Source organism: Erpetoichthys calabaricus, chromosome 12, assembly GCF_900747795.2.
Source record: "Erpetoichthys calabaricus chromosome 12, fErpCal1.3, whole genome shotgun sequence".
NCBI classification, from domain to species: Eukaryota; Metazoa; Chordata; class Cladistia; order Polypteriformes; family Polypteridae; genus Erpetoichthys; species Erpetoichthys calabaricus.
In genome coordinates this window covers 31152959-31225047 of record NC_041405.2, presented here as the reverse complement: position 1 = coordinate 31225047, position 72089 = coordinate 31152959, and the positions used below count along the sequence as shown (strand labels likewise).

Below are 72089 nucleotides of genomic sequence, written 5' to 3'. Positions count from 1 at the left end.
TCAGAGAAGTTTACAGAGAGGAAATGCGTTCACATGGGAACGAGCATTTGAACTGAAGACAGGATGCTTGATGAATGAATGAGGGGGAGAGGCTGGTCTTCAAAGGGTTGATTTACTTTGTCGGTTATAACTAGTAAGCACAAGTAACACTTAAAAAATGTACTTTGTGGGTGGAGTATTTCTTTAAATTGGATAATGGAGATGGATGAATGAGCTCTGGAGATAAGTGAAATATGAAATTTCAATACTTTGCTCTATAGTGGTATTTCCTAAACAATGATGTATATATTTGGGTCATTCTGGGTCATAAATTACAATTGAACTGAATGAGAAAGGGTCACGAACGGTTTGTGGAAAGTCCTGCAATGGGACACTGCTTGCATGGCTGAAACAGACCCCAAAGACGATGATTGGTGGCTGTTCTTCAAGTGGGATCCTGAATGCCGATCGATGAAGATTTTAGAAGGGTTTCATTCCACCCAGATGGCTAATAGCAGAGATTCTCCAATGGGGAACCACTGCAATAGTGGCAATTTTCTGAGGAGGAATGGGACAGTAATAAGCTGATTGTGGCAAATAGGCAAAATTAGGTCACAAGAAAAAAAAACTTTAAGAACCACAGCACTATAGCAAGACAAGCCATAATCGGGACCTATGGGGGCAGCAGACTAATCACAGGGAAGCTTCACTTCAGCTAAGGGTGGTTGATCCTCCACTTTAATCCTTCAACTGTGTTACCAACTGAGTTAAGCCACAGAATCTCAGGCTAAAGCTAATTAAAACGGTACTGTCATGCACTCTGCCAATAAAGAATACACTGAAATATTGGATACCTCTTTTCCCAAACAATTAGGGAGCGTCATAACAGGCAATGGCCTGGGCTTCATCTCAGCTCTTGGAAGGTATAACCATAACATTTTTAGACAAGATTCTGTAACCATCACACGAGTAAGCAGCTAAATTTGACCTTCTTTATATATAGTGCCTTACAAAAGTATTCAAAACCTCGACCAATTCTCTATTTTTACTGCGTAACTACTCCTATAGTGTTGTTTTTTCTCTTTAATATTTTTATTTCACCGCATGGAAACTGAAAATTATTTTTTAATGTGATATTGTTGTTTACAAGAAAAGGATATCTGCTGTATACATCTCACCCTTTTGTGTTAGGTGCTATATGAATAAAATGTATTATTATTATTATTATTATTATTATTCCCTTCATAATTTTAAACACTTCAGTCATGTGTCCTCTTAATCTTATTTTACTTAAGCTGAAAAGGCTCAACTCTTTAAATCTTTCTTCATAACTCATTCCCTGTAGCTCTGGAATTGGCCTACTCGCTCTTCTTTGGACCTTTTCCAGCACTGCTATGTCCTTTTTGTAGCCTGGAAACCAAAACTGTACGTTATAAAGCTTGAGCATAAACTACTTGGACTTGTACTCTACACACCATGCTTAATAACCTAATATTCTATTAGCCTTCTTAATAGCTTCTAAATACTGTCTAGCCGTGAATAGTGTAACGTGTATGCGACCACCGGCACTGACAGGGCTGGCTATGAGGATTGTGTCAGTCCCCATGGGTCTGGTGACCGTGGTGAAAGTAGTTCCATATTCCTTGACTTTGCAAAAGGTCAGGGGCTGCAGATCAATGGGTCCTGGTTCCAGAGCCCTGGGGCGCATCGTTGGACTTGGTACTCCAATACTGGTGATGTGGTGAAGGAGATCGGTCACATCCTTTGGGTAGATGTTGGAAGATTCTACAGAACTGCAGGGTCTACAGAAGTGGCCAGTTTGTGAATTTTTACCACAGACTTGTTGCTACTCTGAAGATCCATTTCAGGTCCAGTAGGATACCACCTACTAGCAGAATGAGGCTGGACTTGGTCAGATCCAAGATCAGGCTGTTTCTAATACGTTTGCGCACAGTTTATGTGAGGAATTTGGCAGACTTAGGTGTGACTGCCGATCCCAGTGTGATGTGGGAAACCTTTCATGACAAGACCCTGAAGGTTCTGGAGGGTTGTTTTGGTGTTCCCAGAAAAAGGCATTTCATCTTGCAGGGCACCCTGGATATCATCGAGAGGAGTTGCAGCACACTGCTTGATGGCAACTCCATTCTGTACCAGGAACTGAGAAGGATGTCTGTGAGGGCTCGGAGAGCAGATAAGTTAGGGGAATCTGTGAGCAAGTGATACACTGTCTATGTTCTTGTCACTCACATTCTGCTTACAGAGGAATCGAAGAATTACACACATTTGAATCTGTTCGTCAGTGAGTCACAGTCAGGACAGGAGATGGAATGTTCCTTACAGATGACACTGCAGTTGTGGCCCACTGGGCTGGCAACTTTGAGCAGCTGTTTAAAACTGATCCTCCAGCTAGGACACTGGACATCTCTGGATACACAGTTCTTGAGGCTGATCGTCTAATTAGCTGTGAACCACCCAGTCTTGCATGGGTGATGAACCAGCTGAGGGTAGGGAAGGCTGCAGGGATTTGTGTTATTGGGGATGAACCTCTCCAGGCTGGTGGTAAGGCTGTCCTCCTGGCATTTCAAACAACCTTTTCTTCCATTTGGGAGACTAGCATCATTCCAATTAACTGTAAAACGGGCCTTGTCGTCCCTGTCTGGAAAGGGAAGGGTGATCGCTGGATTACACCAACAACAGGAGGATAACACTCCTCTTGGTGGTGGGTAAGATCCTTGTTTGGGCCATCCTCAATAGGATCCGTAATCACTTGCTTAACCAACATCAACTAGAGCAGACTGGTTTTACCCCTAAGAAGTCTACCATCGACCGCATTCTGGCACTAGGGGGTTTTCATGGGGCACAAATGCAAATATTGACAGGGTTTCTTTGAGCCTTTGTCAATTTTCACCAAGCATTCGACTCAGTTATTCAAGATGCCCTGTAGGACAACCTGAGACTTCGTGGGATCCCCCTGAAGTTGCTGGATATCATGGTCGGCCTGTACACTGGTACTGTGAGTGCTGTGCAGAGTGGAGGCAGAACCTCTGCATTTTTCCCAGTTTGTCCTGGTGTCCGTCAGGGGTGTGTTCTGATCCTACTCTGTTCAATGCTTCCATCGACTGGGTGTTGGGCAGGGTTGTGAGGTCCAGTGGCTGTGGGACATCTGTTGGTGAAGAATGATTAAATGATCTTCACTTTTCTGAAGATGCTGTGATCTCTTTGCAGAGTCAATTGAGGCTCTGATCAGGGCCCTTCAGAGACTGAGTTAGGATTCTGAGTGTCTGGGTTTGCAAGTATCCTGGATCGCATCAAGAGGTTTACTTACCTCGGCAGTGAAATTCATGTTTTTTGTGACTCTTCCTATGAAGTAAGCAGATGGATTGGGAGAGCATGGGGGGTCATGAGGTCTCTGGAAATGGGTCTGTGGCACTCCCGATATCTCTGCAAAAGGATAAAGGTCCAAGTCTTTAGAGCCCTGGGGCTTCCTGTTTTGCTATATGGTTGCGAGACATGGACACTATCCAGTGACCTGAGATGAAGATTGGACTTCTTTGGAACTGTGCCTCTTCTGAGAATCCTTGGGTACCGCTGGTTTGACTTTGTGTCGAATGAGCGGTTGCTCATGAAGTCCCGAATGAGGCAAATTACCTGCATTGTGAGGGAGTGTCAGTTACGGCACTAGAGCCATGTAGCGCATTTCCCCGAGGGTGATCTGGCTCATTGGCTGTACTAGGCCAAGGGGATGCCCACGTAACACCTGGCTGCAGCAGATAGATGGTCATTTCTGGTGGGTGGCACTGGACAACTTGTCTGCCTGGGGGGTTGCCAACTGGGATCCTGAGGTATGGTGGGTGCAGCAATGCGCTGTACCAGTGCATGTTCCCCAACCTGATGTAACGTGTAAAACCTTACATCAACTTACAATAAATTTCATCTGACACAAATCTGCCCAAGCCTGCCAATCTGCCAATCCATATATCTTGGTATTATCTCCATACTTAACCAGCTTGTTACTTATTTTCCTATCCAAATCATTTTCTATATATATATATATATATATATATATATATATATATATATATATATACACAGTATATTAAAAATAGTAGTGACCCTTATGGGACACCACTTTTAATGTCAGCCAATTCTGATGAGGTTCCTTCCACCATAACCCTCTGCTTCCTATGTCTGAGCCAATTTTTCACCCATCTACATGCATTCCACTTCATTTAGTTTGATGCCCAGCCTCTCATGTGGCATCTTATCAAATGTGTTCTGAAAGTCAAGATAAATAATATGTTCCACTTTGATTATATTCTTTTGTTGCTTCCTCTTAGAATTCCAGCATGGTGGTAAAACATGGGCTCCCTCTTCTGAACCCATGCTGTCTGTGCAGTAAACCTCCCGTTTTTGCCATGTGTTGCTCAGTCTTTTCCTTAGTAATTCCTTCCATTTATTTACCTGTGATGTACGTTATACTTACTGGCCAATAGTCACTTCGATCTGCTAGGTCACGCTTTTATATAATGGGATAATATTTGACATTTTCCAGACCTTCGGAATCTCCCCAGTGCACAGTGACTTCCTAAATAAATGTATCGATGGTTTATATATGTACTTGCCAGCTTCCTTAAGAAGTTGAGGGTTAATATTATTTGGTCCTGGAGATTTTTTGACTTCAGCCTATTTAATCCAATCAGTACTTCTCCATCTACAATTTCCAAATCACTCAGCACCTGCTTAGTTGTCCCTTTTACCGCCTGGATGTTATCTACTTCCTCATATGTTAAGACCTCAAAAAAAAAAAAAAAAACAGTTTACAGCATCCGCTATTTCATTGTCTGTTTTTTTTTTTTTTTTTAATTCCCCTTTACTACTCCAGGTGGCTGCTCCATCGTGTGGTGGGTGCGGTAACGCTCTATCAGCACATGTTCTTAACCCCCCTCTTTACTATTTCTGATGCACTTCACCTCCTCCTTGACTGATCTTTTGCTACTACAATACTGAAAGAATCTCTTTGGGTCATCTTTCACCTTATCTGCTATATTCCTCTCCAACTGTCTTTTAGCCTCCCTAATATCCTTATTAATGGTTGCCCTCATGTTCTCATATACCCTACAATTCACAATGGAGTAATTAGTCTAATATGCCTTATACAGCTGCTTTTATTTGTTTTTTTTTTCCTTTGCAGCTTCTTTTTCTACTCTTTATTAACTCATTACATGTAAAACACTTTTAAAGATGTTCCACTGCTCCTCGGCTGTCTCCACACTTAAAAGCTTAACCCAGTGTATTCTCCTTAGACTTTGCCTCATCTGCTCAAAATGTGTCCAACCAAAGTTACCAGTTTCAGTCTTTGCATCTGCACTCTTATAAAACACTGAGAATTGTATTAGGGCAGCGCAGTGGGTAGCGCTGCTGCCTCGCAGTTGGGAGACCTGGGGACCTGGGTTCGCATCCCGGGTCCTCCTTGCGTGGAGTTTGCATGTTCTCCCCGTGTCTGCGTGGGTTTCCTCCGGGCGCTCCGGTTTCCTCCCACAGTCCAAAGACATGCAGGTTAGGTGGACTGGTGATTCTAAATTGGGCTTGGTGTGTGTGTGTGTCCTGCGGTGGGTTGGCACCCTGCCCGGGATTGGTTCCTGCCTTGTGCCCTGTGTTAGCTGGGATTGGCTCCAGCAGACCCCCGTGACCCTGTGTTTGGATTCAGCGGGTTGGAAAATGGATGGATTGTATTATATTATGGTCACTTGACCCTAGTGGTTCAATCACCTCTACGCCCTCAATTCTACCCCGATTATTACAAAATACTACATCTAGTCAGGCTTCACCAGACATTGGTGCTTTAACATGCTGTGTTAAAAAACAGTTACTGATTACTTCTAAAAACTCCTGCTCTTGTGCTCCTCCATCTGCAAGGTTATCCTAGTTAATATTTAGGTAGTTAAAGCCTCCCATGACTGTAATATCCCTCTGTAAACCTGCTTTTCTAATACTACTAAAAGTATGTGCATTGACATTCCTGTCTGCACTGGGCGGTCTACAACACATTTCTAAAATAAGGCCTCTTTCCCTAATGGCTTCCAGATGAAGCCGCATGTCTCTACTAAGGTGGGGCTTATCTTCCAACTGAATAGGACTTGTGTTAAAATTCTGCTTGACATAAACAGTAATCCCACCTCCTTTTCTGTTCTGACTATTCTTCCTAAAAAATGTGTATCCCTCTGTGTTAAACTCATCCCCATCTTTGTTATTTACGCAGGTTTCTGTTATTGCTATAACATCGTAACTATGCTTTGTTACATACAACTCCAACTCACTAGTGTTCAGTATAATATTCTGTTTATGGGCAGCTAATGGACCCCTCAAAAGAAAATATGCACTTTTTTTTTTAATGTGTAAAGGGTGGAGAGTTGGAAGTACTGATCGGGTGGTGACAATACACGTGCCCAACGTAGCTGGCAAGGATCTTACAGTACGCATGCATGAAAGTTTTGTGTGCGGTTGCTATAGCTATGCGACATCAAGCTGGCCTTGCAAAGCATCATGGGCTTCTGGGAAAGAAATGTTTATCTGAACTGGCTGCAAGGAAAATTTACAGGAAACTAAGGTCAGTATTTAATACAGCATACTTGCTGTGAAAAACTCTTTGGTGAATTTAATGTCAGTCCAAGCAAATCTGGAGCCCTCTGTGTTTGCAGCACCCCTTGGTGTCCATAGTGGGTAGTCAGTATTAGACTTCAATGCGGGTTGGGGGGTAGGGGGGTCCCCTTGTTCCCCTGATATCCAAATTCAATTACATAAAGGGATAAATGGCACCCCTCTGTGGAGTTTACAGAGCATGCACCCCTTAGCTTTGTTGGGGGGGGGGGGGGACTGTATTTCTGGAGCATGCTCACCTTCAGTTACAGTATTACCCACCCACCTCTCTGTGTACATAACACAGACTTTACAGAGTGCATGCCCCTTAACTGTCATTATACATTTCCCCTAATAACTGTAATCACCATATGGGCGCTCCATGCCACGGCTTCCCAGGTCACCATTACCCAAATCCACCACTGGGTGAATTTTACTGATCAACTGACCATACCTACCTTAAGAAGACTTAAAGCTTATTGCTGTAAAAGGTGGCTCCAGAAAACATCAAAGCATGGGGATTGAATATTTATGTAAGGAGAATTTTCTTTTTTCCTACCATCTTTTTCTAGCATAAAACAGTGTCACATTAAAAAAATGACTGAGTTTCAGTGCTTTGAAATAATAATAAAAAAAAAAAATTCAGACAACAAAGTTTCAGTGTCAGGTTTGTACACTCTTTAAAGAAATAAGGGTGCCAAAGAAGCACTTCAAAACGATGCCAAACCGGGACCAATTTTGTTTGCCAAAGGAACAACCCATCTGAAAGTTCCAGAAAAATCCTTCCTTTAGGTCCATAACAGGCTGCATAAATAGATGGTGACAGATTTGTAAAATACCAATGGATTCATGAATTTTACGGCACGTGGTATACACCAATGCAGGCTAAGCATAGGTTTTCTTCATCTGTCATGTAGCCCACCAAGCTGTAAACGTTTCTCTTTTATCCACATATTAGTACTAGCAGGGTGATGTACTGTATGAGCCATTACGGATGCAATGAGAAGTGGAGTAAAACAATACCTTTTTATCGGCAAACTGAACAGATTACAATATGCAAGCTTTCGAGGTAGCTCGGGCCCCCTTTTCAGGCAAATTGCAATGCAAGGCAATCTTGCCAAGTTTCCTTGCAAAGTATTCCGTTAGCACGGCTGGATTAACCATTAAGCAGAATAAGCGCCACGTGCAACTACAGCCTGCCTGAACAAGGGGCCTGAGCTTCCTCGAAAGCTTGCATATTGTAATCTGTTCAATTTGCCAATTAAACGTGTTGTTTTTCTTCACTAATCATTTCCTATATATTAGGAATTTTTTAAAGCCCAAAGAACCAGTTTTCTTATGCAAATAAACCCATCCCGAAATTGAATGGTTCTTTGTCAAGCAACCGGTCTGCCAGGAAGCGCATAACCCAGTAAAGTACCGTTTAGAACTATTACTTTTTAAACGTTTAATTCAATTAAAGCACTGGCCACGGAGATGAAGAACTTACATAAAGCGCGGAATTAGATATTGCATAGACATCTGATATTGTCCTTTTACTTCAGCGTTATCCTATTGTTTTATTCTTCTTCTTAAATGATACGCTGAATTTTAAAGCACACTACAGAGGCTCCCGGTTTAGTCGTTAAAAGAAAGCCGATGAGCCTTACGTGGCTGTATGCAGCTCACATCAAATCAAACCATCCTATTCCACTTCTAGAGAGAGAAAGGACGGCCATCTGTTGATGGTAGGGAGTGCACAGCTATTTTTGCATGTTTAGCTTTATTGACCCCCGCCGACTTTTCCACGCAAACACGCACTCATGGTCTTTCTTAACTAAATTATGCCCCGCTTCTCACGTACTATTTTCCCTACACACATAAAAGAATTTTCCCTTTCCTGTCCACCCCACTCCACACTCACTAAATATAACAATTGTCATCATCTTCCTCTACCCTTCGACAGCAACTTTTCGGAGCCTTCACCTTTAGGACGCGCGCGACTGGGTTGTACTGCGCATGCGCTCTGCCCCGCAGAGCCCGTGAATAGCAGGAGAGGTGAGCGGACAAACAGCAGTCACGCAGGCGCTCCTGTGCTCAACACCTCGTCTGTTCGCAAATACTGGGGCTGCAGGCCGACCAGGGCCGGATTAAGACCTTTAGAGATTTTGGTGCCCCCATGTGTATCTATTCAAAATATAAACAATAATAAACTGTAAAATAAAATTTTAGTTTTCGAAATGAAACCAAACTTACAGTAAGATGGAAAATAATTTTTATTTTGCAGTTTTGCACCATATGGCCCATGGTAAATCTGGCAATGGAAACTGTCTGCAGTACACCCCATCCCTTGATTCCCTAAGCACGTGCTTATTTTGCTTAATGGTTAATCCAGCCCAGTAAAGTTAGCAGGACTGGTTCGCAGATAACCTGCACTGATAAAATATGTCCATCTTTTTATTTCCGTAGATACATTATGCAATTTGTAACCACAATACACCAAAGTTTCTTTGTACAACGTATCAAATGTTTGTGCCTCTTTTCACCTGATTAATGTTTCAATGACTTTCAGGGAAAGGAATGAATTGTTGGTTTTCTTTACATGCATTTTCCTTTTTTTCTCAATTTTTTGTTAGAGATGAAAAGTGATATAACATATCAAGTAACCCGCAATTTGTTACTTTTTAACTCAAAAGAGGAAAAACAATATAGATACAAGTGCAGAGAATTATGAAAATGCTCTTACTAAATTATATATCTATACAGTAGAAAAACATTATTTGTTTTGCTATTATTATTCTTTCTTTCATTAAAAACTTTTCATGCATGGCACAATATGCAGTATTAACTTAATGGACTTCGACACAATGCCCTACCTGGCTACTGTTTGGGCGCAGGTTGCTTGTGTGCGTTTTTTTTTTCCAGGGGCTCAAGAATCTGCAAGATGACTTTAAGTTTGTCCCATATGTATGATTGGTGGCTTGAACTCCTTAGTTATGAAAAGGAATAAAAAGATTTCTTAAAATCTTCCTAGTTATTCTACTAGAGGTCTTCGACTTGTTTGAATGTTGGAACTAGAATATTGACAAAAGAAAAAATAAAATGAGCACATAACACCCATTCTAGCTTCTCTACACTGGTTACCAGTACAAGCCAGAACTGATTTTTAAAGTTCTTTTTTTAAACATATAAGGCATTGCGTGGACTTGCAGCACTTTCCTTAGCTGAGCTAATTACACCATACACTCCTGTACGTCCTCTTCGCTCTCTTAATGCTGGTCTCCTGGTTGTTCCTACAGTTAAGAAACATCAATTGGTCAAAGAGTATTACCCTGTCGTGCACCTTATCTTTGGAATGGCCTTCCGTTATGTGTAAGAGAAGCACACTCAGTTAATATTTTTAAATCAACACTAAAACACTACCTTTACTCCCTTCGTTACAACCAGCCACAGAATTCAGACAGGTCTACCCTCTTTGAAAAATTACTTAAATGCTTAAATTATTATTATTGTTCTTCTTTTTTTTTTGTTACTTGTTGACATACCTTAACTTTGAATGTTTTAATTTCATTTTTTTCCCTTGAAACTTGATCTTGTTTTATTTCAATGTTCTGCTTTTATTTTGCTTACTTTTTATATATTCCCATGTATTCCTCTACTTTTTACAGTGTAATGCAGTGGTCTGTGGAGTGGACCCCCCTAGGGGGGCACGAAGTAACAAAAAGGAGGGCACAAAGATGTGAAAAAAAGAAAACAAGAATCGAAAATATGAAAAATACATCTATTGAAACAAAATAGAGCTACATTCTGATACTAGAAAAATAAATATAGAGTTAGATAAATGTCAATAAAAGTTAAGTAGTGCATCTATGATATATCATTAATTAAAAAAGAACAAATTGATATTAGTGGGCTCCTTTCAAAAAAACGTTAGGGGGGCGCGATTAAAACTGTTATGAAAACTCAGGTCACAAATACTTAACGATTAAAAAAGCGCTGGTGTATTGGGACAATGCTGCATGGTGATTTTACACGTTAAATAAAATCGATTAACTAAAATGAAGAGAATAGTATAGTAAGGCACCAGATGAGCCATCCTTCCATTTTCCCATGCACTCATAAAAATAAAGGTGCCAAAGTGGTTCTTCATAATGTGGCGGACGGACGGGACGCCTCTTCTGCATATGGTCCGGGGGAACAGGCATGGGCTGCACAATACCTCCCCCGGGATGCTAGATGGCAGCCCCCCTGGATGGCAGTGATGCCTCGGATACCCTTAGGGTTCAATGGGAAATGGAGTTCCCTTTGGCCCTGTTGGGGTCTGGGGGTGCCACCAGGGGGTGCTGCAGTGGCTCCTGAGACTGTGTGGGCGGTTCTTCTGCCACACCCGGAAGTGCAGCTGTGAAACGAGCAATCAAGCACCTGGAGGATATCCGGGTGCCTTATAAAAGGAGCCAGCAGCTACTACTCCGGGAGCCATACTCGGGAGGAGGGAGACGAAGCTTACCAGGAGGAGTGCTGGAGAAAGAAAGAAAGAAAGAAAGAAAGAAAGAAAGAAAGAAAGAAAGAAAGAAAGAAAGAAAGAAAGAAAGAAAGAAAGAAAGAAAGAAAGAAAGAAAGAAAGAAAGAAAGAATTGTGTTTTGGTGTTTGGGACTGTGTTGTTGTGCTTGTGGGAACGGGGAAGACGTTTCCACAAGGGGGAAAAAGAAAATAAAAGACCTGTGTACTTTGAACCTGTGTCCTACGTCTGTCTATGTCAGGGCTGACCTTTACAATAACTATGCTGCTGGGGAACCATTTCTGATTCCTATATACAGTACATCTGCATGGAGGATCCGAAAAGAAACTATTCATTTAGAGTTGTAACAGGTAACATAATCAGTAGATAATAGAAGGACGATAACACCGGCTGGTTTCAGGTTTCCTTGCTCTGTTAGCATTCTGCTAGGAAGCCTACTATACACTCTTAATGGCACTTTATGGTTCTTCATGGGTTGTGTGGTTCCTCTTAGAGCCTTTGCTTGACAAAGTACCAATCCATTATGGGAAGGGTTCCCTGCAAATGAAGTTGTTTCTTTGTGCTTTGAAAAGCTTACTAATATGGAGGAAAAAAAATGTTTAATGTATAATAAACTACCTAGCAGGACACCAACAGATGAAGAAGACCTGGACTTGACCCGTTGTTTTGTATGACCTTTTAAAATCGTGACATATTTCAAATCGGTTACCATCTAGTTATTTACTGTATGGAGCCTGCTATGGAGCCAAACACATAAGGTTTCTTCCTAGAACGTTCATGGTTTCCCTAAGGCATTGCTCTGAAGAACCACTCTGGCACCTTTATTTTTAAGAGTGTGCATTAAAGATTTCTATTATGTCCACATATTAGGAACTTTTTTTTTTTTAAAGCCCAAAGAACCAAGTTTATACAATCCTTCCCCGGTTTAAACAGTTCTTTATCAAGCATTGGTTCTGTGAGGAACCATACAATCCAGTAAAGTGTCCTTAAGGAACCGTTAATTTTAAGAGTGCATTCATGAAGCCTTCTTAACCTAATTAAAGGGTTGTGAGGAGCCAAAGCCTTGTTCTAGGAGCACTGGGTGCAATGAAGGGAGTAAAGCTGGATCGGGTGCCAGTCTGCTGCAGGGTACACTCACTGGTGCCCTCATCAGCATCGGGCCAACAAACCTTACCTTTGCCTTGTGAGATCAAAATTCAAGCAGGGGTCAGAGCAGCAGTGCTGACCACCACGCAGCCATGCAAAGTACACAGTGGAAACAAGTGAAGCGTATCCTTTAGCATTTGAATTTTGACTTTGAACGTGGAAGTGGTTTTCTTTGTGTAATATTTAAAAAGTATGAAAGGTTTCTTTTAATTTAGACAAGCTATTCTTGTTTTACTGTAATTTATTTTAGTAGACGATTCATCATTTTTAGAAGGTGTCGTACACAGCTGGGTGTTAGACCTGGCCGGGACGCCTGGAAGGACTTGGTGCTGGCATATTTGTCCTCCAGGCCACGAGGGGGCAACCGCCCTGGAGTAGAAGAGGCCCACGGAAGGGGAGCAAGGAGGCTCAAGACCACCGCCAGGGGGCACCCCGAGCCTCATGGTGCCGGGACTTATTCACTTCCGCCACACCCATGGAGGACAATCCTTCCAGGGTCACCCGGAGTGCTTCCGGGTGCTCTCCTGATGCTTCCGCCACACCAGGACGTGACGTCAGGTAGAGCACCTGGAGCTCATCCAGGTGAGGATAAAGGGGGCTGCCTCCCTCCTGTCAGTGAGCTGGAGTTGGGAGCAGGAGCAGGACGAAGCTCCTGGAAAAAGGAGACAGGTGGCCCAGGGACGAGGAGAGAGAAGGCCCAGGAGAAAGGTGACTGGGGCTGAAGACATTGTTGTTGTGCGGGCCTGAGTAGTGTGTTGTGGGAAGACAAAATAAAAGTACATTTGATAAAGATGTGATCTCCGATTGGTGGTGTCCGGGCAAATATCACAAAGGATAAAATTTAAAATTTGGGGGAGACTTGGTGTTTGAAAATTAAATCTGTGATCTGATCTAGTGGGAACGGCACTGATAGCAGAAAACACTCAGTATATAATATACTTCTTTCCATCTTAATAAATCGCCTTCGGTTGGAGCAGGTGCAGCCCACCTTGGTATATCATATGGCACAAGAAAGGGGTCTGTCCTGGGTGAGCTGCCAGTCCACTACAGGGCATACACTCACACCAAGATCTTCTGATTAGTATAAGATACAAGTCTTTGGGATGTAAATGGAAGCCACTGGAGCACGGGAAGAACATGCAAACTCCAGACAGACAGTAACCATGTTGGAAACTGGGCTCTCTGTCCTGGAGCGGAGGAGCAGCAGATTTAACCAGAAAAACATTACTTGGGTAACACAGAATACACTAGAGGTGTTTCTTAAAATGTTTGATGAGCTGTTTGGATTTTTTAATGGACTGGCAGAACTTCTCTAGGCCATCACTTTTTGACTAGTTTGAACTGACCTTAATTTCCACTTCATGCAAGTCTGAGATTTTAAAGATGCGCTCCTAAAGTAACAGTTTCCATTTGGTGGTTTTGACCATTATGGATCATTTGACTTTACTTTCAACCTTTATTTTTTTTTTTCACGTGCTCCTCTGTTTCATATTGGTTGTTGGCTTTTTTTGCAGGAGAATGAATGAAACGGTTTTACAGTAATTCATTCTTGGCACAATTTGAAAATGGGGCACTTGAAAGGCATGACATAAAATGTGTGGCAAGGCAAAGATCTTGGCCGTTGGCACTGATTAACCGGCTGTGGAACGCTTTGGGCTGCCCTATGGGTGACCATAGACTCTCTGTTGATGATATGGCAGAAGATGCTTAATGACATTAGGAAGTTCAAGTTTCATTTCCTTCCGAACTTTAGAATCCAAGTGACAGACATTTATTGTTTTTATGTTAGTCTTTTTTATCAAATGCTTACATTAAAAAGGAAAAAAAAAATAGTTGACGCCTGCCAGTGCTTCTAGGAGTTGGCACAGGACCAATGAATAATACAAATGATAGTGCAGTGCGGGTGAGGCCTTCACCCAACAAGTCCCAGGTTGCATTTTTGATGACTGCCTGTTATTATGTCTTGGCAACAACATATACAGCATGTGCCCAGGAACCCAGCAATAAAAGAAAACTAATTCCTGCTTTCTTGTCTGGAATGTGTTTAGACGTCCTTAGTAAAAGTCTCGCCACTAACATCAATCACACCTAGTGGAAAGCCGAATCGTGTGAAAATATTGGTGCATCAGTTCATTTATTTCTTTTCTGAACCCATGTTATTCCCTAGAGCTGTAGTGGTAGCTCCCAGTGCAACATAAAAATGGGATCCCAGTCCGTTGTGGAGCACTCTTAATGCCTCTGGGCCAGTTTGGAGCTACCAGTCAATTTAACCTGCATGTGCTTGAGAAGATGGGGGAGTACATAAACAGCGGTTTTCAACCTGTGGGGCGTGCCCACCTAGGGGGGTGCGAAGTAACAAAAAAGGGTGCGCGAATGTTGCCATATGTGGCGTAAGGAAAATTTTAAACTTGTAGCGGTGTATCGGCAGCAAAATATATAGGAATACATTTTATTAGGGTTTCAAAAAAATGTTAGGGGGGCGCGATTAAAACTGTTATGAAAACTCGGTTGCAAATACTTAAAGGTTGAGAAACGTTGCATAAGGAGTAGAAGACAAGACATTGTACACTCTGCAGATATTGCTCACTTTGCAGTTAAACCTCCTTGCTCTGACCAGTGTGGCATCATGTTCCTCCGCATTGTATCACCATAATATTTTCATAGGTGTATTTGTGGAAATCACTAAACCTATAAGGCAGTATGGTGGTACAGTGATAGCGCTGCTGCCCCACAGTAAGGAGACCAGGGTTCATGTCTCAGGTCCTCCCTACATGGAGTTTGCATGTTCTCCCTCTGTCTGTGTGGGTTTCCTCCCACAATCCAAAGACAGGCAGGTTAAGTGAACTGGCAGTCCTAAATTGTGTGTGTGTTCACCCTGCGATGGACTGGTGCCCTCTCTAGGGTTTGTTCCTGCCTTGCGCCCTATGCTAGCTGGGAGAGGCTCCAGCCGACCCTGTTCAGGTCTAAGCAGGTAAGAAAATGACTGACTGGCTAAACCTATAAACACCTTTCCTTATAAAATGTATCATTACATAAAAAACAAAAAGTGCATTATAACCTCAAGATGATAATACAACTATATGGAAAATGCAAAAAAAACTAGTATTTCTACTTAAGATTTCAAGGATTAACAAAATAACAGTGGGAAGTCGAACTTTTAGTCACAAGGCGACAAATCTAAGAAGTGTCCCTTAAGTCTCACCTTTTAAATCCACAATGAAGGCGCGCCACTCTAGTTTGCCATACTCTTATTAGAGCTGATGATCAGCTGTGCTTACAGCATTTCTGTTTGTTTGTCATTTTTATACAAATATAAGTAATATAATAGTGAAGAAACATGCCTACCCCACCACTTTTCTGCTTGTCTTTTCTATGTTCTTCTGTGTCACTCTTTACTTCCAAGCGGTTTTCCTGACCATGGGAGAGACACCTAAAATAATGGGAGCTTTACAATACAAAGAGGAAAGGATTTTGTCTTCCAATTAGACTGTCCAGCACAAATGTACTGTTGACTGCCCAGGAGAGGTGGCCTCCAGGACTGTGACTGTGTCTGGTTTTGTTTGTTACAGCTGGCCATATACAGCTCATCCTGCTGTGGGTTTATTTTCTCTGGCGATGCTGCTGCCGTCTACTGGTGTTAGTTCAACATGACATTAATGGATGGAAACTGTTAGGTTCAAGTTATGTTAATGAGTCTGGAATGGCTCTGGTTTAATGTACTTAAACATATCGGTGCCTTTATGTGTATGCGTTATGTAATAAATAATTTATAAAGATATAATTGGATTTTACCTGTGAACTTGATACAGTGCTCTTAACCAGCACTCAGTAAAGAACGTTAATGATAATAATAATAGATACAATTGACTTGACAATGACTGAGATTGCTGACTGTCATCTGAGGGGACCTGCTTTCAACATCGTATTAAGCAAATTATGCTCGATATTCCCTGTGTTTGCTCCACTCCATACCCAGTTGACTGCTGACTCAAAACTGGCACTGCGAGTGTAAATGTGTGCCAGTGTGCCTTGTCATGGTGTGATGCCTGCTCTGCAACTGGTTCACGTCCTTCATCCTAAACTGCTGGAAATAGGCTTCAGCTGACCATGACTCTTAATTACAAAATGGAATTTCAGAAATACAACTCATAGATTTTATTGCTTTACTGAATGTTTTAAATGGCGAATCTCTAAAAGAAGCCGTACGGGATGTTTGCGCATGTTATGTCCTAAACCGTGTGCAGCTGTAATGGTTTCGCTAAAGACACATGAAAATCCAAAAGAGCAGATTAAATCGAATGTCGACTAATTAGGATATTGATGATTTGGCAACAGCCCTCTCGAGTTTGTTTCAGCATTAGATATCTTGATGAATTACACGTGCGAAGTCTGCCGGCATGCATGCGCTTCACAATGAAGCTAAAAAGAAGAGTTTCTTTGTAAACTGTAAAACTTTAAATGAGATAACCATCATTTTGGTGAAATAACTTTTTCATATATTTTTTTCAGTTTTCTCAGTCTGCTCCAAATGTTCAAATTTGACACCAGTGAAAAAAAAACTTTAAAAAGAAAAGAAAAGAAAAAACATCAAAGGGAGAGAGCTCTGTTTAAATATACGAGCTCACTTTATTAAGTTTTAAGTTTAAGTTTATTAAGTTTTTTCAAGGTTGGCTTATGCGTACAGCGTTGCGTTTTCATGTGCAGCGCGTTTTTGTAAGGGACACACTTTATCTTCATCAGGTGGATGCCTTGTATGGACAAGCACGAGTTCTATCTATCTATCTATCTATCTATCTATCTATCTATCTATCTATCTATCTATCTATCTATCTATCTATCTATCTATCTATAATATGTAGTATTATGCCTTTCACATCTATCTGGCTCCCGGTTAAGTTTAGGGCAGATTTCAAAATCCTCCTTTTAACTTATAAAGCATTAAATGGCCAAGGTCCGGTTTATTTATCTAAACTCATCATGACTTACAAACCAGAGCACACATTAAGATCTCAAGATACTGGTCTGCTTATGATTCCAAGGATTAATAAAATAACAGTGGGAGGTCGAGCTTTTAGTTACAGGGCCCTTAAATTGTGGAATGGTCTGCCTGCTACTATAAGAGATGCCCCTTCTATCTCAGCTTTTAAATCCCGGCTGAAGACTCACTACTTCAGTTTAACACACCCTGACTAGAGCTGCTGATCAACTGTGCAGACTGCATCTCTGTTGTTAGTCATTAGCACTAAAACATAAGTAACATGATAGTTAGTTGTTAAGTTGCTAAGTTGCTAAGTTGTTTTGCCTGCCTAAGAAAAAGTCATCTCTGATGGAGGATCGCAGGAATCGTCGGGTAGAGGGGTCCTTTCATCGGATTGGCTGCCCCAGCGCTGTTTCAGACATGGAATGGCCAAATGGAAGAGGCAGCTTGATTGATGAGGTCTCCAGGACACTAAACAAATCCAAATCATATCATGGGATATCATCTACTGTTAAATTCTTCTCCGTACTTCTAAAATTTTTATTTTTACAGTGTATTGAGGATTTGTTTTGTATTGTATTGTATTGTATTGTATTGTATTGTATTGTATTGTATTGACTCCCTTCTTTTTGACACCCACTGCACCCCCAACCTACCTGGAAAGGGGTCTCTCTTTGAACTGCCTTTCCTGAGATTTCTTCCATTTTTTCGCTACAACATTTTTTTTTGGGGGGGGGGGGTTCCTTGTCTTCTTAGTGAGTTAAGGCTGGGGGGCTGTCAAGAGGCAGGGCCTGTTAAAGCCCATTGCAGCTCTTCTTGTGTGATTTTGGGCTATACAATAATAAATTGTATTGTGTAAATTGTATCTATCACTTTCCAAAGCTCTTCAGCTCAAATTTTAATAATAGTAATCGTCTTAACAAACAAAACATAATTCCACATTTTAGGTATGTCTTAACTGCAAAACATTGCCTGAAAAAAAAGATAATTTTGTAAAGTAATGCAATTTTGTGCAGTTCCCGTGGCTGTACACGATCCTTTGTAGTAATTTACATCAACGAATTCTACCCTGTACCTTTAAGTATTTATTTCTTTATTTGTTAAACACGGTTTGCTGTGTTCAGAACTGATGGCGTGTATTCCTCAAAGCAAATTCAGTGAAGACGAGCGCAGTCAGAGCCGCACAATGCCGTGCAGTGTCACTTGTTGCGCCATATCTGACTGGAGGTGTTAAACGAGTTGCTAAATCAGTGCATCTCATCAGGTGTTATTATTATTTCAGATTTTGTGATTGTGACAAGACAAGATGGTGGCAGTGTATACGTGCGAGACGGGTGTCCTGATAAGAACAGGCATATCGACTAACAGACGGTTCTTCATTTTTCTCATCAAAACTGGTCCCTGACATACGGGTACTTTGTACTGGATAGAGTAAGCTCAGATCAAGGGTTACTGCTACTGTTTTTAGAAAAAAAAAAAGAGCGGGTTCGGGAAACAGATGGATATAATGCATCCGTCGATTGTCTGTGCTTGACCAGTATGTAGGGACAGCGTGCAGTCGCGACCTTTGAATCCTGGATACTGGTAGAGCCGGTGAGGCCACTATGCCAACCTCTTTTTAAGCAGTTAAAAGTATATGTCATTCCAGTAATAAAGGTGCCAGAGTTGTATTTTAGGACGTTGCCATAGGTTCCCAAAAGGCCGATCCACGTGAAGGTTCCAGAAAGAACCTTTCTTTATTTAGATCCATAACTGTCCCCCTATAGTAAATAGAATATGTAAATGAAATGAAAATGTAAATGGGTCCCACATTTTAAAAGGACTCTTGCCGTAACACGGGTTACGTTCAGCTGTTTAGCGCACGGCTATAGGTAGCCTATATGCCATACATTAAAGATTTCACGTTTCTTTTACATATTAGGAATTTTTTCAAAGCACAAAGAACCAACATTATTTGCACATAACTCAGAACGAAATGGTGCTTGGTTAAGAAAATGTTTCATACAAACCAGTAAAGAACCATAACGTGCCATTAAGTAACTATTATTTTTAACAGTGCATGTCACATAATTGCTAGCTTTTTTCAGCACAGTGTATATAATGGCGAATTCTTATATCATTTAAGCTAATAAGCATTTATTCGGAGTGCCCTGCATGGACCGCTACTCTGCCCCTGGATTGGTTTATACTACGAAATACCAAAAAGTACATCTTGAACGGACAATGCTGCCCTAAACATTTTATGCCAGTGTTAATTTAGGATGCTGCAGTGTTCCTCGAGTCGATGATAGCCTTCGGTTCCTTCGTCTTTCTCCTAATAAAACAGCTAAGAGACCGGGTTTGAAAAATAAAGAAGCGCGAAAACAAACAAATCGGAGTAAAATCCAAATACATCAAGAAGACAGCGAGAAAAAAAAGGTTCATGTACATCGTTTGAGACGGCTTGGTATTTAGTGCCTTGTGGTGCACAGTTAGCTGCTCCGTGCGTTTGTTCACTACATGTCTGCGGGGAGACGCCGCGAGTCCCAGCAGCGTGCGGCATGAAGCAGGAACGAGGCCCGCATGGGACGCCTGTTCTTCCTTCTTTCCATCACACGCAGATTTCGTTGATACGAGTTCAGGATTCATAAATTAACCTAAAACGCATCTGTTGCGTATGATACGTAGCAAAAATTGAATCAAAAACCACAGGAGAACATAAAAACCTTACACTGATATAGTGACAGTGCAGGCCTGGGGGCGCTGCTAATAAAATACTATCAAATAAATGTATACAAGTGGGAAGGGATGGATACACAAAGTGTGGAATTATTGCTAAGAATTGTTAAGAATGTTATCACTCGGCGGGAGTTAACTGCGTGTCTCTACGGGTCAGTTAGGGTATGGAAAAGATGGAGCAGGGGCTTTAGAAGAAGACAGGGTAGCATGAATGAACGAGTTCTTTTGATGCTTTATGATTATTATGACTAGTCAAACCTTTATTTTATAAATATCATGTTAGAAAATCTCATTGGCGCGTACAAGAGGCGTGTCTCATTTTTAGAAAAAAAAATCAAGGACTTGGAACATTTCAGAGTTAAAACCAACTTTTTTATAACCGATAATATGAACAATTCCATTTTATGAAGTTGAAAACATGGGACAATACAATAAAAGAAGTTAATACATACTGAAGAGTTCAAAAGCCTCGGAGCCCCGCTATACTTTCATAAGGCTTTAGATTTAGAAACCGGTGCCTTCAGACTTTTAGGAAATATAAGAGTCTGCACTCTGGAAAACATAACTATATTTCAGTGATAGGGAATGAAAGATTATAATATTATCATGGAGCGCTACTTCAATCACTTTACACAAGGTGGTGTGCATAACAAAATAGGCATGATGGGAAAAATGCCGAGTTTTATTTTTTTGAAAATTATATAAAAAAAAAAATCATAAACTTCTATACGGCAGAGTAACTGAAAATATCTGACTGAAGGCTGATACGAAATGAAAACCTATAGCAAAGCACAGGTTACGATTTTTAAAAAGAGCAAAATGGATGCTAAATGAATTCTTCTGTAAATATACCTAAAAATCTTTAAAAAACAAAAAAAAGAAGAAGAACTCAGTATTTTCAAATATAACACATTCGTTCGAACTTAAATCAGTTCTTCTATTTGGGTTACATGCAATTCATACGTGGTAAGGTGGTGCAGTGCTTAGCGCTGCAGCTTCAAAATGTGAATCCCACGCACGTTTTTATCGGAGTTGAATCATTGTGTGGAAATGTTGTATTATGTAATAGTTAAAATATTTTGATATGTGCATAGCTTAACAAGACGTTCATTCCTCTAGACAAATGTGTCCAGACTCCCAGCCAGACCTAAACCAGAATGCTGCGACCTGAAGGTCTAAAGGAGTTCAGTCACGGACACGAGTGGCTAACCTTGACCAACGGCTGCAAGGCACCCTCGTGCATGCCAGCAAACTTAACGTTTCGATTAAGTGCTTCTTAAGACTAAGCCTTCCACTTACAAAAAGCAAACAAGCCGTACGCCCTAAAGGGCATCCTCGCGTGATACTATCTACTTCAACTCACTGGCGCCCCCAAAAGAGGGGCACGCTGAACTGCTTCCCAAAAGTCATTGTGCCTGTAACGGAAAACAATGTACTAAAAAAAACACAATCAAAAACAAAAGAAATCTAAATCTTAATTTGATATAATTACATGCAGGGTAGCAGTGCTTTGTTTTTTGGAAACCACGTCATCCCAAAATGTAAGAAGAGGAAACTTATCTTAAGTGGGATCGGGGGTGGGGAGCGACAAAGGGGCAGGACAATGACAATGCTTATATAGTAACGGACAGTGGGCTTTAGTGATAAATCACTGGTAGTGTACAGTCTTGGAAATCTGCAGGTGACACTGACTTGAGCTGAAGATGGCTATGTCAGAAGGTGAATGGAATCTGGTGCTGAAGGGATGGGCTAAAGTTGAATCGGACCCGGCAGGCGTCGGCCAAGCTGTTCTACTTCGGTAAGAGGGGCACAGGTGTTATATTACTGACATGAAACTTGATATGAACGGGAGGCATTGCAAGCACGCGTATAATTGGAATATGATCCAGTTATTAAAAAGTGATGCGATTCTAGAAGTGTATATTTGCCACTTCTCTGATAAATATTTTGGTTCAGTAGTAAATCCAGTTGTACTCGACAGTGTCGCTTACAGTGGCCGCTTGGCACCTGTCGAGTTTAGTGGGTATTTTTGAGGTTAAAAAAAAAATTGCGATCCAAGATCGATAAATACTTTAACGATTGATGCTGCCTAATTTTTGACGATCACCCTGTGTACAATCCCACCAGGTCGAGGCTCGAAATTGACGCATTCGCACCTTGATTTATGCACGGTGGTGCCTCGCAGTAAGAAGACCAGGGTTCGCATCCCCGTCCCGAGTGCTTTCTGCGTGAAGTTTGCATGTTCTTCCCATGTCTGTGTGGGTTTGCTCCGGGTGCTCTCAAATTGGTGCTTGGTTGTGTGCGTGTGTGTGCGTTTGCCCTGAGATGAACTGGTGCCATGTCTAGGGTTTGTTCCCTGTCTTGCACCTTATGCTAGCTGGGATATGCTCTGGCAGACCCCTGTGACCCTGTTCAGAACAAAGCGGGTTAGAAAATGATTGACTGATTTAAAGTTTATTAATCTGGATTTAATTAAATTGTCAACGTTCTTTGTAGGCTGGCGCCAGAGACCATCTCTGCTCCTACACGGGGCCACAGAGCATTTTGCCAGAGCACTTATCTTGAAAGGAAATATTGCTTTGTTGAAAAGTGTAACGCCTGAAGCCAAAATGTGTGACTTATCATCCATGAAGAATCGTATACCGCAGGTGACATTGTAGTAAAGAAAGTAAATCGCACACCACGAAACACATAATTCTGTTAAAAGAATAAATCTTATTAAGTGGGAGTATAAGAACGAGGTCAGTATAATGCATTGATAGGCGTGGCCATTTCATTTGTTTTCAACTAGAGAAGGGAAAACAAATGACCTGTTTACTTGTTTGTTTATTACTGTTATAAAAGAAAATGTTGACTGCTCGTGATCATCAGTGGTTATTCTCTTCTGTTAGCAGATCCAGTTTATTAGTTTAATTATTACATATTTGGTTGACGCTTTTATCCAAAGTGGCTAACAAGTTCATGATATACAGTAATGCAATTGTGAATATTTTTATAATTGGAGTTTAGGGCAAGCTAATGTTATCCTCGCGGTTACAGAGTGAATCAGAAGCGCGGCTATTGGAGCACACTCTTTAGGTGTGCAGCATGGCGCAGTGGTTAAAGACTTTCGACTGCAAACCTTGAGGTGGTGGGTGCAAATAACTGTGTGACCCTGAGCAAAGTCATTTGTGCTCCAATTGGAAACGTAACTAATTATATTTCAAATGTTGTAAGGCGCCTTGGATAAACGTGATGGTTTAAAGTCCAGTGCTTTGGCCATTACACCATACTGCCCGTTAAATTAAGACACATATCCTGAAAAATCTATATATTCAAATATGGTAGGCTGCAATATGGTTGCACTGTTATATTCAGATAATACAATATGATTTCATATGGCCAGTCTTTTCACAGCGCATATACTCAGTTGATTTGGGACACGTTTTTATTGCGTTACCTATTATTTATACATTTTTCCAGTTTTTTTAAAGATCATCCTGAAGGTAAATCCCATTTCCCGAAGTTCGAGCACCTCTCTCTCGCTGAGCTACAGACCTATGCAGGTGTCAGGACTCATGGTGAAGCTGTCGTCAACTTGCTGACCAAGATGTTCAGCACGAGAGGAAAACATGCCTCTCTCCTGAAGCCGATGGCCGAGGAACACTGCAAAACGCTCAAGATCCCAGTCAAGTACTTTGAGGTAAGACAAGAAACTTAAAACAAATAAAGAGGTGGGTGGAAACAAACGGAAGAGTAAATCAGAGAGCGCGTTTTATTCCGTCACGCAGTTTTTTCTTCTTTAAGCGCCACTGTGGCCTTCGAAAAGTACCACAAATTAAATTACTCGAGCTGGATGCAATCTAGTTGTACCTGACTATATTTTAACTGTACGCAATTACAGGAATTACATCTAATGGCGGAACACCCCGTAGCCTGTTTGGCAATTTGCCCTTTTCCCGTTATGTTCCACTGAGCTTCGACAAAACAAATCGACACCTCAGCCTGTTTGAGGCACTGTACGGCATAAAGCACCACAATACACCAAATCTGAGCCAGAAACGTCACAATGGCTATCTCATCTGTCTTGCAATTGCTGACAGACAAGCGACTCGTGTCTGCGACGGGGTTAGAGCTGCTCCTCGGGGTTCACTGGCATATTCTGCAAGACAGGAACCCCATCTATATAAATGTAATGAAGTATTATTATTATTATTTTTATAATTATTATTATTATTATTGTCTGAGAGGGTTGTGGGTGTGTGCGCGAGTCCGTTCTGCAATTTACTGGCTGTCGGCAGAGGCGGTACGGAATACAACGAAACGAAATTGGACTGACCAGTGGGAAAATGTAATAATAAAGTGATTATTGGGCTTTAAGAAGAAAACAAACAAAAAAAAAAAAGTTGAAATTGCAATTAAAACAACGAGGGACAACTGTAACCGATAATTCGATCACATAGATAAAACAATGAAAACAAATCATCGCCCAGCCCAAACTCTGCTGTAGAACTGGCACTTTTTCTGAGGTTTGCAATAAGAACACCTTTTAACCGTAATTAGCTGAAACTTTCCTTGTGTCCAAAAAATCATGGGTGCTACTATTAATGTTAGGTTGCAACATATGTAGTCCAAGTTCAGAGTCCAGGTAGTGTGGGACCTATCCTGGCAGCATTAGACCACACAGGGGACAATTAGGGGGTTGATCAACCTAACACACGTTTCTACGGATGAGGGATGAAGAATGTGCAAACTCCACATGTACAATGACCAGATGTGAAAATCAAAATGAGCACACTGGAGCTGCGAAACAGTATTGCCAAACATTGGCATGGACTGATACCCTGTCCAGGTTGGTTTCCACACTGCTGTCTAATGCTGCTGAATACTGTTTGGGCTCCACAACTATATGAACTACAATACAAAACAGTGTTATAAAATGTATGAATGACTGAATGAATTCAGAGAAGCCATATCTTGCAGAAATCAAACATTCTTTCAAGCCTGGTTAGTCCAACATACTATGCACTCGCTTACGTACTCACACTGGCTCAATTTAGTATTTCCAATTAACCTATCATGCAGACTTTTCGGATGTGGGTGAGTTGGACCAGAGCAGGACCTAGGGGTAATGGACACCACAACAGGCAGAACATCATAACTCCATACAGTCAGTGGCCAGGCTGTGAATCAGGTCCAGATGTCTATAACCATGAGCCCATGGCACTAAGCACTTCATACTCTGGCCAGAATCTCCTAGACCTAACATGAGTAGGAGCATGTCACCACAGTAACTCTAACCATGACTCCTCACTCCAAACTTTGTTTATTACTTAATGCATCAAAAATTAGTTTAATTTTTTTAGTGTTACTTATCATGAGAGGCAGGGACAAGCTACATGCTGCTAGCATTAAAGTGACTGGAGACCCTCTTCTCACATCTCCCACATGACCTCATCCTATAGCAAGACAATGGCAGGTCACAGCCGCTTTGCAGAATGAATCTTGTTATTCAAGTGCTGCCTTGGCCTGCCTTTACTACTGACCTCAACCCCATCTCAAAGATATGACCTTCTTCTGTCCATGAGCAGCATTTATATCAGACCTTTCTGCACCAATAGGACAACATCCCACAACTGCAGCTTCAGAGGTTCATTACCTTTTTGAGTCAAACGGTGGTGACTGCAAGAGATGACACTGAAGGACTTCAAGACTGTCATTGCTAATCTATTGTTTTGCTGCATTTGTTGATGCACCATTTTGTTTTCCTATCATTCTCATTAACTTATTCTTATTTCAGCAAGCGGTGTTATGTTTCTTTTTTTCCATCTGTACATTTTCCATAGTTAGTCATTTACATAGCATCCTTCACAAGGGGCTTCAAAACTTCAGATACTGAAAATACAGGGAGAAAGACTAGGCCCAAGTGGCCTTAACTTGCTTGCATTCAAATGACTTCATACTTTTTCTTTCTCATCAAATTATTATTGAATGTAATAAAATTAAAAATTAAAAAACAGATATAAGAGTAAAATAAGATGGAAACCAGAATGTCTATGAGGAAAGACATCAGATGCATCCATCAGACAGGAAAGACAAAGACTGGAGAAGCCTTGTTGTATTAATAAAGGCTCTCCATATCTCTTATCCTTGGGCACCCAGCTCCCACTGAAGAAACTCACCTACTGAGCCTGGAACTGGATGACCCTTCCGGTTGTAAAAACAGGACTTCCAAAGGTTAGAACAGTGCGACTCCGGGGATATCCAATGACAGGTCAGACAGAGCCAATGGTGCCAAGAAAGAAACACCTCTGCTGGGTAGAAATAAGAACAGAGAAGTCCAGAAGAGTTAAGATGGAGAGTGAGAAAGAGCTCAGTATAGAAAGAATGGAGGAAAGAGAGTGAAAGACAAAGGAGAGGTTGGAAGAGAAACACGGGCAGTTCTGAAACATATGGAGAAAAGTCGTTTCAATTCATTTCAGGAGCAGAACTGATAGCAGGTGCCAATGGCTGGAACCACAGCATGGTGCTTTGGGCTGTAAGATACAGGCGGTGTATACACTTAAACTGAATATGTCAGTGATTAGGGATTTTGGAGGAAAAGGAGCTTTTCCATTATTTCTTCTGGGAAGATTCACTGGGGGGCTGGTGCTGTACAAGTCGGTTGTCATCTTGATAACAGGCCATTAAATGCTTCCTGCAGTCTGTCAGTGAGACCCTTGCTAAGCACAGCATTGTTCATTAAATCAAACTCTATACTCACTTTCAGCGTCCTGGTAAACCAACACCCGGTAAGTTCACTACGGCTATGAGACAATGAGACGATTCATGTCTGTGACTTGGTAGGAAACAAACATCAATGGGATTTGTGCTTCCAGCTTTTAACTTTTTCCTCCCTTTTTCCCTTTTTGTTTCTTTTTTTGCAGATGATCTGTGAAGTCATTGTGAAAGTGATGACTGAGAGTTACCCTGACTTTGGGCCAGATGGTCAAGCTGCAACCAGGAAAGCACTGAAGATTGTCTGCAAAGACATAGCCGGCTATTATGAATCATGTGAATCGACCAGATAGACAATCTGTTGTCGGCTTCAAGAGGAGCTTTAGAAAGTGAAGCTACATGGTTTTTCATTGTCACGGTTACTCTATTTTTATGATCGTAAATTCTTCTAGATGCAAAGAAAGATAAGGTGAAATGAAAAGGGGGATAGAACATGTCTTGTTATACATAGGCTGAAACCCGCAGAGTGTCTCCTCGTCTCCATTACTTAGAATTTGAACCTTTGGGTGTATAAATAAAGGGCTCTAATAAGTTCTTCATTTGCTTGCTACAACCTTCTAACCTTTCTTTCCCCTGACAGCATTTAACATGTAGTAACTACTGTATGTTTTGTATTGATTTTCTTTTACTTGGAGTAACCATCTATGAAATCCATTAAATAAAAACTCTTTGTTACCTGGTATGGATCTTTTTTATTTGAATTTTCATTTCTGGATTGCAGTCACACCAACAATGTTTGAAGCACATTGCTTATTTGACACCTCTCTACTGTCCATCTTTGTAGAGGTGATTGTGTTTGCCCTTTTTGGGGCACACTGTATTGTAGACACTTGGGTCAGGCAGGCATCATCCCCCTGGCAGTCATGATTTGTGGGGAAATAAATCAATTAATGAATGCATGAGTATCCACTGCCATACAGACATGTAAGGATGGAAAAGAACTGGACCTAATTTGCTATTAATGGGCGATGGATGATGTGCCAGTCCTGACACTCAAACAAAAGAGTGAAGGGGCAGAAGTAAAGCAGGCAATGGTGAAGGAAAGTCCTTTCAAACTGCAAAATCAGGTGTTTTTATTTCTGCTTTTAGTGTGCATTAATAGTGGTGTCAGACCTTTAAAATGGCTGCTCTATTATGGAAATCTAAATACCTGTATTTTGAGGTTGCTTCCCAAAATGCAGGCAATGATTACTTTACTACAGGGGATGCCCGAATCAATTCTGACAGCACTGGGGACACCCTGGTAAATAGTCACACAGTTACACAATTTAATGTTGGTAATTATTCACACCAGGAAATATTTGGGATATGAAAGGACCATCTGGAGAAAGTCCACAAGAACATGGAGAAGAGAGGAAGTCTTTCATCTGCAATCCCTATGAGCCATTAGTGTTAACCACTGAGCCATCACAACACCTACATTTTCTTCAAGTTGGTGATGATCAGCTCTTTAAATGGATAAATGGAATATTTGGAGAAAACTCAAATAAATTAAAAAAAAACAAATAAAGGGGTCGAGTGGTGGGTGTTCAAGTCATGATGACTCTTGGTCATACAAAGAAATTTGGGTAACACTTCAAAACAGGCTTTCAGGTGTTGGTTTAATTGGCCCATTCAATTATTAATATGTCTTTGTTAAGGTCTTGTAAGGAACAGGAAGCAACTTATATAGTGCCTGTAAAAAATGTCCAAGCACATTTGCAATTTTCACATTTTAGTATCATACAACTATTCATCTGTAGCAATGGAGGCCTGTATATCTGTGAGGGGTTCAAGACATGCAGTGTTCACGCAGGACTGTCAGTCAGAACACTGGAAAAGGATTTATAGTATTCCATACAGCAGATCAGAATGAAATTATGGCTGATCTGTTTGAAGATATATAAAGAAGCATACATGTTTTTGAATAAGTGTGTGTGTGTGATTTCTGGTCATTAAACACCCAGTTTCTTACTGATTCAGGATAATAAGGACTCTTAGTTATTACAAATAACTATTTCTCTATGCGGAAATGACTGGTACACATGGATCCCTTTCTTTAAACAAACATCCCATAATATTATGTGGTCTTGTGCATGCTGGGACACACACCCTAAAATGTGAGATGTGTATCCTGATTGGTTCAGGCTCTCTAACAGATTCACAATGGATTTATTTGGCTTTTTATCTCACTGAGTAACAGAAAAAGAACATTTAATGTCAAAGTGTAAACAGATCTCTGCAAAGTAAACTAAAATACTTATAAATACCAAACACAAAATAACTGATCACCGAAGTACCCGCTTCAAATTGGTAGATACAGCTTTGGTAGACATGATAGCCTTGACTCTGTGTGTACAGGTCTCTATCAGCTTGGCACATCTGGACATTGACATTTTTTGAAAATCTTTTTCACAAAACTTCCGAAGCTCTGCAAGACTGCATGGAGATTGTGAGTGGTCAGTCATTTTCAAGTCCAGCCAGAAATTCTCAGTTGGATGGAGATCTGAACTCTGACTCGGCCACTCCAGGACATTTACATGTTGCTTTTAAGCCATTCCTGTGCAGCTGTAGCTTTTTATTTCTCAAGTTGTCTTGATGGGAAATAAATCTCTCAAGTCGCAGGTTTCTTGCAGACTGCATGAGATTTTCCACCAGGATTTCGATGTATTTTGCTGCATTCGTTTTACCTTCACAAACCTTCCAGCACCTGCTGCAGAGAAGCATCTCCAAAGCATGATGTCTCCACCACCATGCTTTATGGTGGGGATGGTGTGTTTTTAATCAGAGCATAGGTTTGGAAGTGTCTCCCCCTTGAAGGTAGGCGCTCATTACTATTAGTGTTACAAGATACGTAAAAGCAGGGGGGTCCCCTCAGAGAACAGTGCTCGTTCATATTAGTAAATTAAATCAAAGAGTTGCCTTACATGGAAATCAGATCATATTGAAATTCTGGGGACTTCTTTTGAAGTTACACGTGATGCAACACTGATATTCTATTAAGGAAGGAGATGGGGGAGTTGGCATGGGATATGCCTTTGTGCTAACTCCATATCATGGCGCCCCAGGACAGAGCCTACTCGGATTTAGCTTAGAGACAATCTTGCTTTTAATAATGAGGAGTGTACGGTGTTCAGTCTGATGGCCAAAAATATCAGCTTTGGTCACATCACACCATAGACTCATCTTCCAGAGTCACCTAAGTGCATTCTAGGAGCCTCGACTTGACACATGAACTTTTTCAACATTGACTGTCTTTTTACCACTATCCCATAAAGCTGCAACAATTGTTTTTTCTGCACCATCTCTCCAATCTGAGCTGCTGTGACTTGTAACTCCTTCAGAGTTATCTTTGTGGCCTCCCTCACTAGTCTTTTTCTTCTTCTTGAATAATTCCAAGTCCCAGGCACAGGACTTGAACTTAGGATGCTGGATTAGCAGGGAAGTAGTACAACCCTCCCCCCTGATTTACAATTTATTATTCAAATATGACTGCAAAACTCCACTTAATGGTCAACTCTCTTAGTGTATTCCTAATTAATCTTGTTTAAATGCTAATCGGTTATTGGAGAAACTTAGTAATTTTATCAGCTGAAACCTTTTATTCTGTTCAATACAACAAGTAAATTGTCTTATCTTGGGTTGTAAGGTCCTGGTATTCCTAAAGTTCAATTCTTGGTTTATAAATACCAAAACAAAACAATTTTCTCAGGAAACATGTCAGCGTATTGTTGTTTTGTGAAATTAAGGTTTTTTCCATGCAACAAATTGTAAAGAAAACAACATTTCCTGCAAAGGTGTCTATTACTACTTTGAGAGGAGATGGCAAACTAGGATAGAAAAAGCAGTGGAAGACACAAATGTACAGCTGCATAAGAGTGAAAACTTCAACTCCCTGCAGTCCCTCCAGTGGCTCTGATTGGTCGTCTGCTGAGGGTGCAGGGGCTGATGGGAACAAGGAGGCCGGAGTGAGATTTAAAAGGAAGCCACTTATATTGAGGGGAAGAGAAGTCTTTTATTGTTTTGTGTCTTAAATTGCCTGTCTGTTTGCCTTCCTGTTTACTGCATGTGGATTCTTGTTTTGGCCTGGATTATCTCCGGCATATGTTTATGGACTGTCTGGTGTCTAACCTGCTGTGTGAAGACCGATTTGGATTCTACGTCGACCTTCGAAGAAAGGAGTGCTCCTGATCCTATCATTCGTCAAGATTGTCTTTACATTCACATACAGCAGGTTGGTCTCTGCACTATCTATCTCCATCATTTCATGGACTTCATCGTTTGTGGTTTGTTTGTTATTGTTGAATTTATGTTTATTATATATCACTGTAAAGGGGCTGGGATTGTGTAGTTTGTGTAGTTATACTTCGTATATTATTGTTTAATTCATTTAGTGATTTCTGTTTTATTACAGGCTGCTTTTTTGTCTATGTGAGGGAGTGTGTGTGAGTCGGGCCAAGACTGGGTGCATTCCTTGGATCCCCACCGAAAAAATAAATAAATCACCATCAAAGGTGGTGTGAATCTTAGCTGGGTTTTTTAGTCCACTACAGATTTTGGTGAGCCGGGTAAGAGCCAGGTTTCTTACACATACCCCTCTAGTTCTACACATGGGAGGCAGCTAAAGGGCTTGAGTAAAGGCAGTTCTGAGGCATGCCGGGATGTGGCAGAGTGCACTGACTCTTTTTCTCCCTTCCCTGTAGACCATTCACAGGAGATTCCACCTGACTCTCTTGACGTCACTTCCAGGACCGAGCCAATGGAAGGAGACCTTGCCGGCTCCGGCCCCTGTGATGTCACGTCTGGGCTCGAACTAATGGCTGAAGAACATGAGACCGATCCTTATGATCTCACTTCCTGTCTCCCCCTTTAAAAGCCTGCACCTTTTCCCTATTCCCTCAGTCTTGTTTTGGATTCGGTTGTGTGCACATCAGTGCTGTATAATTTAAAAAAGCAAGGAGAACAAGTTATACAGGTGGCTGCCCCAAACCTTTATGTGACTATGTCTCATCTTTGTGACAGCATATATCTCACTTACACAGAAGTCATGTCTGTCGAAGGCGCTGTGCAGTGTGAGGAGCTTGAGCTAAGTGTACCGCTGATTAATATGCATCTAACACCTAGGCCATGCCACGTCATGGTCAGAGCCCTAACTCAAGGAAGTCTCGAGTCTGTTAGATACCTTGTGTGTCTCCAGTCCAGTGCAGCCCGAGACCAGCAAGGAATGGGTTATACAAGACTTGATGTTGTGCCTAGAACAATTGGAGTCACGGGTGGATGACATCGCCCACAGCTTTATCAACAGAGACAAGACTGTCCATGACCTCATCAATGCCACATCCACCTGAGTATCCAGTGAGGTGGCTCTGAGGGTGTAGCGTCTTGAATGGTCCTTCACATGGCGTGTGCAGTGCCTGGAAACGAGTATGAGAGAAGAGATCAGGAGGCAGGTACAAGAGAGCTAGCATGCCGCCTCGCAGCTAATGAGGCAGTTGACTCCTAAAGCACGGGTGGGAAACGACTGGGGACAGTCTTCCTTGTCGGTTGCAGTGCAGTGAATGGAGTTCCCTAAGCTTACCCCTCAGTGTGCACCCATGAGCATCGTTGACTTTGTAGAGGAGGTTGACCTGGTCATAAAGCTGCATCCACTGAGCGGTGTAGAGCTGCAGGGATTTCTGAGCACGGCACTCAGCAATCCCACTCGCGCTTGGTGGTTTGCTAAGCGGCACAAGTGTAACAACTGGGTGGAGTTTCGTGTTGCCTTTCTGAATGCATTCCTCTCGGATGAGTACCAGGTGCTGCTGAAAGAAAGCTCCAGACCTTTGTGCAAAAGCCATCACAGAGTCTCAGGGACGTTGTCTTTTAATTCTGTGCATTGTGCCTTAAGTGGTGTTCTGACATGTGTGAGGAAGACATATGGCGAAGTGTCCTTGATGCATGTGGAAGTCAGTGGATGAGTTGGTAAAGTTGGGGTCCCAAGTGGAAAAGGACTGGGCAGCCATCGGGGTTGGTGGGTTTCGTAAGGGTCCCACACCTCTGGAAGTCCTCTGTCCCAAACCACAAGGGAAAGCCCCAGCAGAACCCCGTGCTGATCTCACCTTGGTGCAAGCCACCTTGCCCCTCTTAGTGGTGCGCATACAAGTGAGAGGGGTCACAGGAGAGGCGGTCATAGATACAGGCAGCACTTATACCCTTATGAAATACAGCATTTGGGAAAAGCTTAAAGTGGCTCATGAGCAGTTAAGTGAAAGTGCGAAAGTAAAATTCTTTCTGCCGGGTGGAAGGGTGCACAAGGCAAAGGGCGCAAGGTTCCTATGAGGCTCTGCCTGCACGAGGCACACAAGGAGACAAAGGTATACGTCCTGAAAAATGACCACCTGTCAATGCCCTTATTACTCAGAATAGACTCACTAATGTCGGTAGGGCTTACCATCCACCTGTCATGGCTGGAGTATGAGTTGCCGGGGGGTGAGGTCCATCGGTTTGGGAGGAAGGCTCAGAGTAATCTGATTTGGCCTAACTTGTATTATTACCTTGCGCAGTTTTTTGATGAGCCCAGCCCAGTAGAGAAGGCAATTCTTGAACAGCTGGAGCTCATTCGGCCACTGCTTAGGAGGAGGCACTCTGTGTGGACAGACAAAGTGGGTCGGACTGAGGTGGTGTGTCACCACATCCACACAGTCGAGCCAGTCCTGGTTCTGCACAGAGCCTACCGAGTGTCACCTCTGAAAAGAAGAATAGTTAAGGAGTAGGTCGAGCGGATGTTGGCAGATGGGGTCATGGAACCTTCCACCTCACCGTGGGCTAGCCCTGCAGTGCTCATTCAAAAGCCTGATGGGACCGACCAATTCTGTGTGGACTATTGAGAGCTGAACAAGAAGATTGTGAATGATGCATAACCCATGCCACTCGTCCACAACATCTTGGAATCTTTGCATGGGGTGGTAGTGTTCAGCTCCCTAGATTTGAAGTCCGGGTATTGGCAGATGAAGATGGTGATGTGTAGCACTGAGAAGACCACCGTCATCACCCCGAAGGGGTATGGAAGAGGTCATCTGGGGGCTCATTGGGAAGACCTGCTTCGTATATATTGATGACATCATTGTGTTCTCCCCATCTGTCCAACAACAGCTGAATGACCTTGACACCAACTTCCAGTGACTACACAAGGTTCATCTTACATTCAACACTAAGAAGTGTAGATTCCTACAAAACCAGCTTACCTTCCTCGGTCATGTGGTGTCAACGGATGGGGTACGGGTGGACCCAAAGAAAGTTAAACCTATCATGGACTAACCGGCACCCCAAGAAGTAAAAAGTCTCTAGTGCTTCCTGGGGATGGCTGGGTGGTTTCACAAGTTTGTGAAAGGGTTCACTGACATTGCAGCTCCGTTGTTTCAACTGCTGAGGAAGGGATCCCCTTGGGAATGGTAGCAGGCATGCTAGGACTGTTTTGAAGCTCTTAAAAAGGCTTTGTTACCTCCACCCATCCTGGCACAGCCAGATCCTACACTAACCTTCCAGATTCACCCTGACATGAGTGACGTCGGACTCAGCGCTCCTCTATCAAATAAATCAGGGGGAGGAAAGAGTTGTGGCTTATGCTTCATGGTCACTGAAGAGTGCCGAGTACAATTATTCCACCACTGAGAAGGAATGCCTCGCTGTCGTGTGGACCATGGAGAAGTGGCGTCATTACTTGGAGGGGACAGTGTTTGAAATCTGCACTGACCATCGGGCACTGACTTGGGCATTCATTTGCCCGAAGATCACATGTAGGTTTAAGCAGGTGGGTATTGCGCCTCCAACAGTTTATGTTCAAGGTGTGCTATTGAAAGAGCTGTGCTTATATTGTTCCTGATTCTCTGTCACGGGTGCAGGAGCCTGCACCTTTGGTATGTGCATTATCGGTCTCTAACCCTTGGCCTGATCTTCCCCTGAACATGCAGGATATTGTTCAATCACATGCTGTTAGTACTGTATGTCAGGGACTGAGAGAGGGCACGGGGGGATGCCTGACTGCATACATTATAGGGAACTTCAAGGGGCACTCTATCGCTGTGTACCAACAAAAGATCAGGGTTACCTTTATCAATTGGTAGTGCCTGAGACATATGTGCCTCAGTTCCTACAATATTACCATGACAGCCCGATCAGTGGACACCTTGGATGCACAAAGACACTGTTCAAAATTCTGGAGGTGGAATGGTGGCCGTCGATACGCAAAAACGTGTGGTTCCATGTTAAGACTTGTACCACCTGTCAGCAATATAAAACCCCACCCGGTCTCCCCTCTAGACAGCTTTAGCCAGTAACCATCTCTATCCCAGGGGAGAGCCTAGGCCTAGTCCTAATGGGACCATTTCCTATAAGTAAGGACCTGAAGACCTACCTGATGGTGGTGCACCCAATGGGGGTGCAACCTGAAGACAACAGCATACCCCCCCCCCCCCCCCCAATCTAATCGCACTTAGTGGGTGAACTGGATCTGAAGACAATGATTGTATCCTTCATTGAAGACCACCATCAGGATTGGACTAAATGGCTGCCTGAATTCTGGTTCACATTGAACACGGTGGTGCATGAGGTTACAAGTGAAACCCCTGCATTGTCAGGTAGACAACTTAATGGTCCTCTGGAAAGGATACTCAATCACAATCCACCCAAACTAGACACATTGATTCACGGTCATCTACAAACATTACAGAAAATTACACAACGGGTGAAGGAGAGGAGGGTGATGCCCCAGTCCAAGCAATCTCAATCATACAAACAGACATATAAGCCTGTACAGTTCTTGGTTAGGGAGAAAGTCTGGATCTGGATTCTTCCATTTTCCAAAGCCTCCGACAAATTCACAGCAAAACTGGCTCCAAAATGGTTCGGCCCGGCTGAGATAATACAAAGTAATGGTCCAATAAACTATTTAGTAAAGTGGGGATTGCTGGGGACCAAAAAGGAAGACACTGTAAACATCTCTGACCTCAAGCCTTGGTACACCACAGCCTCGGAGGTGGGGGTTGTAGCGGTGTTACTGGGGAATGAAAACTTCAACTCCCAATAGGTCCTGCAGTGACTCTGATTGGTCGTCTGCTGAGGATACAGGGGCTGCTAGGGACAAGGAGGCAGGAGTGAGATTTAAAAGAAGGCCAGTTATATAAATGGGAAGAGAAGTCTTTTGTTGTTTTGTGTCTTGAGTTGCCTGTCTGTTTGCCTTCCTGTTTAATGCCTGTGGATTCTTGTTTTGTCCTGGATTATCTCCTGTACGTGTGTATGGACTGTCTGGTGTCTACCTGCTGCATGAGGACTGATTTGGATTCTGTGTCGGCCTTCGAAGAAATGAGCGCTCCTGATCCCATCATTTGTCAACTTCAGAAAATACACGTAAGATTGCTCCTGGGATCCCCAGCAAAAAAATAAATAAATCACCGTCAAAGGCAGTGTAAACCTTAGCTGGGTTTTTTAGTCTGCTACAAGGGGATAAGGACATCAGAGTCTTAGGGTGTACTCACACAGGCAATTCGTTCCATGCACGTTTGTCCACATGTAACCCTGTAAAAACTAGTTTATTTGAGTAGTGTGATCACTCTGTGCCCTGTCCCACTTGGAAAAAGTGGGCCCAAGCACGGTTCAGTAGCATTCGGGAACAGTGTGATCGCTAAACGTACCCGAGCACAGAAGACAGACATGACGTCAATGATGCAGCAAGTCATTTCTGAGTTAAAAACAGGTTTTTATTCTCACCTTACACATGAATGTGAATTGTAGTTAGCAAGAAAAGCTGCAAATTCCTCCCTTACCATCATTTGTCTTTGTAAATGTAATGAATTATTATTATTATTATTATTATTATTATTAAATATCTTCTTGTTCGTGCAGCATGATTACCAGCAAAATACTTTGCTGTACACTCAATAAATCTATAAGAGTGTAGAACATTTTTCTGCCCTACGCAATTCCAAACCAACCACAAAATAAGCAAAATCATTTTGACTTGTATGCTGTCACTCCGTGTTCAGATCTCAAAATGTGACTGGGCCCAGAACATTAAGCACAGTGTGAGTGCAGGCCATCATGGGAGTAGGAAGGAGGGTCAATACGGAACAAATATAGTGTCAGAACATCATTTAAATTCATTTTTTTCCTCATTAAGCAAGCTAATTACAAAGAGAAAACAGGGTTTTTTTTGCACATTTCTAAAAAAATGGAAATGTCACATTAACACAAGTATTTAGACCCTCTACTCAGTACTTAGTTGAAGCTCCTTTGACAGAGATTCCAGTCTGGAGTCTTGCTTGGGTTTAACTCACTCAAGTTTCACACTCATGCATATGGGGATTTTCTGACATTCTTCATTGCAGATCCTCTCAAGCTCTATCAGGCTGAATGGACACTGTCAGTGGATAGTTATTTTTAGGTCACTCCAGAGATGTTTAATTAGGTTTAAGTCCGGGCTCTGGCTGTGTTGTCTTTGCTTTATGATTAGGGTTATTGTCCTGTTGATAGGTGAACCTCTGACCTAGTCTGGGGTCCAGAGAGTTCTAGTAACAGTTTTCACTAAGGACATCTCTGCTCTTTGCTCCATTCAGCTTTCTCTCAACCATGTCTAGTCTACCAGTTCCTGCAGCTGCAAAACAACTACACAGCATGATGCTGGAAACAACATGCTTTCTGTTAGAATAGTACTGTACATAGTGTCATGTTTTCTGCATTGACGTGCATCACGTTTTTGAAGGTGGCACACTTTATCTTCATCACATAGGTGCCTGGTATGGATAAACATGTGTTCTTTGTATCTGTCGCTTTCCAAAGTGCTTCATCTCAAATTGTAATAGTAATAATCATCTTGATAATCAAAACACACATCAACATTTTAGGTATGCCTTAAGTGCAAAACCTTGCCTCAAAAAAGAAAGTAATTTTGTGAAGTAAAATGCAATTTTGTGCAGTTCCCGTGGCTGTTAAAACAAGACTCAACACGATCCTTTAAAGTAATCTACATCAACTAATTCTACCCTGCACCTTTATGTATTTATTTCTTTATTTATTAAACACAGGTTGCTATGTTCAGAACTGATGGCACAAATTCATCAAAGCAAATTCAGTTAAGTCCATAAAGACTAGCTGGGGTCGCACAATGCCTTGAAGTGTCACTTGTTGTGCCATCTCTGACTGGGGGTGTTAAACGAGTTACTAAATCATTGCAACTCATCAGGTGTTATTATTATTTCAGATTTTTTGATTATGATAAGACAAGATTGTGACTGTGTATACGCTCATGATGTATGCCCTGCGGAGGACAGGAATATTGACCAATAGGTGGTTCTTACATTTTTCTCATCAAAACTGAACCCCACTACGGGTACTTTTCATTGGATAGAACAAGCTCAGATCAGGGGTTACTTTTACTACCTTTACAAAAAACAGGTTTGGGAAACAAATGGATATAATGCATCTGTTAATTGTCTGTGCCTGACCAGTGGACTTCTATTATTGTTCACATAAGCACAGCGAGGAGGCATGACATTTGAACCCTGAACATTGGCAGAACCTGTGATCCCAAACTCTTTTTAAGCAATTAAAAGAATATGTCATTTCAGTAATAAAGGTGCCAGAGTGATTCTTCAAGACCATAAGGGAACCATTTTTGTTTCCCAAAATTACCAACCATGTGAAAGTTCCAGAAAGAACCTTTCTTTATTTAGATCCATAATAGTCTCCATATAGTAAATAACCATGAATAAATGGTAACAGATCTGTAAAACAGAAATGGGTTCCAAATTTTACAAGGACTCTTGGTGCATACTTGTAACACGGGTTAAGTTCAGGTTATCTTAACCTGTTAGTGCCCTATTAAGTAGCCTACTATACATTAAATTTTGACATATTAGTTGTTCAAAGCACAAAGAACCAACTTCACATGCAAATCGCTGATCTCAGAATGAAATGGTGCTTTGTCTATCAAAGGTCTCATTCAAACCAGCAAAGAACCATAAAATGGACACAGTTGGCCTAAACAACATGCCAGTCATGGTAACTGTCTTAATTTAGGATGCTGCTGTGTTTCCCGATTCTGTGATAGCCTTCAGGTTACAGGCTGGAACTGCCCAAACCTTTGACTTTCTCCTAATAAAACGGCTCAGAAACAGAGCTTGAAAAAAAAAAAGTGAAAGCAACAAAAGCGACTTTCCACCCTTTTTCGTCTATAATGGTGTGCTCTGATATGGAAAAGATGGAACTGGGGCTTTCTGTATAGAATAAGAGCGTAGTATGCACTGCAAATTTAAAACTGAAAATTTAAATCTGACAGTGTAAAATTTAACACTTAAAAATTGTATATATAGACCTACCAGTAAAGTGTAAATTTAACACTTTATCAAGTGTTGAGTTAAATAATACTATTATGACCCCATTGTCCTTAATTAGTTGTGTTAGTGAATTAAAGGAGAGGATGGATGAGAACTGGTTGTCTTTAAACACCGATAAAACAGAGATGTTAATTATTGGAGGGAATGATGCTGATCAGAGCAATATTTTGTCATCATTCAACTCAGTTGGAATCACCATTAATTTTACTGAATCAGTCCGCAATCTAGGCATTATCTTTGACTCCAAAATGTTATTTAAAGAGCACATTACAAAGTTGTCTAAAACATGTTTCTTCCATCTTAGAAATGTTGGCAAATTAAGGAGCTTTCTAAATAAACAGGATTCTGAGAAATTAATTCATGCATTTATTTCTGGTAGGATTAACTACTGCAATGTGGTGTTCCCTGGATGTTTAAATTGTTCTTTATACAGCCTCCAGTTAATCCAAAATGCTGCTGCAAGAATTGTTACAAGAACAAGAAAACATGAACACATCACTCTAGTTCTTAAATCCTTACACTGGCTCTCAGTTAAGTTTAGGGCAGATTTCAAAATCCTCTTTTTAACATATAAAGCCTTAAATGGCCAAGGTCCAGCTTATTTATCTGAACACGCATTAAGATCACAAGGTGCCGGTCTACTTATGATTCCAAGGATTAATAAAATAACAGTGGGAGGTTGAGCTTTTAGTTACAGGGCCCTTAAACTGTGGAATGGTCTGCCTGCTACTATAAGAGATGCCCCTTCGGTCTCAGCTTTTAAATCCCGGCTGAAGACTCACTACTTCAGTTTAGCACACCCTGACTAGAGCTGCTGATCAACTGTGCAGACTGCATTTCTGTTGTTAGTCATTAGCACTAAAACATAAGTAATATGATAGTTCTAATTTGTTTTCAACCCTCACCTGTTCTGTTTCTCTTCTCAGTACTCAAATGTGGCATTTGGTGTCACTGCCCACCTGCCATGTTGTTTTGCCTGCCTAAGAACAAGTCATCTCTGATGGAGGAAGACTGGAATCATCGGGTAGAAGTTCATTTCATCAGATTGGCTGGCTCAGCACTGACTCAGCAGTGGAATGGCCAGTAGGGGGGAGGCAGCTTGATAGCTGAGGCCTCCAGGACTCTAAACAAATTGGAATCCTATTATATCATATCATCTACTCTTGCATTTCATTCTGTACTTGTAATATTATTATTGTACTAGTGTATTGTATTGAGTATTATTTGTGTTGTGTTCTGTGTATTGTATTTCTTTTGACACCCACTGAACGCCCAACCTACCTGGAAAGGGGTCTCTTTCTGAATTGCCTTTCCCAAGATTTCTTCCATGTTTTTCCCTACAAGGGTTTTTTGGGAGTTTTTACTTGTCATCTTAGAGAGTCAAGGCTGTGGGGCTGTCAAATGTCAGGGTGTGTTAAAGCACATTGTCGCAATCCTTGTGTAATTTTGGGCTATACAAAAATAAATTGTACTGTATTGTATAGTATTGTGTTGACATTTAGCACTTATCTGAGAATTTTTAACACCATATTGGAGTTTTAAGTAGGAAGCAGACAAATACTAACAACTAAAAATAATCTGTGCTTGAAACATATGATTATCTACAAAAGTTCTTACAATCTTTTTCAATGTACTTTATATAAGAAATTAAAACGAATAAAGTATTTGAGAAAAACAATCTTACATATCCTTTTCTGGACAATGGATCTCAGTGGGCTGGAAACAAAGTGATGATACCCAAGGCATACTTTTGTTTTGTTAATCAATGACAGATTCTTCTACAACAAAACAAAAATAAGTAATTAAAGACAAAAACAGAATACCCATACATTTGACTAACAAAAATCATTAAATGAGATGTGCTCAGCAAGGCCAAAGGTAATATACTAAAGCATGCTGATCTGCACTCCCTTAAACACTAATACAAAATGAATGAATCCATTCAAGTTCACTGAAAGAATAATGTACATGTGTTTATTGTTAGACAGGTAGTGCTGCATTAGTAAATCCTACCTCTCAGCAACGGTCATATGGGCTGCAAGGATGTTGACCATTTGTCGCCATTTGCGGTCACAAAGTGTTCCAGTTTCAATATGCTCCTTAAGTACAGTCTTGCCACAGGACCTTTGAAGTAAAATACTCTTTATCAACTAAAGAACACAAAATTAAAGCATGTTTTAAAACTAAGTACAAACTAAGTTCGTCTTTGGCCTCTGAACTATCCAGAACATTATGTGTTGCTCTCTTTTGTGGCAGACTCAAAATATCAGCATCACTGTTGAAACTGGAACATCATCTAGGGAAATTTTTTTTTTCTCAAAATGAAGCTATGTCATCACTTCACTCTGCATAAAAAAAACAGCCAAAGTGTTAAGAAAAACTAAGCAACTTGCTAAATAGTCAGGTAGGAGATCATTTATAATAAAAGAGTGTTTTACCACTCAATATTAGCACAGCATTTAAAGGCAAAAAACCAAAGGTTAACAAGGTCAGCACAGTACTATAGTCTAATATAAAATGAAGTGCTGTATATTAAGATAATAACAGAGAGTAAATATTGAAGAATGTGTAGTTTATTGCTATTGTCAAGTGTCATCTGTTATTAAAAGCATATGTCCTTGGTGTTCAGCAAATCCTCAAAGACATCCTCATCAACCTCTGTGCCTGCCTCATCTGACACTTTAACTGTCTTGTCCAGAGGAATAGTAAACTTTTCTCTTAATGCTGAAAATACATTTAAACAAATAATTTTAAAAAAGTTATAAAAAAGTATTAAAGTCATAAACCTCATTCTTACCCGCAGAGATGAATTCATCAAAAGATGGCTCCCAGATTTTGATGTATTTTTGGTGTGTAAAATGCAGCACTTTCACGATCATCTCTATTACTTTAGAGTTTGTTTTTAAAAAGAGAACAAAATTAAATAAAGAAGTAAACTTTAACATTTTTTTGTTCATCTCATTCCAGGTCTGTAAATGTGGGACTCGGGCAAATGATCTGTCTCACACGCACTAACACCGCAGGCTAAATCTCTTATGCGTGAAAAGCACTCAATTGTACTTCAGTGTCATTGATTTATGTCTGCACCTAATAAAGTTAGCTATGCATGCCAGCTAAAGTGAGTGTAGTCAGTCCAGACTTGAAATAAATTTATTCATTTAAAATCTTCAATCAAGTAAAACTGCAGTAATGTGTAGTTAATTTAAACACTAGGGATGGGCAGATCGTTACCACAGTAATCGATAATTCGATACTCAAACTGTACTCATTGATATCAAGTACTATTAAAAAATATTAATTACTACTTTTTCTGTAAGATACAGAAGGAAGGTTCTTGCAAAGGCATAGATTGTACTAACACATTTTCCACTCGCACACTGGAAACACTTTTCACCAGGAAATTACTGTATTCATGTTTTTACATTGTTTTACTTGTAAATGCTAAGAATTACAGGATTTTTAGTTGCTTCCAATGTTTTTACATTAGTGTTACCAGAAAATGCAATGCATTTCAGGATATGATTTTTAACAGCTATCTCTATATCTGGGTCCACGGTCCTTGAGGCTGATCCTCCAATTAGCTGTGACCCACCCAATCTCACTGAGATTGCACAGGTGGTGAACCAGCTGAGGGGTGGGGGAGAAGGCTGCAGGGATCTGTGGTATCTGGGGTGAACTTCTCCAGGCCTGGCATTGCAAGTAATCTTTGCTTCCATTTGGGAGACTGGCATCATCCCAACTGACTGGAAAACAGGGCTTGTCGTCCCTATCTGGAAAGGGAAGGGTGATTGCCTAGATTGCGGCAACTACAGGGGTATAACACTGCTCTCAGTGCCGGGTACGGTCCTTGCTAGGGTGGTCCTCTGTAGGATCCGTGATCACCTGCTCACCTACCAGCGACTGGAGCAGTCTGGTTTTACACCTAAGAAGTCTACCATCGACCACATCCTGGCACTGAGGGTTCTCATGGAGTGCAAACGCGAATATCGGCAGAGTTTCTTTGCAGCTTATGTCGATTTTTGCAAAACATTTGACTCAGTTGATCGAGCTGCCCTGTGGGACATCCTGAGACTTTGTGGGATTCCCCTCGAGGTTGCTGGATATCATGGCCGGCCTGTACACTGGTACTGTGAGTGCTGTGCAGAGTGGAGGCAGAACCTCTGCATTTTTCCCAGTTGATTCTGGAGTTTGTCAGCGGTGTGTTCTGTTCCTACTCTGTTCAATGCTTGTATGGACTGGGTGTTGGGCAAGGTCGTGGGGTCCAGCATCTGTGGGGCATCTTTTGGTGAAGAAAGATTCACGGATCTTGACTTTGCTGATGATACTGTGATCTTCGCGGAGTCAATGGAGGTTCTGATCAGGGTCCTCGAGAGACTGAGTGAGGAGTCTGAGTGTCTGGGCTTGCGAGTGTCCTGGATAAAAACCAAAGAGCCAGGCCTTTAATGACCTCTTAGGCACAGCCATCATCAGCAGTGTGTCTGTTTGCGGAAAGACTGTCAACCTTGTTGAGAGGTTTATTTACCTTGGCAGTGACATTCATGTCTCTGGTGACTCTTCCAATGAAGTCATTCGATGGATTGGGAGAGAATGGGGGATCATGAGGTCGCTGGAAAGGGGTGTGTGGTGCTCCCAATATCTGTGCAAAAGGACGAAGGTCCAAGTCTTTAGAGTCCTGGTGCTTCCTGTCTTGCTATATGGTTGTAAGACATGGACACTATCCAGTGACCTGAGGCGAAGACTGGACTTCTTTGGTACTGTGTCTCTCCGGAAAATCCTTGGTTACCATTGGTTTGACTTTGTGTCGATTGAGCAGTTGCTCATAAAGTCCTGAATGAGACACATTGCCTGCATTGTGAGGGAGCGTCAGTTACGGCACTACGGTCATGTGGCGCATTTCCTCGAGGGTGATCCATCCTCATTGTTGGGGACCCGAGTGGTTGGATCAGGCCAAGGGGTCGCCCACGTAACACCTTGCTGCGGCAGATAGAGGGTCATTTCCAGAGGGTGGGACTGGACTGCATGTCTGTCTGGGGGGTTGCAAACCGGGATCCCAAGTTGTTTCATTGTGTAGTGGGTGTGGCAACGCATTGTACCAGTGCATGCTCCCCAACTTGACTTGACTTGAGATATTTCCAAAGATCACCCCGTCTCCAAAAGCCAGTGCCAAAGCTGCTGAAATTTTGGAAATAAAATGAAAAGGTAAGTGTTTCTATGTCATTTTTGTTAATCAAGTGTGCTTTTATCAAAGCCCAAATCACTGTCTATACCATATATAAACATATAACAAACTATCTTAACTGTGGGAAACTCAGTGATGGGTATTCTGAATTTAATTTAAGATTTAAATTGTATTTTACAATGCTTTGTTTTCAGTTTGGTGGTGGCTTTGACATATATGACGTTTCATTCATTTCAGAAATGCTGTTTAAACAGCGGGCGGCACGGTGGCGCAGTGGTAGTTAGGAGACCTGGGTTCGCTTCCCGGGTCCTCCCTGCGTGGAGTTTGCATGTTCTCCCCGTGTCTGCATGGGTGCAGGTGCTCCGGTTTCCTCCCACAGTCCAAAGACATGCAGGTTAGGTGGATTGGCGATTCTAAATTGGCCCTAGTGTGTGCTTGGTGTGTGGGTGTGTTTGTGTGTGTCCTGCGGTGGGTTGGCACCCTGCCCGGGATTGGTTCCTGCCTTGTGCCCTGTGTTGGCTGGGATTGGCTCCAGCAGAACTCCATAACCGTGTGTTCGGATTGAAAAATGGATAGATGGATGTTTAAACAGCAGGTTGGCAGTCTGGAACAAATTAATTCAGGAGACTCACCAGTAGAAAGTAGACATAAAACAAACTTTACAACTATTTTTTTTTTGTTTTGTTTATGCAACAAGTGTTATGTTTAATTTGATATTTTGTTGATTATGCAGAATTATTTGTAAGTTGGGGGTGGGATAAATACAGTAGCTAAGAAATGTTACTTCAGGCGGAAATGAAAGAGTCCTCGAGCCAAAACGTTTGTCCCTGGAAAGAAACTCATCAGTGTTTGGAAGGCAATGACAGAAAGACGTTCATTTTTTTACTGCTAAACGTTTGTGTTCTATGTGTAGAAGGGGCACTTGGTAAAACATTTGGCAAGACAGTAGCTGCAACTGCAATTCTGCTCGAGAGTACTGTTCATTATTGTTAATTGTACAGGCAAAAAAATTCAGAGCACACAAAGAGAATCTGCTTCAGCATGTAACTTGCAAGTTTGTAAGTATGAATTTTAATCACATTATTAATTAGTTAGGCATTTACATATTTACACAGAGTTATTTGATACAGTAACTTTACTTGAAGGTGGAAAACGCACGGGTCTGTTTCTCTTTATTACCGCTAGTTCACGTTATTGTTGTTTATGACTAAGTGTTAAATTAGATCTTTTTTAGTGATTAAAGTACTTAAGAATTCTGTGATTTTGCATACGTAGTTTTATGACCAGTATACTGTAATAGTTTGTGTGCTGTGGTGATTGAGAAATGATCATTTATTTAGACTATGCGATGCATCGCTTCCATTTTTGTGATCACATTGCCAACACCTCAAGAGCTTGTATTATTCATGTTCAGAGGCACAGAGATCTTCCCAACTTCCTGTTTAAGCTTGGTTTACCGGAGTGTACTCGCTTATTTATAAAATTCACAGCATTTAAGGAACCCTTGTATATAGACCAAAAAGCAAACAGCCAAGTCAAATAAACACTCCAAAACCTTGAACGATCAAACAAAATTATGCCATGTGGAATACTGCAGTGTCTCAGATGTGAAAGGTGTGTTTGTCCAAAAGTACCGCAGACATTTCTAATTATTGACAGATGTTCTAATTATGTCTAAGCTAAGACAATTGTTGAGTGCTTCAGTGCAAATGCAACAAATGATGTAAAGGTCATCCTCTCCCAAGGTGAAGAAGGTGCATTGGCCCCATATGTCACAATGTTCCTAATGGCATACTTTACAGAGAAGAGTGATGAACTTTTCATCCATGCTGATGTAAGTAAAGGCTATGATACGCATTTCAATGCCAAACAGTACTGTAGGCCTATTTTATTATTTGTCTTAACAATGGATCATAAAGTAGTTCCTGTTTTACAGGTTTTTGCTACTCCTGCTGTCATAGAGAAGACTCTCAACCTGCCAGAAACCCCAAGACTGATTGTTCATGGTATGTATCCTACCAGTCATTGTATAGTACAGTGGACATTTTATAACACAGTCACTTAACCAATGATTAATTCAATGTATTGTTTAAACTAAATCATGCTATCCATACTTTAAATGTGAATAAAACTGTGATAATGATAGTTTATGCTTTTTTCATTTTATGTGTCCTGATTATTAAGCATGATGCAAAATACAAAAATATATGTGTATTATCTGTTTCAGGTAACACACTGATGACTGCACAGAAGTGAAGGGTGAGCCTTGACAGGTAAAAGGTGTGTGAGGGGGGAGGATCATCCACATCCCTTGTTGAGTGGAATTGCAGCGGTCTTTTCATGCTTCTACCATTTTAACTTTGTGTATCAAGAAGAAGCCACATTAACCCTTGAACTTCTACAAAATATAAAGAAAAACAACATTTTCATGTCAATATTTTTATTTTTTTAAGAGGTGTCCAAACTATTCAGTTTTCTTTCTTTTTTGCTTTGTGTTTGGTTCAGCATATTCTGTGTTATGCTATTCTGATAGAACTATTTTTCTTATCAAAAGACTTATTCATAATGGTATAATGACTTACATGAGCAGCACGGTGGCACAGTGGTAGCACTGCTGCCTCACAGTTAGGAGACTCAGGTCCTCCCTGTGTGAAGTTTACATGTTCTCCCCGTGTCTGCATGGGCTTCCTCCGGGTACTCTGGTTTCCTCCCACAGTCCAAAAGTTAGGTGCATTGGCAATCCTAAAGTGTGCGTGTGTGTGCGCGCACCCTGCCATGGGCTGGCGCCCTGCCCGGGGTTTGTTTCCTGCCTTGCGCCCTGTGTTAGCTGGGATTGGCGCCAGCAGACCCCCGTGACCCTGTAGTTGGGATATAATGGATGGATGACTTACATGAAACACAATGTGTTTGGGAAATTATAATGACAACATGTTTAAGAAAAAACATTTTATCTGCAATTTGAAACAACTGTTTTTGTACTTGATTTGATTTCATAGTTGTTTGACTTTTGCATATATAGGAGTCAATCTAGAAAAGGGTTCCAAAACCTACCATGGGAAGGTTGTCAGCAAGTAGTCTGGAAGAGTGGTCCAAAAAGAGTCTGCACCCCTTAATCCGTGTATGGGCTCTCTGCTCAGGAAGCTCACACATTTCGAGCGGAGTGCAGTATAAGAATGGTAAGCATTGTTTCTGTATACCAAGGAAGAGCAAAAAGAAAGACACTCATTGTCAACTGTAAAACTTTTAACAAATTTCATTTACGATAGAGTGAATGAAGGCCATTTTTTGAAGACTGCTGTTGTTCTCCAGGTGGAAAATTTAAGTGTACTAACTTGTCAGTATTTAGTGTATTCTTTTCCCTTCATACTTGTTAACTGATTTTTTTTTAGAGTTCTTACTGTTTTCCAATTCTCCACAAAAGACATTGAAAAAAACAACTTGCTAAGCTTACTTCATTGAAAATAGTGATGTATACACACACACACACACACACACACACACACACACACGCACACACACACACCCACACACACACACAAACACTTTGAAAGCACTTAGTCCTCAGTTTCTCAGTGTCACATTAATATTAGTAATCTCTGGGATCATAGGGTGCTGTGCAGGGGACTTTTTGGAAAAGGTGCCAGCTCATAACGGGACACACACAAACAGACAGACACTCAATTACACACACAGACCATTTAGCATCTACAAGTCACCTAACATGCATGTCTTTGGATTATGGAAGGAAACTCATGCAGACACAATGAGAATGTGGAGATTCAACACAGACTGGACTTTAGCCAAAAACTCTGGCATGGGAAGCGTGAGTGCTACACAATACACTACTGACCGACGGCACTGCTGACCCAACAGGGATTTTCTGAACCAAAAACATTAGCAGTGCTTATCATTCTGCTTCCATTACTTTCAGATATAGAAAGTCCTATCAAAGGTGCTCCCTAAAAATGGAATACATTTAACTAAAATGATTGTTATGAGTCAGATCTTTGTTAAGACATTTAGGTTAGTTGCTAAATCAGCATTATGGAACACTAAATTTACATTTCATAGAATGACTGAAAACAGTAATAACTTGAAAAGGACATTGGGAAAAAGGTGGTACATAAACTGAATAACAGGGGCATAACTGGACCCCAGTGCATGGGAAAGAGGACCAAAGCAACATGAAGATACAAACCAATAGAGTCACAGAGGAGTCAAAAAATGGCATATTTTAAAATATTTCCTTCTGAAGGTAATCAAAACTTTGTAAACCACAGGTCTACTGAATTATGTCTAAAGAAAGAAGATCTTTTCTGCATTCTGCGACACAATATTGATCTTAATGTTGAGGAAAATGTTATGTGTTATTTTTATGCAGACATTTGTTCCTAGTTCCAGCCATGTTCTACTGATTATGAATAAACCATTGGAAAAGAGGTTTTTTTGTACACTTGTCAGCAAATTGTCCAGTCATGTTTTTATTTTCTGAATCATCATTTTCTAGAAACTGTATTCATAAACATACATTAATATCAGACTAGATGGAATTTGGGTTGCTTTATTTTATTGTTGTTTTTTTATTTATTCAATTATTTGATTTTTTTGGCACAAAATAGACTTATCAATACATTGTCCAGTCTTAATGTTTCATTTTATTATCAGGGGTTATTTATTTTTTAAGTTCTATTGTAGAAAATTGATAATAAAGAAAAACAACTGTCACGGATTGTCATGGGGTTTTCATTTCAAATGAAAGCACCCGGGTATAAAATTTTACATATATAAATATTAGTTTTTTATTGCAAATTTAAGAGCAATTTACAGTAAGTTACATGCAGTATACCTGTTTGTTTACAGTAGTGTACTGTATTGTAGATACAGTATAGTTGCAGTATGTTACTGTATTTTCTACTGTAAATTTTACAATATTTTACTGGCAGCTCTGCAGTAATCTAGTGTAATCAAATCTAATTTCCTAATTCATTTCATTCATGTTAAAGCTGTACTGTTCTCCTGTCTCCCCCCACAGTCCAAAGACATGCAGGTTAGTTGAACTGACAATGTTAAATTGGCTCCTGATGATTGTGGATATGTGTGTGTGTGTGCGTGTGTGTGTGCATGCGCGTGTGTTTGTGCGCATGTGTGCGGGTGCGTGTATGTGCATGTGTGTGTGTGCGTGTGTGTGTGTGTGCGCGTGTGGGTGTGCGGCTGTGTGTGTGAGTGTGCACGTGTGTGTGCGTGTGTGTGTGTGTGTGTGTGTGAGAGAGCGTGCGTGCGTGCATGCGTGTGTGTGTGTGTGTGTGCGAGTGTGTGTTTTTAAGTGTGCGTGTGTGGGTGTGCGTGCGTGTGTGTGTGCACGTGTGTGTGGGTGTGTGCGTGTGTGCGCGTGTGGGTGTGCGGGTGTGTGCGTGCGTGTGCACGTGTGTGTGCGTGTGTGTGCGCATGAGTGTGTGCGTGTGAGTGTGTGTGTGCGAGTGTGTGGGTGTTTCCGTATGTGGGTGAGTGTGTGTGTGTGTGTGTGTGCGTTTGTGGGTGTGTGTATGTGAGTGTGTGTGCTTATGAGTGTGTGCGTGAGTGTGTGAGTGTGCGTGCGTGTGTGTGTGCGTTTGTGTGTGTGTGCGTGTGTGTGTGCATGTGCGTGTGTTTGTGCACATGTTTGCGGGTGCGTGTATGTGCATGTGTGTATGTGTGCGTTTGTGTGTGCGTGCGCGTGTGGGTGTGCGGCTGTGTGTGTGAGTGTGCACGTGTGTGTGCGTGTGTGTGTGTGTGTGTGTGAGAGCGTGCGTGCGTGCATGTGTGTGTGTGTGTGTTTTTAAGTGTGCGTGTGTGGGGTGTGCATGCGTGTGTGGGTGTGCATGCGTGTGTGTGTGCACATGTGTGTGGGTGTGTGCGTGTGTGCGCGTGTGGGTGTGCGGGTGTGTGCGTGAGTGTGCACGTGTGTGTGCGTGTGTGTGCGCATGAGTGTGTGCGTGTGAGTGTGTGTGTGGCGAGTGTGTGGGTGTTTCCGTATGTGGGTGAGTGTGTGTGTGTGTGTGTGTGTGTGCGTTTGTGGGTGTGTGTATGTGAGTGTGTGTGCTTATGAGTGTGTGCGTGAGTGCGTGAGTGTGCGTGCGTGTGTGTGCGCGTTTGTGTGTGTGTGTGCATATGTGAGTGTGGGTGTGTCTGTGAGTGTGTGTGTGTGTGTGTGTGTGTGTGTGCGTGTGTGTGTGTGTGTGTGTGTGTGTGTGTGTGTGTGTGTGTTCACCATGTGAATGGCTCTCACCCTGCCCAGGGGGTGTTCTTGCCTTACACCCGCAGAGGCAAAATAGGATTAAGCGTAAAAAGGTCAATGTTGCTTATTTGAAACTTAACTAAATATAAAACTAATATTACAAAATCTTTTTTGATAAAGCAGAGAGGCAGAATATAATAGACAATGCAAATGTGGGAATATTATGTTTTTGGAAATGTTAGTGTTCTACAGCAATCAGTGTAAGTATTTTCATGAAGTGACTACCTGTTTTACATTTATTGAACAAATAACTAAACCTTTTTGAAAATGTAAAAGTTCATACGATCTTTATTCCATTTGTAAAGTATATTCACTCTGGATGGCATGGTGGTGCAGTGTTAATGCAGCTAGGTCTGCCACCCAAATCCTCGCTGCGTGGAGTTTGCATGTTCTCCCTTTGTCTGTACAAGTTTCCTCTCACAGTCCAAAGACATGCATCAGATTAGGTGAACTGGCAAATCCAAATTGGCCACAGCAGGTGTATGGTGTCTGCGGTGGGCTGGTGCCCTGCCCGGGATATGTTCCTGCCTTGTGCCCTGTGCTGGCTGGGATTGGCTCCAGTTGACCCCCATGACCCTGTGTTAGGATATAGCGGGTTGGAGAATGAATGGATGGAGGTGTATGGTGTGTTTGCCCTGCAATGGGGTTTCCTCATGTCTGGTGCCCTATGGCAGCTGGGCACTTCATAACCACCACCTCTCCAAAGCGGTTCTGGTCTGGAGTAAGCGGGTTAGAAAATGACACAACATGTTTATTCTATTAATATATGTTTTGTAATGAATTTGTTATACTGCCTTTGATACCATGTCGTGATATTGGTTAATGTAAGCAATTAATAGTAGCCATTCTAAAACACGGTCATCATTTGAAATTTCTTATGTTGTTTAAAAAATATTCAGTATCGGAAATACTGACACATAAAATACTTGTTTAAGAATCATTTCAAAAATAGCGTTGTCACACATGCCTATAAAAAACGGAATTAGTTAACATAATAAAAACAAAAATTCAATTAGTTGTACCTGACATTCCTCAATCAGAGCGAAGTACGACAGAGAGAGAACAGCATTGTTCAAGAAGTGTCCTAATAACACAAACTGTTTTTAACAGTTGTCAGCCCTTGTCATTACTGAAATATCCATCCATCCATTTTCCAACCTGCTGAATCCGAATACAGGGTCACGGGGGTCTGCTGGAGCCAATCCCAGCCAACACAGGGCACAAGGCAGGAACCAATCCCAGGCAGGGTGCCAACCCACCGCAGGACACACACAAACACACCCACCAAGCACACACTAGGGCCAATTTAGAATCGCCAATCCACCTAACCTGCATGTCTTTGGACTGTGGGAGGAAACCCACGCAGACACGGGGAGAACATGCAAACTCCACGCAGGGAGGACCCGGGAAGCGAACCCAGGTCCCCAGGTCTCCCAACTGCGAGGCAGCAGCGCTACCCACTGCGTCACCGTGCCGCCCTTACTGAAATATGCATTTTAGAAATGCTGCATATATGCAGGTAACTTTAACGTTGGTGATATTTAGCTAAGTCATACTCTTTACCTGGAACTGTAACATGGTTTCTGTACCACCAGTAACTAAAGTTAATAATGCCTGGTGTTCCTAAGAAAACCTCATTTTGAACACAAAAATGCATGTGAACTATGCACGTCATGTTACAAAGTTATTGAATTTAACCTATTTGACCACTCCAGGTTCCAATGTTTAGCTAATTTACGTATTTAATTTGTAGGTAAAGTTCGAAATGCTTACAGTTGTGCGTAGCTAATTTAAAAACAATCTGAGAAGTATTACAGTTATGCATAGTTAACTTAAACACTGACGTGGCTAGCGTAACAATAAAAAACATAAAGTTGGTGTACCTCAGAGTTTCTCAACCTTTAAGTATTTGTGACCCGATTTTTCATAACAGTTTTAATCGCGTCCCCCTAACGTTTCTTTGAAACCCTATTAAAATTTATTCCTATATATTTTGCTGGCGATACACCGCTACAAGTTTAAAATTTCCCTACCAACAGCGAAATTACGCCACATATGGTAACATTCGCGCCCCCCCTTTTTTTTGGGTGCGCCCCACAGTTTGAAAACCGCTGGTGTACCTTCCATTCCTCGGTCGCCAACTGCGAGGGGAAATGGACTTGTTCCAGAAACTTTTAGATTGGCGCGAAAAGATCCCGGATGTAACACAGGGCTAAATATTCAACTCGAAGATCTGCGACTCCACTCACCTAACGTTTCACCCTGACTGATGTTATATATTTGGTTTTTCTGCACTGTAACCTAAACACTCTAACTCTGAAATCGGTAACACCAAAATTTGAACACTGCCAGATTTGCTGTGTCTTTTGATGCATTAACGAACGCACATAATTATGGGTAGTAAAATCTTTATTTTTTTAAATAATTAGGTTAGCAGATCTCACTGGCGCGTCGAGGAGATGTGTCTCTTTTACAGAAAAAGTTCAAGGGCACTAAAAATATTTCAGGGCTAAAGTCATCTTTTTATAACTGACTATAAGAACAAATCCAGTTTATGAAGTATGGCACAATACAATTAAAGAGGTTAACTACGAACACTGAGAGTTAGAAAGGCTTAACCTCCGAGCACCTGTACACTTCGATAAACCGTTAGATTTGGAAACTTTCAGAGGATATAAAATAGAATTATTCCTTCCGAAAAATACAATTGTGTTTCAGCGATGGGGAGTGAAAGATTATAATATTATCAGGGAGCGCTGATTCAACCACTTTGCACAAAATGTGGTATGCATAAGAAAATATGTACGATGGGAATATATTGAGTTTTATTTGTTGGAAGATAAAAATCCAAAACTTTCACCATGCAGAGTAACTAAAATATTCTGCTGAAGCTTCCGGCTGAAGACTGGCGCGAAATGAAAACCTATAGCCAAGTACAGGGTTGTCATTTTTAAAAAGAGCAAATGCCTGCTAAATGAATGATTCTGCACGTACACCCAAAATTCTTAAAAAGGACCTAAACATTTTCATGAAATGTAAGGAACTTGTTCAAACGTGATCATTTTTCCTATTTGGAATAGATGTAATAGGCTACTTACGTGGTAAGGTGGTGCAGTGCTTAGCGCTGCAGCCTCAAAGTGCGAATCCCACTTAAAGTTTTTAATCCGAGTTGAAAGTGAACGTTCTTCCCGTGGGTTTTCCCCCGGTGTCCCGAAAGGCGTACATACTAACAGGCGATTCTAAATTAGCCCATGGTCCCAAGTTTCGGCAGATGAAGCTGCGATTGTAACCGCAAACCATACCAAAAAAGAAAGAGATAGTGAATTTGGCAAACATTGTGTGGTGTAATGTAACAGTTCAGCTATTTTAACCTGCGCATATAGCTTAAGAATTTTCCACGATAAACCCGTTCATTCCTTAAGACAAAGGTATCCAGAGTCACAAAGAGAGCTAAACCAGAATGATGCGCCCTTCTGCACACGCAACCTGAATGCCTAAAGCTGTTCAGGCACTGACACGAGTGGCTAACCTTGCCCAACCGCTGCAAGGCACCCTCGTGCATGCCGGTGCACGTAACGTGTCGGCTACGTGCTTCCGATCACTAAGCCTTCAATTTATAAAAAGCAAATATGCCTTGTGCCATGAAGGACATTCTCGCGTGATACCATGTACTTTAACCCACAAGCGCCCCCAAAAGAGGGGCGCGCTGAACTACTTTCCAAAAGTCGTTCACTCACAAGGTCAAAGTGCCTGTAACGGAAAACAATGAAAGAATTTTCATTCTGTCAATTCACATCTATGTACTGATTTGATGTTCTCAAAAAAAACAACCAATAAGAAACGAAATCTAAATCTTCATTTAACATAATTATAGGGCAGCAACGCTTTGTTCTTTAGAAATCACGTCATCCCAAAGTGTAAGAGGCAGAAACTTTTCCTACGTGGGGTGGGGGTTGGGGGGGGGCAAGGGGGCGGGTGGCAAAGGGGCAGGACAATGAACTTGCTTATAAAGGACAGGGGGGTTTTAGAGGTGACTCGTTGGTGGTGTACAGTCTTGGAAATCTGTAGGTGACATTGACTTGAGCTGAAGATGGCTATGTCAGAAGGTGAATGGAATGTGGTGCTGAAGGCGTGGGCTCACGTTGAATCGGACCCGGCAGGTATCGGCCAAGCTGTCCTACTTCGGTAAGAGGGGCTCAGATGTGTTATTATTAAAATGAAAATTAATATCAATGGGAGGCATTGCAAAAAAGGCGTTTAACTAAATATGATCTTTCTGTCTGTGAAAAAGTGATCAATTTCTTTGATAAGTATTTTGGTTCATTAGTAAATATGCCTGAACACTTCAGGATCGATTTATTGTCTTACACACGTATGTCCAGGGATAATTAAACACAGCCAGAATTTATACTGACTTGGTGTATTTTTAATACTGTATGATTTATTTACACTGTATTTCTTGAGTTTCTGTAAAGTTTTAATTTGCTCTAGCGGACAAAAGTGTTATCTATCTATCTATCAACGCAATATGAATTTAAAAGGGTTGAGCTGACCTAATGGGATTCATTAAACTTTTACATCTCTTAAGCAGAGACCCCCGATACCCTTCTCCGGTTTGGTCTCAATGTTAAATCTCAAAGGTCTTCATTTAACCAAACCATTTGCACCAACAGAGGATCCTAAACTGCTCACTGTGGAGACACATTTTTGGCACGCTCTTTAATCTTCTTTCTAAATTACATTAAACCTTTTGACATTTACTGTATGACATAACCCCGGAATTCAGAATTCTTAGAAAACCAGTTAGTTACTCTACTCATAGTATCACCAGCAGTGGCAGCTTGGCACCTGTCGAGTAGTGGGAGTTTTTAACTTTTGACATGCGCACTTTCTGGGCAAGAAACAAAAAGAAACTGCGATCCTGGAAGGACAAAAAAGCCCTCAGTAGACAATTGGTGCTGTCTAATTTCACGGGTGGATTGTGGGTAATGTATGAATTGTGCGGTCTTTCCACGCAGAACCGGTACTCGACTAAGAACAATTTCATTCTGGAAAGGGTTCTTAGCATATGACATTGGTTCTTTGACTTTTAACAATGCTGCAAATATTTGAACAAAATGATTTTTTTTTTTTACTGAAGGAAACCTAGCAGGTTATAAGAAATCCAGAATTTAGCCTGTGTCATTGTTAGCAGAAAAATTCTCATTTTTTGTTGAAGCTTCATATGAATCGTTCTTTACAGAATCAAAAATGGTCCTACTTTTGGCATGACTTCGAACATCCGCTTTTGGTTCCAAATGACACCTTTACTTTTAAGAGTAAACGTAACGTTTATTAATCTGGATTTAATTAAATTGTTAAAGTTTTTTCTAGGCAAGTGCCAGAGGCCGTCTGTACTCCCACACGGAGACACAGGGCATTCTGCCAGAGCACTTATCTTGAAAGGAAATATTGCTTTGTTGGAATGTATAACGCCTAAAGCCAAAATGTGTGAATTATCATCCATAAAAAATCGTATGCTGGATGACATTGTAGTAAAGAAAGTAAATAGAAGGAGCCGCGCCTCGCACACCACGAAACATTAAGAATACATCCTTTTAAGTAGAAGCAAGAACGAGCTCAGTATAATGTATTGATAGCCGTGGACATTTCAGTTATTTTTTAACCAGAGAAAGATAAAAAAAAGTACGTATTTGTTTGTTTACTTGTTTGTTTATTACTGTTATAGAAGAAAATGTTGACTGCTCGTGATCCTCTATAGAGTGGCTATTCTGTTCTGTTACCTGAACCAGTTTATTATTGTTATTATTACATATTTGGCTGACGCTTTTATCCAAGGTGACTTACAAGTTCAGGATGCAATGCAATTGACAATTTTTATAGTTGGAGCTCAAGCGAGCTAATGTGTTGCAATGAATCGGAAGCGGCAATTGGAGCAAACTCTTCAGACATGCAGTATGGCGCAGTGGTTAAAGACTTTGGACAGCAAACCTTGAGGTGGTGGGTGCAAATAACTGTGTGACCCTGAGCAAAGTCACTCGTGCTCCAGTGTAACAGATAATATTTCAAATGCTGTAAGGCGCCTTGAATAAACGCGCCAGCCTAATAATAACGTTATGTTTTAAAGTCCAATGTTTTGGCTGTTACAATACTGCCCGTTAATCTAAGACACATATACTGAAAAATCTATATATTCAAATAAGATAATCGTATTGCAGCTTACCTTGTTATTTTCAAATAATACAATGATTGCATACGGCCAGTCTTCTTCACAGCGCATACACTGAATTGATTTGTAACCTGTTTTTTTATTTCCGATCCATTAATGCGTTACCTGTAAGTATTTTATTTATCCATTTTTTTTCCAGCTTGTTTGCCGATCATAAAGAAACTCTAAGCAGTTTCCCGAAGTTCAAGAACCTCTCTCCGGCTGAGCTGCAGAGTTCTGGCGATGTCAGGGCTCATGGTCTAATTGTCGTTAACAAGCTGACCGAGGTGTTCAAGAAGAAAGGAGAACATGCAAATTCCCTGAAGCCGCTGGCTGAGTCTCACTCCAAAAAACACAAGATACCAATACAGTACTTTGAGGTAAGGCAAGCAAGTTAAATAAAGAGGGAGGTGGAAAGAAACAGAAGGATCAATCAGAGAGCGCGTTTTGATCTGTTGCATATAGTTTTTGCTTCTTGAAGCGCCTATATGACCTTCGAAAAGGTGTAGCATATTAAATTACTTGAGCTGGATGCAATCGTTTTTCTAGATGTACCCGGCTGTAGCTAACTGTACGGTAACCACAAGAATGCACTTTAATAGTCGGGCACCCCGTAGCCTATCTGGCAATTTGCCTTTTCCCGTTATGTTCCACTGAGCTTTGACAGACCTCCGTCTGTTTGAGGCATTCGCACAGTATAAAGCACCACAAAAAAGCAGGTCTGGATTAAGATCTTTAAAGGCCCTAAGAATTTAAAAGATTATAGTGCCCCCCCCCCCCCCCCCCCATATACATCTAATTCAAAATATAAACAATAATAAACAGTAAAATAAAAATGTATCTTTCAAAAATTATTGTAGTCTGGCAAGGCTGCGCTGTGCTTGGGCTCAGCGGATGACTGAACAGGAGAACAGATCACGTGACCCATTTTGTTGTATTTCTAAAATTACTTTCAAAGATTAACCTTTATTATTACTTTTTTATTTTTGTTTATATTATGTTTTTTTTTCTTTAAATGTGTAAGCTCCATTTTCTGGAACCTGGTTCAGCTGCAACATTTGCAGTTTTGTACCATATGGTCCATGGTAAATCCGGCAGTGGAACATTTCTGTGGTGGCCCCCTTCCCTTGATGTTTATTTTGGTTAATGATTAATCCAGTCCTGCACCAAGCACAAAACTTGAGCCAGAAATGTTTTAATGGCGAGCGCATCTGTTCTGCAGCTGTTGTGCAGCAACTCAAAACCGACTTGGTTTTGGAATTTTTACGCCGCACTCGTGTCTGCTGTGGGATTTGTCCTGCTACTCAGGTTTCAGTTCTCTATTTTAAAAAGGAGGAACCGAGTGGGTGTGGGTGCGTGCGCGGGTCCCTCCAGCAATTGACTGGCTGTCGGAACAGGCGACACTGAATACAATGAAATGGAATTTTCCTAACGGGTGGTGGGGCTGGGTGCAAATGTAATAATAAAGTGATAATTGAGTTATAAGAAAAAATAATAATTTGAAACGGCAATTGAAACAGTGAGGGACAATTGTAGCCGATAATAACATAAACAATGACAAAAACATGAAAACAAATCATCGCTCAGTCCGAACTCTTTTCTGACGTTTACAATAAGAACGCCTTTTAACGGTAATCAGCTGCAGCCATGCTCACGGAAAGAAATTTTCCTTGTGTCCAAAAACTCATGGGTTCTACTATTAATGTTAGGCTGCAACATATAACATATTCCAAGCCAGATAATCCAGTTCCAAGTCCAGGTAGTGTGAAGCCTATCTGGCAGCGTTAGCTGTAATGTAGGAACCTGTCTTGTATAGTAAACCAGTCCATCACAGGGCCTCACCCGCACAGGGGACAATTTAGAGTTGTTAATCAACCCAACTTATGTTTCTATGGATGAGGGATGGAGACCCTGCAAGCTCCGCATGGACAATGACCAGATGTTGGAATTGAACTGAGCACACTGGAGCATGGCCCCACAAAGGATTAATAAAGTATCTATCTATCTATCTATCTATCTATCTATCTATCTATCTATCTATCTATCTATCTATCTATCTATCTATCTATCTATCTATCTATCTATCTATCTATCTATCTAAATATATGAACTAGTAAATAGTGTTAGAAAATGGATGAATGACTGAATGAATTTAAAGCAGTCACAGCATGCATCAACCATTCTTTCAAGCTTCGTTAGTCCAATGTACAGTGCTGTTGCTTACACATTCACACTGGCTCAATTTAGTATTTCTAATTACCTTTCATGCAGACCTTTGGAAGGTGGGTGAGTTGGACCAGAGCAACACCTACAGGTAATGCACACCACAACAGGGAGAACATCATAACTCCATACAGTCAGTGGCCAGGCTGGTAATCAGGTCCAGATGTCTATAACCATGAGCCCATGGCACTACGCAGTTCACCACTCTGGCCTGATGAGCAGGAGGATGTCCCCAACCCAACCATTAATTCCAACCATGACTCTTCATTCCAAACTTTGTTCATTACATAATGCATCTAAAATTAGCTTATTTTTATTAGTGTTACTTGCCAGGGAGAGACGATCCTATGCTATTTCAAAGTTGACCTTGTAAAGGGCAGGGTGATATTCAGCACTAGATTTAAATATGTGAGATGTAAAAGTCAGCCCAGCTGTAAAAAGCAAAGACAGTTCTGAATTTAACAAAAAATATTGACTCAGCAGGTTCAGACAATGAATGAGTGGAGAAATCATCATTAATGCGAGAGTAAACAGTGTACTATCCATCAGTTTTCCAAACCAGGGAAACAGGAGCCCATCCCAGCAAGCACTGGGCACAAGGCAATACCAATCCCTGGATACGATACCAGTCCATCTCTGAGTGAACACACAGACATACACTAGACTCTAGATTCAACTTAGTATCTCCAATCCATCATGTCTTCAGACTGTAGGAGGACACACACACAACACTAACACAGGGAGAACATGTAAGCTCTAGGCAGGGGCACTCTGGACATGAACCCTGGTCTCTTTGTTACAAGGCAGCAGTATCACCACTACACCAGCCAGCCACAAAGGGTGTTTCTTGTTCCAGAATATTAGGAAAAGGGCCAAAGACAACCTGTCTCACGCAGGCTTATACAAGTCCATTCTGCCTAATTATTTAGCCACTAAACAAAGTGAGTCACAATGTTAAATAGAGCCGTGCGTTTCTCTTTTTCAGTGTTGGGCCCTGCCTTTTGCCCAATGGGCCTCAGATAGGCATATGAACTCTGTAATGCTTTACTGAATTAAGAAGATAAATGAATAAGCCAAGTGGATCAATTAGTCAGTCAACAAATTGTCTGTCTGTCAGTCTGGCAGTAATTCCTCTCTGTATATAGTTTACAAAAACAGGACTTGGCATAGCAGTCAGAAATACAAGAATCACCACATTAAAATGTTGTGAGATACACCACAAAATGTAATTGATATATTTTTCCCTTTGGCCAGCAGTACTGTTTTCTCAGTGAGGTCTTGCAATTTCTCTAATGCACAAAAGCTCCTTTGAACCAGTGAGATCCAGTTGAATCAATCCCTGATCAGGTCACATATACAAAGACCTCACTGCAAAGTGTAGGTCACAGCAAGACAAAGGCCATTTAGATTTCTATGCTTTCCATAATGCTTCTGATGTCTTCACGAGCGAGGGGGATGACAATTGGCATATCATGTGTCAGTGTTAGTGGACATTTTGGATTAAGCCTCTTCACTGTATCTTTATTGCAGGCAAGGTTTCAGAAGTCTGGCAAGATAAATGACTGTCCATGATCTGGGTGCCCTTAAACGACCACACCACAGCAGGGCTATGAAATCTGATTGGTCAGTTTGAGGGATCGTTTTAGATGTGCTACCCATACTACTGCTGAAAGTGCTGGTAGTCACAATGGGTACAATCAGTGACAGGGTTGTGATGGACAAGCTCCATTCTGCTATCCTTAGACCCTCGTCTCAAATCTCCCACATGACCTCATCTTATAGCAAGACAATGGCAGGTCACAGGAGAATGAATCTTGTTATTCAAGTGCCGCCTTGGCCTGCCTTTACTACTGACCTCAACCCCATAGAGTTCTGGATTGCAAATTTCAAAGACGTGACCTTCTTCTGCCCATGAGCAGCATTTATATCAGACCTTTCTGTACCAATGGGACACCATCCCACAACTGCAGCTTCAGAGGTTCATTACCTTTTTGAGTCAAACGGTGGTGACTGCAAGAGATGACACTGAAGGACTTCAAGACTGCCATTGCTAATCTATTGTTTTGCTGCATTTGCTGATCCACCGTTTTGTTTTCCTATCATTCTCATTAACTTATTCTTATGTTATGTTTCTTTTTTTCTATCTGTACATTTTCCATAGTTAGTCATTTACATAGCATCCTTCACAAAGGGCTTCATAACTTCAGATACTGAAAATACAGGGAGAAAGACAAGGCCCAAGTGGCCTTAACTTGCTTGCATTCAAATGACTTCATACTTTTTCTTTCTCATCAAATTATTATTGAATGTAATAAAATTAAAAATAAAAAAACAGATATAAGAGTAAAATAAGATGGAAACCAGAATGTCTATGAGGAAAGACATCAGATGCATCCATCAGACAGGAAAGACAAAGACTGAAGAAGCCTTGTTGTATTAATAAAGGCTCTCCATATCTCTTATCCTTGGGCACCCAGCTCCCACTGAAGAAACTCACCTACTGAGCCTGGGACTGGATGATCCTTTAATGAGCACAGCAGAGGGTCCGAATAGAAACCGGTTGTAAAAATAGGACTTCCAAAGGTTAGAACAGTGCAACTCCGGGGATATCCAATGACAGGTCAGACAGAGCCAATGGTGCCAAGAAAGAAAAGCCTGTGCTGGGTAGAAATGAGAACAGAGAAGTCCAGAAGAGTAAACATGGAGAGTGAGAAAGAGCTCAGTATAGAAAGAATGGAGGAAAGAGAGTGAAAGACAAAGGAGAGGTTGGAAGAGAAACACGGGCAGTTCTGAAACATATGGAGAAAAGTCATTTCAATACATTTCAGGTGCAGAACTGATAGCAGGTGCCAGTGGCTGGACCCACAGCATGGTGCTTTGGGCTGTAAGATACAGGCGGTGTATACACTTAAACTGAATATGTCCGTGATTAGAGATTTTGGAGTAAAAGGAGCTTTTTCATCATTTCTTCTGGGAAGATTCACTGGGGGGCTGGTGCTGTACAAGTCGGTTGTCATCGTGATAATCAGGCCATTAAACGCTTCCTGCAGTCTGTCAGTGAGACCCTTGGTAAGCACAGCATTGTTCATTAAATCAAACTCGATACTCACTTTCAGCGTCCTGGTAAACCAACACCCATTAAGTTCACTACGGCTATGAGACAATGAGACGATTCATGTCTGTGACTTGGTAGGAAACAAATATCAATGGGATTTGTGCTTCCAGCTTTTAACTTTTTCCTCCCTTTTTCCCTTTTTGTTTCTTTCATGCAGATGATCAGTGATGTCATTGTGAAAGTGATGGCTGAGAAAATAGCCGACTTTGGGGCAGATGGTCAAGCCGCAGTCAGGAAAGCGCTGAAGGTTTTCACCACTGACATTGGCATCTTCTATGAATCTTGAACAGATAGACAATCTGATGTCAGCTTCAAGAGGAGCTTTAGAAAGTGAAGCTACTTGGTTTTTCATTGTCACGGTTACTCTATTTTTATGATCGTAAATTCTTCTAGATGCAAACATAGATAAGGGAAAATGAAAAGGGGGAGAAAACATCTGTCTCCTCATCTCCATTACTTAGAATTTGAACCTTTGGGTGTATAAATAAAGGGCTCTAATAAGTTCTTCATTTGCTTGCTACAACATTCTAACCTTTCTTTCCCCTGACAGCATTTAACATGTAGTAACTACTGTATGTTTTGTATTGATTTTCTTTTACTTGGAGTAACCTTTTATGAAATCCATTAAATAAAAATTCTTTGTTACCTGGTATGGATCTTTTTAATTTGAATTTTCACTCCTGGATTGCAGTCACACCAACACAGTTTGAAGCACATTTCTTATTTGACACCTCTCTATTGTGCATCTTTGTAGAGGTGATTGTGTTTGCCCTTTATGGGACACACTGTATTGTAGACACTTTGGTCAGGCAGTCATAATTTGTGGGGAAATAAATATATTAATGAATGCATGAGTGTCCACTGCCATACAGACATGTAAGGATGGCAGAGAACCGGATCTAATCTGCTATTAATGGGCGATGGATGATGTGCCAGTCCTGACACTCAAACAAAAGAGTAAAATAAAGTAAAGTAGGCAATGGTGAAGGAAAGTCCTTACAGGCTGTAAAATCAGACATAAGTTTCATACAGGCAACAGCCAACCATAGAAATTAAAACCAGGATGCTGAATCTGTAAAGCAGCGGTGCTCCCCCCTACATTACTAGGCTGCATGCGTATATTGAATGTTTATTGGAGGCCCATCTACATCAAACCTTGTCAGATTGTCAGATTTAAAAAGCTCAACCAATACAGTCTGGATGGGCTGAATGGTCTCCTCTTATTTGCCAGTCTCCTTATATCTTTATGGGGTCATTATTGTTATGTAGATAGAGAACAGTGAATTTCAGACTTGTATATGCTAATCAACATCCAATTCATTTTCACTCTCTGGCACCATAATTAGTGTCTATGAAAAGGATTCACCGCCTTGGAAGTTTTCACCTTTTCTTGATATGCAACATTGAGTCACAGTGGATTTAATTTGGCTTTTTTGACACTGATCAACAGCCAAAAAAAAAAAATCTTTAATTTCAAAGTGAGAGCAGATCTGCGCAAAGTGGTCTAAATTAATGACAAATCCAAAATACAAAATGGCTGATCTCATAAGTATTCATCCCCTTTATTCTGACACCCCTACATCCTCAATGGTGCAGCCAATGTCCTTTCAGAAGTCACAGAATTAGCTCAATGGAGATCACCAGCCTGGGGTTTCAATTTGTCATTTAAAAAAACTTGAATGTGAAAGGATCAACTTGTGGTAAATCGGTAAAATACATAATGAAGACAAAGGAGCACCCAGTGTATGTTAATTAGCCCGGATGGGGCTGAGTGCCTACGCCATGCACATACTTTCTGTGATCCTTGATAAGAAAGACCATCCTTACCATGTGCATGTACAGGAAGCTCCCATGGAGTCTAACTTACATCCATTACAGCACATGTCCAAACTGCCAGCCATACTGCCAGTTTAGAATCAAGGTGAGAAGATTCCTCATCAACAGCAACCCTGGACAAGGGTATCAGTCACAGTCACATACACTTACAGAAGTCGCTCGTTTTGACTACACTTCAGTATTTTGAGTATGCCGTAGGAAAGTCTAACTACTCAAAACTCATGAAAATACGTAGTCATTTCTTGAGGTAAAACCACAGGATCATGGAGTTTTGCGACAGTAGTGTTGATTACTATACCACTCCTAATATTTACTGTACCTGTATGCCAAATTCTAGAAAGCCATTGTCTGTGTGTGCTGCTCAAATGAATACATGATGAAGGCGACATACAAAGAGAAATTGAAACTTCTGAAGTAGAGGGGAGATGTGTGTTGCAGATAGAGAAGAGTGTGCATATCATGTGACCCACGCTGGCCATAAAAGCTCTGTACATAACCATCACGTGAGCGCGTAGGCACTTGCTCCTTTCGGACCTGCACACAGTGTTCCTTTGTGGTATGCCAAACAGATTGTCACACTACACTTTCTGTCTGCTTCAAATAAATAGCCAGTCCACCCACAGGACCGACTGGCAGGAAATCAAACCTGCACTTCTGACATTTGTTTCTTAAGCTTTCTGAAATCCCAGCAGATTTTTCCCAGGGCTCTTGACTGCTCATCATCGGGAAATGCTTTTGCTTCTTTGTCAGATTTCTTCTGAGTGCAGTAGTCAACCTGATGATGAAACAGACTGACCCAAAGGTCACTTCCTCCGTTCATGGTTTTTTCTTTCTATATACATGGAGTGGATTGGGACTTTAGGTTCAAAAGATTTGAATATTTTAGAATATGGGGTTTGTGTCTAGAATCAGTCACTTGAAATAAGAGTATGCTGTGTTTGAATTATTCAATAAAAACAGCTTTAGACTTAGCGCTTCTTCTTTGGAGAGTCATCATTCCGGGTTTACGGCTCATGCCTGGTCATTGCCTGTGTAGAGTTTGCATGTTGTCCCTGTGGCTCTGTCTAATATTCCTGGTTAGCCACATGTGCATGTAAGTGTGTGTATAAGCAGGCCCAAGGACTGGCACCCTGTTCAGTATTGACTCCTGCCTTGTGCCTGATGTTCGGGCTCCCTGTGACAATCAATGGGACTTAACAGGTTTTGGACTGCCATATTAGAAACACTCACACTTCCATGTGCAGTAGCAGGGGTGGCCAACTCCGAACCTGGAGAGCCGCAGTGGCTGCAGGTTTTTGTTCCAACCCAGTTGCTTAATTAGAAGCCAATCCTCACCAATAACAGATCTTATTTAATTTAATGGCTTGTTAGTATTTTAACTCCACCATGTCAGTTCATTCTTAAATCCAAGTGATTTGAATCCTTAAACGTATGAGTAATTTCTGTTCTTTACTTTCCCTTTAGTTTCCTTCTGAGTACTTCATTAAACCAAATAGAGAATGATGAATACTCACAGGTGGAAATGGAGACAAGCTAGGTGGAGAACTGCTGGGTCCCTTGTCATTTGCATCTTAATGCTAATAAGGAGCAGTTAAAGCAATACAATACAGCTGTTTAAGACTAAAATAAACAATTAAGGGTTCAAAATCTTAACAAGTGAGACAACTAAAATGAACCAAATAAATGTCACTTGAGCAACAACTGCTTCATCAGCAATGAATGATTTCTCATGAAGCAATTGGGTTGGAACAAAAACCTGAAGCCACTGCGGCCATCCAGGACTGACGATACTCAGCCTTGATTTAAAGGGTCTGAGTCTTAAATAGCAAATACAACAACAACAACAACATTTATTTATATAGCACATTTTCATACAAAAAGTAGCTCAAAGTGCTTTACATAATGAAGAAAAGAAGAATAAAAGACAAATAAGAAATTAAAATAAGACAACCTTAGTTAACATAAAAAGGAGTAAGGTCCGATGGCCAGGGTGGACAGAAAAAACAAAAAAAAACTCCAGAAGGCTGGAGAAAAAAATAAAATCTGTAGGGGTTCCAGGCCACGAGACCGCCCAGTCCCCTTTGGGCATTCTACCTAACATAAATGAAATAGTCCTCTTTGTAGTTAGGGTTCTCACGGAGTCACTTGATGCTGATGGTTATACAGACTTCTGGCTTTTAATCCATCCATCATTGTTGGAACATCATGGTGCTTTGGGTAGATGGTGGTGGCACAAGCCACCACCTATAGGACACCGGAAAAGGAAACAGAAGAGAGAGTAGGGGTTAGTACAAATTTTGAATGAATAGTTATTATAATGAATTGGATATACAGAGTGTCAGGATTAAATTACAGTGAAGTTATGAGAAGGCCATGTTAAAGTAATGTGTTTTTAGTAGTTTTTTTAAAGTGCTCCACTGTATTAGCCTGGCGAATTCCTACTGGCAGGCTATTCCAGATTTTAGGTGCATAACAGCAGAAGGCCGCCTCACCACTTCTTTTAAGTTTTGCTCTTGGAATTCTAAGGAGACACTCAGTTGAGGATCTGAGGTTGCGATTTGGAATATAAGGTGTCAGACATTCCGATATATAAGACGGGGCGAGATTATTTAAAGCTTTATAAACCATAAGCAGAATTTTAAAGTCAATTCTGAATGACACAGGTAACCAGTGTAGTGACATCAAAACTGGAGAAATGTGTTCGGATTTTCTTTTCCTGGTAAGGATTCTAGCAGTTGCATTCTGCACTAATTGCAAACGATTGATGTCTTTTTTGGGTAGTCCTGAGAGGAGTGCATTACAGTAATCTAGCCGACTAAAGACAAACGCATGAACTAATTTCTCTGCATCTTTCGATGATATAAGAGGTCTAACTTTTGCTATGTTCCTTAGGTGAAAAAATGCTGTCCTAGTGATCTGATTAATATGCGATTTAAAATTCAGATTACAATCAACGGTTACCCCTAAGCTTTTTACCTCCGATTTGACTTTTAATCCTAATGCATCCAGTTTATTTCTAATAGCCTCATTGTATCCATTATTGCCAATCACTAAGATTTCGGTTTTTTCTTTATTTAATTTGAGAAAGTTACTATTCATCCATTCTGAGATACAGGTTAGACATTGTGTTAGCGAATCAAGAGATTTGGGGTCATCAGGTGCTATTGATAAATACAGCTGTGTGTCATCAGCATAGCTGTGGTAGCTCACGTTATGTCCTGAGATAATCTGACCTAGTGGAAGCATGTAGATTGAGAAGAGCAGCGGACCCAGGATAGAGCCTTGTGGAACACCATATAGAATATCATGTGTCTTTGAGTTATAATTACCACAACTAACAAAGAATTTTCTCCCTGCCAGGTAGGATTCAAACCAATTTAAGACACTGCCAGAGAGGCCCACCCATTGACTAAGGCGATTCTTAAGAATATTATGATCAATGGTGTCAAATGCGGCACTCAGATCTAAGAGGATGAGAACAGATAAATGGCCTCTGTCTGCATTTACCCGCAAGTCATTTACTACTTTAACGAGTGCAGTTTCTGTGCTGTGATTTGTTCTAAAACCTGACTGAAATTTATCAAGAATAGCATGTTTATTGAGGTGCTCATTTAACTGCATAATGACTGCCTTCTCTAGAATTTTACTTAAGAAAGGCAGGTTAGAGATGGGTCTATAATTTTCAAGAGCAGAGGGGTCGAGATTATTTTTCTTAAGTAGGGGTTTAATTACCGCAGTCTTAAGACAGTCTGGGAAGACCCCCGTATCTAATGACGAATTTACTATGTCAAGAACATTATCAATAAGCACACCCGATACTTCTTTGAAAAAATTTGTTGGTATTGGGTCAAGGGCACAGGTGGATGGTTTCATTTGAGAAATTATTTTATGTAAATCAGGTAAATCTATCCTAGTGAAAGACTCTAATTTATTTATTATGAAGTACTGGGGTTTCGGAGGATCCTTAGTGTTGGGGGGATATACTATGTTATTTCTAATATCATTCATTTTTTGATTGAAAAATACAGCGATAGCCTCACAGGTTTTACTGGAAGTACTTAGGAGGCATTCCTTTGAGTTACCTGGGTTTAACAGATGATCAATTGTCGAAAATAAGACTCTGGATTACTAGCATTGTTATTTATAATCTTAGAGAAATAGCAGCGCCTCTCAAGACGGACTGTGTTATTGTATTCTGTTATTTTAACTTTTAATATCTCATATATATATATATATATTGAGATGGATGGCCGGCCCTCACCCCAAGGCCGCCAGGAGGAGCTCTCCCGACAGCATGGATGGGCCCCGAATTCCAGCAGGGCCTCATGGACTATGTAGTTTTTATGCACAGCCCTGCTGGATGCCTTGGGGACCACTGGGAGTCGCTGTAAGGAGGCCTGTGGACTCATATATGTCCTATAACCCAGAAGTGCGTCATAATCCAATGACAAGAACAAATGACGTGCTCCCGGGTTGAAGATAAGGACTGTTTACCCTGACCTGGAAGGAATAAGGACTTGTGGGTAATGGAACAGGAAAACCTCCTGGTCAGGGGGTATAAAGGACTCTGGGAAAGCCCAGACATTGAGCTGAGCTGGGAGGTAGGGTGGCTAAGTGTCTGTGAGCGGAGGAGAGAGTATTATTGTTGATTGGTTTATTATATGAGTAGTGTGGAGTGGAGGGTGCTTTGTGCATGTGATTATCCAAAAATAAATAAGTCTTGGACTTTTACCTGGTGTTTGGAGTGGTACCTGAGGGTTTAAGAGGTGGATCGGAACCTCAACTGCTACAATATATATATATATATAAAATCCTGGGACAAGACATAACTTTTTCAGAGAGATACTTTGAAGTCCCCCAAGATGAGACTTTGTGCCAAGAGATTTAACCATGAACGGGGTCGGAAATAAAAGACAAAGAGTAGATGACAAAGTAGAACATCGTAAAGAATTAAAAAACATTGGCGTGATACACATGCAGAGAAGGTTACAGATAATGAAAGTACTAAAATTCGAAAGTCTCCAAAAAATGATAGTAAAGATCGCATTAGCGCAAACAAATGGAAATTATTACTCGGTGAAATAAAGGAACAGAAAAAGCGATCGAATATATTGTTCAGATTTAAACTTTAAGTCAGAGACTTGTAGATCGTCTTATTCGTGTTGCCATCAGGGGAAAATAGTGTTTCTTCCCAATGAAGAGGCATATCAGTGAGAATTAAAAGATTTGTTTTTTGGTGAAAGTGAAATCCACATACAGTACGTGAACAGCAGAGACACGAAGTGGATGGTGAAAGCGTAGGCTGGGGGGGTTGGTGAGCAATGTGAGCATGGGGCGAAGCCCCTTAGTATACTGTAAAAGTAGAGAATCAACACTGTTGAAAGGTTTGGGGTACATTCCGTGACCCCATATAATGTAAAGTGAAAGATAAAGCAATGCCTTTTTAGACACTAGACCAAACAAAGAACTGACAGCAATGGTGAGGTTTGAGGTCATTTGAGTTCCAGGTAATTAGGGGAGGGGCCAGGAGGAAGGACAATGGAAGTGATGTCAGCAGTGGAAAGGCTGTCAATCATCCATTCTGCAGAGGGAGGAAGAGAGAAGGCATCAGACAAACAACCCCTAATTTGGCAGGAAAATTACCATCATCAGAGCCCTTAAGCTGTTGTATATATCACACGCACAGTTATTGAGCTTTAAATACTATACTCTGGTCCTTAAAAATCCGGCAATCCCTTTTTTGACTTTGACCTTGGTTTACATTTAAGTTTTGACTTTATTGGATTATAGCTAATATCTTTTAAGACTTCCGATTCATTTCCCGGTCTGTTTCAAACATTCTAACCTGCTCAGTTTGCACTGATAGAACACCATGGGCCTGCTTAGCGCGTCATTCTCAGTAGAACTCACATGCAAAAAGAAAGCAACCTGAATCATTTCCAGCTTGTAAGAACTTTTTTGGCTATATTTAAAAATGGAGGGAGGTGTGGTGGTAGCACTGGTGCCTCACAACAAGGAGACTGAAGTTTGTGTCTTGGTACAATTAGGGGAGGGTCCATGTTCTCCCCTCTTTAAATGGGCTTCTTCTGGGTGCTCAGGTGTCTTGACATGCAGGTTAGGTGGTTTGGCAATGCTACATTGGCCCCTGATGAGTTGTGTGTGTGTGTGTGTGTGTGTGTGTGTGTGTGTGTGTGTGTGTGTGTGTGTTCACGCTGTGATAGGCTGCTGTGCTGTACAGGGCTTGTTCCTGCCTTGACTCCAATGCCTGCTGGGATAGGCTTTGGTTTCCCTGCAGCCTTGCTCTGGATAACTGGGTTTTGAAAAGGTATATAAAATTAGGGTTAGGGTTAGTGAATTGTGAATTTCCCCTTGGGATTAATAAAGTATCTATCTATCTATCTATCTATCTATCTATCTATCTATCTATCTATCTATCTATCTATCTATCTATCTATCTATCTATCTATCTATCTATCTATCTATCTATCTATCTATCTATCTATCTATCTATCTATCTATCTAAAATGGGGAGAGAGGTCCTACATTTGCCTTTAAAAGTTCTACTTGAATAGTTTTCTCAAGGGCAAATTTTACTTTTACTTGAGTCACTTTCTGAAAGTTATTGCTACTTTTATTCAAGCATGACTGATGAACACTTTATGCGAAGGCAGAAGTTTTGAGAAGCTCAGGCACATGAAGTAACCTGCATAATTAGTGAGTTAGATTAAAGGGCGGAAGAGAGGGGGTGGTTATGGGAATGGCTTTCCGATTTACGTTCTGACAGTCTGTGTACTTTAATCAGACCTACCTGAGCTTTTTACAGATCATAAGACATTGTTTTTGTGAAGCAAGAAGTGAAAAAAACTCCTATAGCCTATTGTCAATGGCATATGAAAGAAATAAATAATAATCATGATCATCTTGACAGCAGAATGGTGACACATTCATTGGCACCAATGCCTCACATGTCCAGCAAACTGCCTGTGAGCTTTGCAGACAATTTCTTCGTCATCATGGCTTGCTTTTTCTCTGGCTCTGATAGACATTATCAACTGTGGCACGTTCAATAGAGAGACATTTCCTAATTGGGTCCAATCAATTGAATTGGCAACAGATGTATATGAAGCCAGACTTCCAAGTGTCATAGCAATACATTTTGAAAAATTTCTAAAATTCTGTTTTTCTTCATTGAGTACTGCTTAATGTTAGGTAAAAATTAATTTTAGCGTAAGGCCGCAACATAACAAAATGTAAAAAAAAAAAAAAAGTGATGGGGTCTGAATACTTTCTGAATCTACTGTACACTTCCACATTGTCCTACATTAAGACCAGATGTGAGCAAAAGATTTTTTCAGATAGTGGTGGAGTCAGAGCTATGTCTGAACCAGTTAGTGGTGTTGTTTGGAGTAACACCACTTGGAATTGTAATCTCCTGTACTACAGTACTTGCACATTGACTGACCTTCCATAGCTCAAAGACGAAACATGTTATGCTTTTCACAACTGGAAAAAATAAGTTTTCCCTTCAGGGAACAGTGTAGAGTTTCTTCAGAATTTGACAAGAATTCATTAAGATTCTTCTAAAATAAGCCTGCCGTGCGAACGTCTCTGTTCAGCTTTGCTTTTGATGTTTAAACATATATGAGGAACTATCTTACAAAAGGCTATCTGTCACGTAGGTGCTGATTATGTTATAATGACAGAATGTCAGACTGATTGAGGGTGTACTCACATTAGGCATGTTTGTTCCCTACTTTGCCCGAGTTCGATTGTCCGCCCTCCCTACTCCCCCTGCTGGCCTGCACTCACACTGCACTTTAATGTTCGTCGTCACCCTGTGACGTTATGTAAAACCGAAAAAAGATTCAAATAAAGAGTGACAACATGCATGTCAAAATGATTTTCCTTATTTTGTGCTTTTCTTTTTGGAGTCATGCAGGGCAGGATAACATTCCACCCTTTTACAGATCAAGTGTGCAGCACAATATTTTGCTGTTAATCATGTTGCACGTACGAGATTTTTATAGAGACAAATGATGTTAAGGGAGGAATTGGCAGCTCTTCTTGCCAAATGCAATTCACGTTAAACGGTAAGGTGAGAATAAAAGCCTGTTTTTAACTCAAATGGTATCGAATGAAATGACGTTGCATCACTGATGTCATGTCTGTGATCCATGCTAAGGCACGTTTAGCGA

At 41.1% G+C, this 72089-nt stretch overlaps 1 protein-coding gene and 1 long non-coding RNA gene across 6 annotated transcripts; one reads left to right on the top strand and one right to left on the bottom strand.

Moving 5' to 3' along the window:
- The first annotated feature begins 21587 nt into the window (after nt 1–21587).
- LOC114662041 (myoglobin) lies at nt 21588–62708 on the top strand. Of its 5 annotated transcripts, none has more exons than XR_007936458.1 (4): nt 21588–21754; nt 23419–23638; nt 26862–27243; nt 62561–62708. XR_007936458.1 is itself a non-coding variant. In XM_028815335.2 (3 exons), exons 1-3 carry the CDS (start codon nt 21660–21662, stop codon nt 62342–62344), a joined length of 444 nt encoding a protein of 147 aa, XP_028671168.1. In that variant the 5' UTR covers nt 21590–21659; the 3' UTR covers nt 62345–62651. The 5 variants fall into 5 exon arrangements, 3 of the variants coding, with proteins under 3 accessions (XP_028671168.1, XP_051790825.1, XP_028671167.1); XR_007936459.1 differs by having other exon boundaries at nt 21589–21754; nt 26862–27121; nt 62469–62651; XM_028815335.2 differs by lacking the exons at nt 23419–23638; nt 26862–27243 and adding an exon at nt 56881–57100 and having other exon boundaries at nt 21590–21754; nt 62216–62651.
- Nucleotides 26145–53509, bottom strand: LOC127529847 (uncharacterized). The gene is made up of 4 exons (XR_007936463.1): nt 52633–53509; nt 41073–41209; nt 40744–40837; nt 26145–26249 (listed from the first exon to the last, which is right to left on the bottom strand). It is a non-coding gene; the product is annotated as an uncharacterized LOC127529847 (long non-coding RNA).
- Nucleotides 62709–72089: the final 9381 nt, after the last annotated feature.

Bases quoted from the DNA above. Each gene is read 5' to 3' on its own strand.
- LOC114662041 (XM_028815335.2), top strand. From the start codon at position 21,660: ATGGCTATGTCAGAAGGTGAATGGAATCTGGTGCTGAAGGGATGGGCT. The intron at 21,755-56,880 runs GTAAGAGGGGCA...TTTTTTTTCCAG, and splicing joins GGCCAAGCTGTTCTACTTCG to CTTGTTTGCCGATCATAAAG. The intron at 57,101-62,215 runs GTAAGGCAAGCA...TCTTTCATGCAG, and splicing joins TACCAATACAGTACTTTGAG to ATGATCAGTGATGTCATTGT.